This window comes from Fistularia commersonii, chromosome 17 (assembly GCF_037954325.1).
Source record: "Fistularia commersonii isolate RoL2024-O1a breed Wild chromosome 17, RoL_Fcom_v1.0, whole genome shotgun sequence".
In the NCBI taxonomy this organism is placed as follows: Eukaryota; Metazoa; Chordata; class Actinopteri; order Syngnathiformes; family Fistulariidae; genus Fistularia; species Fistularia commersonii.
In genome coordinates, this window is record NC_141300.1 from 2,962,555 (window position 1) to 3,034,643 (window position 72,089).

The window sequence follows — 72,089 nt, forward strand, 5'->3', positions numbered from 1 at the left end:
AATCCAGAGGAAATGTAAAACTTAAAAAGAGCCTCTTTCGCTCCAAGGTGTAGCTTACTCATCTTTATTTTGCAGTCAGTGGAATTCGTATAAATAAGAAAATTGGGGACAACTGATAGCAGATGATTTACTGGATTGCAAATATCTGTGGGTTGCAACTCAAGAAACAATGAACGTCAATAGCAAATTATCAGGATTCAATCCACTTGCTACTTTGCGCTTTACCTTCACATTGACTGATCAGTAAGTTATACAAATGTTAAAAACACTCAGTTATTTTAAAGGTTGACTATATGACAAGCACTTCATAGGTATTGATTTCTTGAAAACATGTCCATATTTTAAATGTGGTACATTTCTTTATTTTCCTGTGAGACAAATGTAATCAATTTTTACATAACCATGGTGTGTGCTAGGATACAAATATATTTTTTTCTTTATGTACATGAGGACAGTGCATATTTAAACAGCTGCATCTAGACTCAAGTGATGTGGGCTGCGGCTCTGCTTGATTAGCCTGCCACAAATCTTGACCTGATGGGAAGGTTCTTTTCCTGAAGATTTCTGACAGGAACTTCCATAACGAAATACAAGCACTTGTACATACACGTACTCGTGTAATGCATACATATTCACATTTGTTCTCAAGCACATAGGAAAGCTGATACACAAATATATTGTTTACATACATATTATACAATAATCCAAAAATATATTTCTAATTCATTCTGATTTTTGAAAAATTAGGAAATCCCCTTGCCTGTACTTGTTCACTTGGCTGAAGAGGCAGCTGCCGTCCAACTCAGATCAGGGTCAGCCAAAAGTGTCTTAGACTCAATATTTACTCTTTACAAATCTTCTCACCTTCAGTGTCAGCATAGGGGAACATTATTTTTAAGAGAATTAAGGTAGATTAGTTTGAGACCGTTTCCCAGTCTGACATTAGACTTAAGGGGTCAGAGATTGAGAATAGGGACATCAAAGAGGTCACACAAGCCTTCCGTCTCATCGAGGTTGTAGATGTAGTCATGGTCACTAGGTGGAGGGGACAAACGTAGGAGGGGCGAAAACACTGCAAGTAATACAACCAAGAAATGAATATGAAGACAATGACAGCACGTAATATCAATTTTGATTATGAAAATTTGTTTCTGCATTTGTTACAAAACTCACCTTCTGACGACATCAGGTCCTCCAATAAATCTCCACTCATGATCTCTGCCAATGAGGAAACATTTGAGTTACAGAATCATCTGCAGGATGTTTAAAAAGCTGTGTGAATATAATTACAATAAAAAGTTTGCAAATGAACATTTTGCTTACCTTTTGTTGGATCAAACATCTCAGAGAGCTCTTTTGGAAAGTCCATCACTAGGGGGAAACCAAAACAAATTTTAGTTATATCCCCACACAAGCAATGTCTATTTATCTGTATTAACAGCAGAGCACTTGTACAAACATATTGTCTGAATTCATTTTTTTTTTTTAAATGTAAAACAAAAGTTTGTGTGAAGTATTATCACCGTCATTTTTCTGAGACAGATATTCCATTTTTAATTCCAAAGATAAATAAATCTTAGGATATTCCTCACTCTCAGAGGGATCCGACTTGATCGGCTCAAACACTGAAGGAGAGGACACGGATCCATCCAACGAGGCAGAGGACTGAAGTTGTTGAGTTACAGCATTGGGTGGATCTGTGGTTGGTGTGAGGAGCGAGGTACTTGTCACATCTGAAATATTGTGAGACAGCAACAGTAAATAGAGTAGTATGTAATTAAGTATGTAGAAATAGTTGAATTTTGCATTATACTCAAGTGCATCTCACATCATTGTAATCATGTATGCCTGACGATGACAGAGTTTACAGTAGGACTGGAGTAGACCTATGAAATTTTCACCTTAAGTTGTGTGAGTAGGTACAACTACATATTAAATAATGAAACCTTGTATGAATGATTAGTCATTCTAGGCATAAACAAGGCATGTCCATTAACAGGAGGCACTCTGGGAAGAGTGCAAATGCCTAGGTGTTGTCAGGCCACATCTCTTTAGACATGAGTTTTGTAAAACTTGATCTGTGTGCAGTGCTTCTGTAAATGCTGCACACAGGTCGGTTGCACAATGAATAAAATTCTAAATTAAGCCATTATAGGTCAATTACTCCCATCAAACAAAAGCACTTTTACTCATTACTAAGAGAAGGGAAAAACCTTAAAAATTAATCTGCAAAGTAATCTAATTTATGCCCTCATTTCAACAACTAGCAGCACACGGCATTATGGGTAACTGCAAATATTGCCCTTGTAAATGTCATCTGGCCGAGGGTGATGATACTATATCAGTCAGGATTTGAAAATAGTAGTTTTATAACTGATATGGGAAAGCCTAAGCAAACCCAGCCAAACTAGATCAATTAAAAATTCACTACTCATACCAAACTTTAAAGGATTCAGATAAAATACACCTCGTGAACTGAATAGGATCAGGAATGAGTCTCAGAGGAACAGCATGTTAGATGTTTTGGAGAGAAGGTCAGAGAGGCCAGACTGAGATGGTTCGGTCATGTACAGAGGAGGGATAGTGAATATATTGGTAGACGGATGCTGGAATTGGAGCTGCCAGGCAGGAGGTCTCGAGGAAGACCAAAGAGAAGACTTATGATATGAAGGCAGTTGGTGTGAGAAAGGAGGATACAGAGAATAGGGTTAGATGGAGAAGGTGGATTCGCTGTGGTGAACCCTGAGGGGAGCATCCACAAAAGGTAAAGAGGAAAGAAATTATGGCAAATCATCAAAAGGAGGCTGTGGGGGTCACAACAATTTATTATCAGTTATAATGAATCATCTAATGATTTTGAAAACCAAAATTCCAACATTCCTGGTCAGGGTAGAAATGTCAGAATTCCAAGCTAAACTATAATTTTTTGGGATTATTAATCTTTGATCAGGAATAATCACTATTAGGATTAGGAAGAATTATTTAACTTTTCTCCCCAGGAAAAAAAGGCAAATCCCACTAAAATTTAAAGAGAAATTACAAAAGTTTCATAGGATTTTGGATAACCGTTTTGAATTACAATGTGAACAAGAACACGGAACTCCAACATTTAGGGCACAAAAGCACAATAACCACATATAAACTGAGAAACCAAGATTGCCAAGCTCAATTTTTACTTCAGTCCGCTTAAAATACACATATGGCCCTCATATTGTAAAGCTTTACATCTCATGTTATAACTCCACACAAAAAAAGTTATATGGTCAGGATTGTGGAGGTCTAAGTCAAAAGCTACTGTTTAATGGGAAAGCCATGCAGACAGTATTTGTAAAACCAATATAACTGCCACTGCAAATTAGGATTATTTAACTGGATGATCATTTTATTTAGGGGAAAAAATGTGTTAGTACATTCAAGACAAACCAAATTGCCAATTTCACTAAAGATTGTAGATAGGCCTAATCATTTTATTTGTATGGATTGTTTTAAGCAGTATTGCAATGAGCATAAATTTACCATGTTTTCCAGCCTATAGGCGGCTACATTTTTCCCCACGCTTTGAACCCTGCAGCTTATCTATGGATTTTTCTTTGACCACAGCCATCGGGGGGTGCTCTACCAGGAAGTGCAAAAACGAGAGACGCAAGAGGTCAATGCAAAGAAGACGACGACGCTAGTTTTTGGTGCACGCAACGCAAAATTCAGCACGACACACAAAATACGTTTTTGCAGCCACTCGACATCAGTGTGAATCGCACATTTAAAGCGACACGCCAAGGGGAGTGGGAGGCTTGGATGACCAGCGGCGACAAAGCATTCACAGAAACTGGCCGCATGCAAAGAGCATCCTTTTTTGAGGTCTGCCAGTGGATCCTAACAGTGTGGAGCAGAGTCAAAGGATCCACAATCCCCAGCGGGTTTTGAAAAGGTGGACTGCTGCGTGAAGAGAACAGCATATTTTCAGAGGTAACTTTGCCTCGAGATGAAAGGGACATTGCTGCGACAGCGAAAGAGACTCAAAAGGTATGTGACGGAGATTTTCTGAGGCTCTTCAACTCCAACACTGAAGAAGACTTCAGTGGTCGCAGTATGCAGGGGGATGAATAAAGCCATCAATGAGTTTTGTCTTTTGTTTGCTCAGCTGTTTTACTGCTTGTTCCAGGCACCATTTGGAAACAATCAATTAAGGTATGTAAATAAACCTTTACAAAATCTGTGTAAATATCTCATTCCAGTGCACTCTATAATCCGGAAAATACAGTAATTGTCCATCCTGTTCTGTTAGACATCCATCTTTTTCTTTCCCATTTCACTATTCCCAGTCAAAGCAGCCACTTCCATCTAACCCTATGCTCCCTATCCTCTGCTAACGTCAACTAACTTCATATCCCCTTCCATTAGATTCCTAAATCTTCCCTTTGGTCAAGACTTCCTATTTGGCAGTTGTAAACTTGGCATCCTTCTGTCAATATATTCACCCCCCCCTCTGTGCATGACTGACCAATCGCAGTCTGACTTCTAACTGTATCGCCAAAGCATCAAACGTGTGCTGTCCCTCTGATAGACTGATTCTTGATCCTATCCATTCTCATCACTCCCGAAGAGAACCTGCCCCTCCATCACCACTGCAAACAAGAGATGGCTCAGAGTGGATCCGATGACTCCTCAAACTTCTGTCAAACCTACAGCACATCTTGTTAGACTTATGGGAGCTGAAAGTCTTTTTGTTTAGTTTTAATAAAAACGTTTCACTCAAAACAAACAGGTTTTAAGGATCATACCGTACAATTTATGCGCCAAGGGCATGAGTTTTACATTAAAATGCATTTCTTCAGAAATTGTGAGGCTAAAAGTGAGGCCTACATAAGTTTCCATTTCCTTCCTTGATTCAAAATATTTTGTGTTTCTATACAACATCAGAATCCACATTACATAGTTAACACTTTCAACCTGTAGTCCCTCCCCTTACCTACCTGACACTGAGGCAGTCTGGTTTGCTGCTTTGGCTAATGTTGTCGCAGGACCTAACTTGGTGGATGTGGCTGGACCTGTTTTTAGAACCTATTGGGGGAGGGGACAAAGTATAAATTAGCAAAGTTATGACAACACACTACATTTGCATGATAACATGAGGTCAGAGACACGCAAAACATTTAGCTTTTATTAAAAAAAAAAAAAAGAAAGAAAAGCTCAGCTGCAGTTGATGGGAACAGAGTTTTTATTATACTCAAACGGTTTACTCTAACTGAATACTCTTGGTCTTTCTTTAAAAAAACAGTAGCATTCGCAACATACAACAAGCAGTGAAAAATGTGAGGACCTGACAGGCAGCAGAAAGGGGTTGTGATGAAGGTGTTGGGCAGTTCATGAGCACATCATCTGGAGGTGGTACTGGCAGAACGACAGGAGAGGCACTGGACGGGTCCTTATTTACCAGCAAAACCTCAATGGGACCAGATGAACTCTTCAGACAGATCTGGTATTTTCGTTGACCATTGAGGACCTGCATACAAAAATACCTGGTTAAAGGTAAGAGACAAACGTGAAAAACAGGAGCTGGACTTGGAAATATGCACTTAACTTACAGCCTCTGGTATGGGAACCTCTAATTGTGTACCAATTGGAGCACGGATTGCTAAGAGAGTATCACCTATGGATAGAGAGCAAACACTTGATGACTTATTGAATTGCATTAGACACAGTCAAGTTAGCAGAATGAGAGAACCCAGGCCAAGACTGAGTGGGGGAGGGGGTAAATAAAAAAAAAAAAGAATTACCTTTGAAAGCTGTGCAGAGGTCTTCATGTTTCACATAGGCCATAGTTTCGAAGTGTTAAGGTGGAACTTGCCCTGTGCATATTTGCCACTTAAAATTGGAAAACCAGGGATCTTAATATAGTCAAATTCATCATACAGCCCCAAGATACGACTGAGCGAGAAGAAAGACCAAGCTATTGTGTGTGCGCACACACACGCACATGCACACACACACAGCTAGATACAGGAGGCCTTAATAAATTGTGTTTGATATTATAATGACTTTGTTGGATGGGATTTTCAGTCTTACACTCTAAGGTATCATTCACACAAACATTGTCTGGTCTGCTTGTAACAAACCCTGCAGCAATTGGGCTGGTGTGAAACTCTGTGGCTTATCAAAGAAACCAATCCTAGTCCATTAGAAAAGATGGGTGTCAGTGCATTTATCAAACACTAGTGTGGTTTGCTTCAGGTCAGAAAGCAACCTGACCTATACCAAAGAGTTGAAGTGGAGCAAAAAGCAGCTTTGGAGAAGGCATAGTGTAGGAAGTACAGCAATAGTCTTTGGACCCGAATATTCCTGGTTCGATTCCCGGCTCCTCCTTGTGTGTCAAAGTGTCGAGCAAGACACTGAACCCCTTACTGCTCCCCTTGTGCTGATGGACGGCAGCCTAATGCTCATGGTTCCTCCATGATGGGACTACTGAGAACAAATTTCCTCATGAAGGATAAATAAAAGACAACTTATTAAAAAACTGTCCGGCCCATTAAATAAACTACTGGAAGGGGATTTCTGTTCCTTGATCTGCAGTTGTCTTCCTTGTAGTTGTCATCTTCTTTGGTGTTTAATAATCCAGTTTGAAGATGCATTACTGCAACCGGCAAGCAAGCAACAACAATCTGTTCAAGTGATTTGGTCCTTTTGACAAGTGGGAAAGCACACCAAAGCAAAACCCCACAATGTTGCAACCCGCCCAAGGTATATAAATTACTCCATATGTATCAATAGAATAGTCAAGCATTACTCTGAAAAGATTTTATAAATTATGTAAAATAACCACTCATTCTTAAAGAGTTCTTTTTCTGCCCTTATTGAAGGATATGGACTGTTATTTGTGTCGTCTGTAACATTCTTGATGCTCTGTTGGACCCATACTCTTTGCTGGTCCAGTTCGTGTTCTCTGAGAGCCAGATCATCTAGTTCAGCCTTTAGATCAATCAGCTTGTCCGCTATCTCCCTTGTGTTACATCCTGGACCCACACCCCTTAAACAGACAGATGAAGAAACAATAGCTTAGACAATTTCACTCCATAATGATTGAAAACATTTGTATCTCTACAAATTGCTTCCACAGACATGCACAGAATTCTTCTTTATATTCTTATGGTAGGGAAAAAAAAAAAAAAAAAAAAATCTATCAAAATGTGTCTCCTTTGGACCATGGAGGAAAAACAAAAAGACATTTTAAAAGTAGACATCTATAATTGTTGTTGTCAATGAAAACATCTGACAATGCTGAATATTTATTAAAAGAAAATCTTATTTTGCATTAAATCTCTCAAAGCATAAAGAGAACATGCAAACTGTACAGATAAAGGCCCAAGTCAGTTGTTCGGTTGGAACTTACTGATGAGGCAAAAGTGCGAAACATTTCACAACTGTATTGCCATGCTTACTGTTTACTGACTTTAACACAACTCCACAGCTCCGACTGCCAAATTAACCACTAACCCAATCAACTTGTACGAAAAAAAAAAAATTAAAAACAAGGTGAAGAGACATCAGAAAAAACATATGACTATTTTGGTCGAATCGATCACCTATTGGGTTAGTGCTGTACATGTCATCATGCGAGTGCACCATAGTGCAATAATTTGATTTCTTATAGTTCATGTATTCAGTACTCCTTAACTTAGAGGTATTGCCATAATAAATTTTGAGTTTTTGACTCTCAAAACATCTTGATGGATTTGTTACTTTTGACAACTTTTTCTATCTGAAAAATGTTTAGTTGAGGTCAATAAGCTTCCTCAATTAGATGTCCGCAGTCAGTTTCAACACATTTGTCAGATAAAATATGCAGCTCATCATGATTTGACCAAATAGAACTGTCTGTACAGTTTCCTGGAAATTTTAAGAAGTTTGTAGCACATAACATTTTAGCTCCTTCTACATAAAACCTTTCAAATTACTACGATAATCATACTAGGTATTGACCATCTATAACCAATATTAATCATAATTATCCCACATTTTTTTTGGTAACTTCTGAAGCATGTTAAATAAACTGATTACTCACTTCCATTGAATACTGTTCTTGGACTTCTTCTCTATCAGTCCAATTCCCTCAAGCACATTAGTGATATCATAGATCCGCCTTTTTTGCCGCACAGCTAAAGTGTCTGCCGCCTGTATGACATGACCGTGATGAGAGAAAAGACCAGTTAATATTTGACTTTTCCTGTCAAAAAATGATTGCAGTGACAAGTGACAGTACTGAACATCAATCCATACATACATACAGAGCCTTTGTATTTATTTCGACACAGTAAAATTCAATTCTCAGAAACTAATGGATTGCGCTCATTATTCATTTAAGAATAACATAGAACCGGTAATCACAAAATTGACAAATAATGGGTACAATGGGTGTTTGACTCTTAGCTGATCTAAACATTTGTAAAATTTCTTTAAAATGAACTGCTGACAAATACAATTTTTAAATTTGCACAGGTTCATATAGGTTGGTTATTATCTGACATACATGTCACATTTTGGATTTTTAAAGTTTTCTTTTTTTTTTTGTTAAATCAGCATTGAGCTGATATTTCAATTAGTCCTCTGAATAAATTTGCCATAAGTGGTCCTGTTTATCTGAAAAAGGTACCAGGAAAGTATAATGCTAGGAGTAAACACACACACACACACGTCAGTAATTGCATATCAGATTGAAAAGCTTGTGAAAGGGTTCCAAGAAGCAGGATTAACGTTTGGAACACACAACTTAACCGTGTAATGTATTTGTCACTGCACGACCACTATAGTAACATAGAGCAAAATACCTTCCAAACACGGTTTGCATTTTCAGAAGATTGTATTAAATAAAACCTCTTCGCAGCTTGTGAAAGGCTTCCAAGAAGTACCACTCGTGTTCGGAACTCACAACTACATTGTCAGAATATCATATAAACTGAACAGCATCCAACCCTATACTGAATGACACCAAATTGCATTAAAGACGAGTTCAAAAAATGTAAACTTCCAGAGGCATTTCAAATACCAGTATACAATGCATTACCTTCAACATGCTCCCTTTTATTTACTTCTATTTAGCATACTACTATGTATAACACTTATTTTATACCTAGTTCATACTATCCAACATTCACTGCGGACAGAAAAAGAAAACGAAAGTTTAAAGGGAAGCACGTTACCTTATTGTGCATAACATTTTACTCCTGAACATTAAAAAGCATTAACATAAGACAGGATACCAACTAGTGTCCATTAAAAAAATGAAAATGTAAGAAAAGAACAAGTGTGATAAATCAAAAAGAATAAAAGAATTCAAAGAACGCCCCTAATACAGCATTTATATATTGTGGGGGGGCCTCAATATAGTTGTCATTTTTCTCTTCATATGCATTTGCGAGCTTTGATGGTTGGACTTTGGGGGGGAAAGGAGAAACACCCATTGATAAATCTTTTAAGTGAAGAAAAAGTTAATAAAAGCAGGGAATAATGCACATCAAATCTATACATACGTGTTTTTGCAGTTATGGTACTGTGAAAGCCAAAAGATATTTTAGTGAGTGAATGATGGCCGAGTCACGAATAAACAAAACAACATTGGGGGGAAAAAACAAACACCGTAAGCTTCAATCCTACTAAAACACAAGTATTGCTTTGTTTTTACATAAGTATTTTTTTGCAATTACCCACGTGAACCATCGTTAAGTTAAGAAGTCGTTGGTTAATAGGAAATGTTCATGTTTGAAGCTACAGAGCCGGTAGCTAAGAGGAAATCCAACAAGGAAACTTTGAATCTAGAGGGAATGTTAAAGTGGACCAGGGATTATTTTCAAACTCAGGTGAACGAACTTATTGTGATTGTGCTGCCCCACACTGAGAAACCTAAAAATAACACCATAGCTGCAGTGAGACTTAACTAAAATGTTAAAACTCTAATTCAAAACAGTGTTGCTAGGCTAAGCTAACAAGCAGGCTAACGACAGAACACGTAACCCAACAACAGCGGGCAGGCTCAAATTGACATGTGCCGGCTAACAACAAAGACTGAATTGTATGCTCACTGCTTTCAGGTCCAATACGCCATCCTTCGCCTCCTGTAGTAAAGTTACAAACTTGGTCGTGAGAAGTCCCAGGCTCTTTTCGTGCCTGCTTGGGGTTTGTGGCTGCAGCGAGTCCCCAACAGCTCCCAATTCGCGTCGGTTACTTGCCGACTCTAGCTCCATCATCACTCAAAACCCGCTCGTACTTCCCTCTGCCTCCCCGACCAAACTGAGCCAGTGAGACCAGGAAGGCACACTTCGGCACCGTAGCCAAACAGAAAGACGCCAAATGGAATATGTGACAAGTAGATGTTTCTTTTAATGACCTATTCCGACCAAGTTTACTCCAAATTATTTCGCTGTTGATCAGGATAGACTAGGTACGAGATCTCATTGAGCACGCTTTCGATTGAGAAGAGCCGTTGGCCACGCGAGGTATGACGGGACGTTTCAACCGTCGGAGGGAGTGTTTAACAGTGATTATATCATTTCGTAAGCGTACACCAACATTTATTCAAAACCGTTTCAACCAACACATTTTAGTTCACAGTCGATCCCCTATAATATGTAGTGTGTTAGAATTTACTAATTTTTTTTTTTGAATAAAGGGTGTATGAATTATAAAAATAATTAGGGACTGGTGCATGATGGTTACTTGTACATATACCCTTACAACTTACCCTATCACTAATCCTATTTTTTGAGCAAAGCAACTCGAATGTACCGAACCATCATCATCGATTATACATACGTTTATGTGCTGTGTTGCATCAAGAGGAAGCTCCACTTGGCATTTGCCACTTTATAGGTTGAGATAGCTGAACCAGCTGGAACAAACAAAGTAATCAAGAACATCATCAATTTGGCAGTGGGTAAGAATCTTTCCTTGTAATAGCGATAAGGTGATGATAATAATAATAAAAAAAAACAACAGCCACAGTAGCAACAACAAAATGTTTTTTTTTTGTTTTTTTTTTAACTTTATATTACCTCGGCAATTTAAATCAATATACTGCATGCTTTTGACCTGTTGGAGGACCCAGAGAACTACTAGGAACCCCATGCAGACACCTGAAGAACATGCAAATGCAACACAGAAAGGCCCCCTTTAAAAATTAGGAACCCTCTTGTTGTGAAATGGAAGCACTAAAGCCAGGAATAGCAACACGTTGGACTTGAGATCCAACACTAACAGTGTGTGCAAGAACAGGATGAGCAGAGTACTGCCTTAGGAAACTCTGATCTTTCAACGTCTGCTGCAAGATTTGGGAGATCTTCTACCAGTTTATTGTGGCTAGTACCCTTTTCTTTGCTGCTGTCTGCTTAGCAGGCTGCATTGGAGTCAGCAACATAAACATAAAACTAATAAAACATAATGAAATAATCAAGACGGCCAACACTGCGATTGGTCTCAGTTATCCATCATGAATAGCCCCGAGTAGCCCCTTCTACACACACTTGACAGATAGCAAGTACTTTCTCCAACAGCCTGCTGCAGTTTCAGTGTCTGACAGACATACAGGAAATCTCTTCTGATCCATGCAATTAAACATTATAAACCCAATCATAAGTTCAAACATTTTGTTTTGCTATATTAGTACTTTTTCTTACATATTTATTTTCAATAAATTAATCTGTTGTTTTTTTTTCACCCTGTCACCTTGCTGCGCTTACACAAGGATCTCCTAGCCTGGAACTATTAAGGTATATCTATTCTATTGCACTATTGCACCACCAAGCTGCTCATAATATTAAATTTGGTATGGTCATAAATTGGCCATAAAAAATAAGAAAAAAAGAAAATCAGGTTACAGTAACACAAAACTCACTAACACAACTCAAAACACATAAGCAGCAGGAAAAAGGTCTTCAACTATGTTTTAAAACAAAAATGACAATTTTGACAACCCTATTACTGCTATGTGTAATTAATGTTTCTTGACATTAGGTTGTTCCATCCAGAGCTGTCTTTGAGCTCATATCAAACTCATGTACTTCAGAGACATCACGGTGTCTTTTTTTCTTGACCTTTACTTAAATCAAAACTAGACGCTGTTAACAGCAGGGGATGATAGTGCAAATGGGAGGTATTAGAAGAATTACAGTATATTTGGGAAGCTGTGAATATGGTTCTTGGATCTGAATTTCTGTTTTGTTTGTAGAAGAGAGTAATTAAACAAATCGATTATAAGTAAATGAACAATAAAAAAGCATTTGTGAAGCTGCCAGACAAACAGAAGAACAGGTCTTTTGAAAATTATACCCATACACGGGAATGTTCCTAAATTGCATATCCGAGTACAGACTTCCATGATAGTCTGGGAAATGTGAAACAGATTTTAACCTTTTCCTGCTGCATTTTAGAAGAGTCAAGCCAATGAAGACAGAGTAGGTTGTGACTGGAAGGACATAGTGGACTACACCCTGCAAAGCCATCTTACAGGAGTGTCGGTGACATAGCTCATTTCTCATATCAGTCATAACAAACTTGAAAATTTACAGCTCAATTAACAGGTATAAATCTGCTAGAAAAAAAACACAACTTTTTCTTGTATGGGAAAAATATAAGTGTACATCTATCATCACTATCATGTCATTCAAATGAGGCTGTTAAGGGCAACAGGTGAAAGGCAGGAAATACCCTGGTATTTGCAAAACAAAACAAGACTAAAATGACAAAAAAGGAACATAGATATAGGACTGTCTCAGAAAATTAGAATATTATGATAAAGTTCTTTATCTTCTGTAATGCAATTAAAAAAACAAATTCCTTTTTCATGATATTCTAATATTTTGAGATAGGATTTTTTACTTTTTCTTAAGATGTAAGCCATAATCAGCAATATTAAAATAATAAAAGGCTTGCAATATTTCAATTATTTGTAATGAATCCAGAATGTATGACATTTTTGTTATTGTAATTGCATTACAGAAGATACAGAACTTTAACGCAATATTCTAATTTTCTGAGACAGTCCTGTATATACACACAAACAAAGCTATAATACATAAAAAATATGTGTTTTATATATATATATATATATATATATGTATATGTATATATATCACTTTCACTTGTTACTTAAGACACTTTACAGTTTATTTGTATTTCTTATTCTTACCCTTTTTTTACTGTTTATACAGTTTTTTTTTACTAATATGTATTATTGTTATGTTTTTCTTGTAACTCTGGCACAACAATTTCCTTCGGGATGAATAAAGTTGTTCTTCATAATCTTATTCTTATTCTTATATATATATATATTTTTTTTTAACACGACTCCAGTCCAGTAGATGGCGGTAATGTATTGATTAGTAGAATAGTGACTGCCAATAAACCCAAGAAGAAGAAAATGAGGCGAAAAACAAGAAGAGGGGTTGAATAAAGAGGAAGGAAGGAAGGAGAAGGAAAAATGATGTCAGCTGATTAAAACCACGCGAATCAACTCCTTTCACAACAGGATAATATTTTTGGTATATTTATCAGACAACCTACCAATTTTCGGCAAAAACGGCCTCACAGATTTATTATAAAAAAAATCAAAACAAAAAACAAGGAGCAGCTGTTATCCAAACGGTGAGCCTGTTTTTTACTCTTTTGCATCTTGCTTACTAACACATTTTGAAGAAGGAGGCCATGACTTGGATCTCTGAGAACCTGCACAGGCACATATTTACTTTGGTTACACCCACGATGACTGTTTTTTTTTTTTTTTTTTACGCACACATGTCGTCTGTCAAATGTGCACTTTACGTAAATATAAGCTGCTCCATTTAGCTGCAAAAACCTCTATGTTCATGGAAGTAGTTTCTCAGTAAAAACTGCTCAGTTAGCATTTGGCTACCATTTATTGTTTCAAACTCTTCAGCGATGAAAAGTCAACGTTTTCTGTCCCTTAACCAACTAATGTTTGATGTCTCGCCAATGACAAATGTTTTGTTTTTCATTCTTGTTTTTCTGTTTACAGAGGTTAATTAGGAAATACTTTTCACCGCAATTGACTTTATGTTTTTTATACTTTTGAGCCCCACGCTGTATTCATAGTCGCTAATCATGTTATTACTCTTAAGGCCTACAGGCTGATTTTAAGAGTCATTCCTCACATATATGCCTTTTTTCAAATACTCAAAAACTGGCTGTATATGGGCAGCATCCCATCCTGTCTGGCAGTTCAACCTGTGAAATACAAAAACAAATTGTACTTTTATTTTCACCTTCACTCTTTATACGATCCATGAGTATTTTCCTTGTCTTGAGAAATTGGTTTGGAGAATTTTTTATGGAAGGCTAGTGGAAATTGCATTGGGATTTGTAAAAAAACAAAAACAAAACATAGAACTTCACTAGGTTTCATCTTATCATGTGTACTTTGCATATCATGAATATAATATTTATACTTGGAGAATAAAGTAAATTTAACCATTGATTTAGCTCAGGAATCATTTTCCTTTTGCAAGGTGTTTCTGACCAAATAAAAAACACATGTTTTATTATTCCTTGGTCTTGCTTTATGTCGAAGCCACACTATACCATTGTAAACCAAAAACACATATTGATGCTAACATAAATAACAGGTTTTACAGGCACTTAAAGTATTGTGCTACCATGCATATATTATTGTCCTCTTTTTTTCAGCTTCCATAATGAAGAAAGTCAAAGGAAGAGCGAACAGAACAGCTGAGAAGGAATTTGTGTTTGAGTTCAGAGCAGGGAAACACAACTGTGTTCTTAAAGTGGCTCTACAGTTTCCTATTCAGGAAAACATCAGTGACCTCCATGGACGACTCATTCAGCTACATAAAATACCTTGCTACATAGAAAATGGTAAGAGATCAAATGAATATGTCACTTGCCCAGCCCCTAGAAGTGTCAGCAATCTTTGTCTTTTTTTTTCCTTTTCCAGCAGTTTCTTCCTTATTTGGTCAATTTGTGTTTCAAACATTGCTTTTGGTTTTCAAAAGACAAATATAGTATGAAATTAAATTAACATGTGCAGAAGAAAAGAAAAACAAACCCTTTGCAATCTGACCCACTTGTTGTAATTTCGTCTAGGTTATTTTGTTGAATATAAGAAAGACTTGTGGAAACTGGGTTGAGAAGTGAAGTCAGAATTTGTAAGCAACAGTGTTTTCATGCCTAGAAAGAGCACTAGAGAGTCCTTTATTTCCTTTACAAATGCAGGTCGAGAAGTTTAACACTTTCACCAGGTCAGCCGGTGCTGCATTGAGCCTTTGTAGATCTAGTAAAAAAAAAAGGTTGCCGAGAGAGAAATGATGGGATTGTATGAGGAAGTTTATGGAGTGACAGAATTATGCTACACTGGTGCAGGACACTGATGTGAGTTGTGAGACAGTGGTGAGGTGTGGTTAATGTGGAGCTGGGACTACATATATAACCGGGTGTGGGACACAAAACACCTGGCGCATCACGCACAGGATTCCCTGCGTAACACAGTCAAATGTCACCAACCACCTTATGGCCACTACTCTGGTCTGCTGTCTAGACAATGGAGGCACTGTCCCCTGCCTCCCTGGAACATGGTTGAAGCTCTGTTGGAGGTTGGAGTTAAAACTCTTTCTGACAGCACCCTGCCAGATATTCCCAACAGATCCTCACATTGTTTGGGTCTGCCAGGCCTGACCAGCATCGTCCCTCACCATTGGAGCCAGCTCACCACCAGGTGGTGATCAGTTAACAGCTCATCCTTTCTCTTTGCCTGAGTGTCCAGAACATGTGTCCTCAAGTCTGATGACCTGACCACAAAGTCCATCATTGAACTGCAGCCTAAGGTGTGCTGGTGCCAGGTGCATATGTGCACACCTTTATGTCCGGACATGGCCTTTGTTATGGACAGTCCATCACGAGTACAGAAGTCCATTAACATTCCTCCTAATCACGCCTTTCTGGGTCTCACTGTGGCTGCCCAAGTGAGCATTGAAGTCCCTTTGCGGGATGAGGGAATCCTTGACGTGAGTGCTCTCTAGCAGTCCCTCTAAGGACCCCAAAAAGGGTGGCTAGTCGGAACTGCTGTCGAGTGCACACACAAGGCACACACAACAGTCAGAACCTGTCATCCATCCAAAGGTGGAGGAAGTCTATCCCAACCCCCTTGGCCGCTCCTATGTGTGGTGAGCCCAAAGGAAGGGGTACCCACATTGCCTTTTTCGGCTCAGCCCGACCAAGCTCCTTAGGTGCAGGTCCAGCCATCGAGCTTGCCGTCTAGCCCTGTCTTGGGCCTGGTTTCAGGGAGGGGCCCAGGTCCATTTGTCTTTGTCGTCATTGGGGACTCCTGAGCCACCCTGTCTGGTCACTCACCCGGGCCCTTTTTTGCCTTGGGTGACCCTACCAGGGGCATAAAGCCCCATACACCATAGCTCCTAGGATCACTGAGAGGCGCTGATCCCTCCACCATAATAAGGTGGTGGTTCGAGGAGGGGAAGTCTCGAAACAAGATTCTCAATTCAAGAAATATGTTAGCTGTCTTTGCTCACCGTGGAATGTTGTTCAGTCGTGCACTAATTTGGGATTTGGGTAAATTGATAAATCTTGTCACAATGAGTTACAAATAATTTACACCTGTCAGCCAAGTTGCTCATTACACAGTACAGCTTAATATCTTTGAGTACATGTTAAGTGTACTGCTACTGGCACATACTTTAATGGTACAGCTGGAAAAACCCACTTTTATTTCGACTTAATGGAGATGACTACTTATCTTCACACCGTTGTTTGAAATACTTCTTCCTTTGGCAAAGACATTTAAACTTTAACTGTCTGTTTTCTTTTTCCAAATTTTTCAAGAACTAAAAGTATCGCTGATGGACTTCATCGAGAAGGAAACTATCCTGGATTTTGACAGAGATGCAATGCAGGCTCTGCATGGTCTCATAGCAGGAGATATTGATGTAAATCAACTTACCAACGCATGGAGCAGATCTTATGTGGAGGTAAGAATATATCTTTCCATGCTGTTGTACTGACAGGTGGAAAAAAGGCTCAGGACTCTGACATATGATGTTACATTTCACTTCAATTCAGGGGAAAAAGCCTATCACAAGGTGGTGTTTGTCACAATACATTGTCATTCTGTCAACTGGTTGCAACTGACACCGGTGAAAACCTTTTACCCCTCACAAAAATATATTTAAAAAATGTAAGCCCAATCCCCATTTAATCTAATTAATGGTATGCTGGCTCCTCCTAGTGGCAATTCGTATAATATTAATCAATAAAGGATTAGTAAACCAGAAAAACTGCTTTATGACTACAACATATATAAATGACAATAGTTCTGTTCATTGCAATGTTTTGGCTGTAAGTCACATCAGCATGTGATCTGCAGTCTTGCAAAAGTGACTATAAAGGGTTTGAGTTCTGAGAAATGTAAGGCTTTCACAATTAGAGATTATCTGTAGTCAATTAATACAATATGGTTAATAGAATACGAAATGAAACTCAACCTTTTTGAGGAAAAACAAAATAACATTCTTCCACATCTTTAATGATCCTATGATATGGCTTGTTTTGTGACAACACATCACTTCTCAACAAGGAATCATTGACATAATCCACTGTACAGTCCCATCGAAACCACAGCTTGAAGTAGAAGGGTTTTCTTGTTTATTTTCGGAGGCATTTGAAGAAGATGCTATTGTATCACTCTCAGGTATTGGTTATAATGCAATGTTGGTTGAGAATGGGTTGAAACTTGGTCAGTAGTCCTCCCTGTGGCAAAAACATCCGAACAATTGATCAGGTGTTATTGAAGCCAGGAACAAATTGCAATCTCTTTCTGTGTTTTAGCAAATTTCATGTGACCTTGTTGTCTCTTCCTCCATTGTGCCCTGAACCTTTTTTTTTTCTTGCTATCTGATAATTCACTGATAGCGCCCAGCTCTCCTACTCCTTTTTTCATTTTGGATTTCTTTCTCTTTCTTGTTTAAAATACCCTTGATATCTTACTATGTAATTTCCCAGTCATTCCCTGTACTTCTTCGATCACACGTTTTCTTTTTTTTGTTGGCGTTTTTAGGTTTTATCTGTCACCATGAAAATAAATTATGAAATAGAAATAAGAATTCTCTATCTGTTTGAAAAATAAAATGTATTCTTATGTATGGAAAGAGCAAACATTGTTGCTGTAGCTGTAACCATAGTACCATAGATTATGGTTTCTATTCTAGTTAACTCTTTACAAAACTCAACTTTCACAGGCTAAGAAATGGCTTGCCATCTCAGATATAAAAGATGTTCATTAATAAAACTGAAGGGTCCTCTGCACAGGGAGTATGGAAACTGCTCACAGCCATAGAAGTGACAGGAAGGAATAGAGAGATAGCAGCTGATAAGATGAGGGGTATCTGATGATGACATCTACTCCTCCTGACTAAGGCTCCATTCACAAACAGTGAATGAAGAAGAGGCATCTTTTGATGTAGTTATATAAAAATCTACTTTGTATATATACAAATCTATAAAAACAAACATTAGGTTGCAGAAATTATGTTTCGTAGCGACAGCCCTAAAAAATATTCTGATTTTCAGAAAACACAATTACCGAAAAACAGTACTACTTCTATATTCACCATTATATTTCTTGAATTCAAAGCAAAACCACAAAGTTAAAAAGGAAATGTAATGTTCATGAAACATTGTAGATGAGGCTCATAAAATCTTTGTAGAATATAGCTAATTGAAACAAATTCTACAAATTCTACTTTAACTGTACTGCTCTGAAATAAACAAGACAATGCATTTTGAGCAAAAATCTAGTGATTTAGGTAAAACTAAATATTTTATTTATCCCTCTCTGTTTACTTGTAAATACCCACACACACGCACACTATATCATGCATTTCAAACACTGTCTTAAAAATTGGTCAAATGTATTGTGAATGCAATATTGTTTGTTGCCTGTGACCCTTTCAGACAACACTTGAGCATACCGAGCCTGAGGAACCAAGTTGGGATGAGGACTTTGCTGATGTCTACCATGAGCTGATTCACTCCCCTGCCTCAGACACCCTTCTCAACCTTGAGCACAACTACTTTGTGAGCATCTCCGAGCTCATCAGCGAGAGAGACATGGAAATAAAGAAACTCCAAGAGAGGTGGGAGTAGTCCGGGTCCTCTTTATCCATAGCTTAACAAGGCGTGTGTGCACATTTAATAGCTCAAAAGCTAAATGTAAGAAGGGAGTAAAGGGATCTAGGGCTGACTTTCTATGTTGTTTTTGCTGACAATTTTTAATTCCATATGCAAATCAGATTGTTGCCACCCAAATGACAAGCGTTTTGGCTATCATTCTGCTATGGATAGTGCTTTAAAATTAGAGTAGCAGTCGACAAACCATATTTTCACTTGACCCCTGATTCTTCATGTGTTCTAGAGTTTTATAGAAGGTTGTATTGATTATAATATCTGAGTTATTCAAAATACATCACCTCTGAAGCAAGTCATCGCTATTCTCAAGACGTTTATGCACCCGTATGATTAGTGATGTACTAAAGGTGATATTAAACACCCCTGCTAGTCATCTGCAGTCTCTTGAGTGCACACCCTGAATGCTTTTTGGACCTGTAGCCTTTCTGGGGTTGATTCAATAGAGCACCTGACAGAAACTGTCCTAACAGATGGTGCTTGGCTGTTTGTGGATTGTAGCAGTAAAGACACAGCCTCGGACAAATTTACTTTCAAGTGAACAAGGAAGTGGTGTGGTTCCTCAACGCTAAGGAACAATGCTTCACAGTGCAATCAGTTCCACTTGGCGCGCTCAAAAAAAAAAAACCCTGAAGTATAATGGAGGCCTCCTCAGTATACAGCCATAACAATAACAAACATCTGGCAGGAGGCAGAAGTTAAGGGAGGAGGCAGGGAGTGCCAGAATTTTGCATCGCTTGTGATGATGCTTGCCTTTTGCTTTTTTTGCATTCGTATTTGACAGCCTCACCTCTGCCTGTCTGACTGTCTTCTCCACCTTCATCTTTTGAAAATTGACAGTGCTTGGTTTTTAGTAACTTGCATTTCTTCAGTGATTATATAAATTCAGTTGATATTATCCTTTCTGGCAGGCAAGCGTCAGAGATGGACAAAGTGATGCACGAGTTTGGGAATACTTTAAATGACCACGATGTGAATGCAGTTGCCTCTCAACATTTCGATACACAACAGGTAATTGAATGTACCTTCATGTGAAAATATCACTATACATCAAAGAGGATAAAAGCAGAATGGCTCACCTGAGCACCCCCCCCCCCCCCGCCATTCATACACACACACACACACACACACACACACACACACACAAACTGCAAACTGATACAAAGTGTGTCAGACTGGTAATTGTAATGTAAACAAAACAAGATGTGAAATGGATTCGAATACACCTGTATTATAACTTTATGATAGTCATGCATTGATCAAGTATGATATTTTATTTAACGGTTACAAATTTAATCTTCAGAGTCTATCAAGCAATGTGCCTCATGTGGTTTTTGTAGAATCCCATGTAAAAACAAAAACAAAGAAAAAAAAATAGTTGTGGAAGATAATTAGGATAATAAGCTTTTTCTAGGATGTGTCCCCATGGTATATAAAAATATCCTTCATAAGTTTGAAAAGAGATATCCTCTGTCCTTGGCACATGCAAGTATAAAAAAAGTTCGTGCGTAATCTTTTCATGTCACATAATTCAGTTAGGACTTTCCGTTCATTGTTCATGCCATCATTTTTGAGTAGGTGTTGGAGAACAAGTGGGCCACTGAGCTGATGCAAGTGACAAGTATTCAAAAGCAGGAGTATCAAGAGTGGGTCATCAAACTACACCAGGACCTGCAGAAATCCCACAACAGCAGCAAAATTAAGTGAGTTTATAGGAGTATATTTCTATATACCAAAGAAGTACCTTGTAGTCTTTGTCAGTGTTTTTCAACCTTTTTCGAACCAAGGCACATTTCTTTCATTGAAAAAAAATTAAAGATATACGGCACACCGCCAGCTGAAAATTTGAAAAATTTTTTACATCTATTATAACGTCTTGAATAGGAATCAAATAAACACCAAGTCAACATTTTTTCTCTTCAAAAACTTGTCCATAACTTTCACCTGCACAATGCCACCGTCAACACTACCATGCGTCACTAATTTACGTGTCTTGAAGCAGCTACCTGCTGCTGCCACCTATTGGTATGAAAAAGTACTACATGATTACTCTGCCAGGAGCTAGACCCCAAATCTTGCAGCACCCTGGTTGAAAAACACTTGTCTATGTATATGTCAGACCATACTCCAAACTAGGAAGACTGGTTTTTTATGACTAGAGGGTCTAATATATACACATTCACATATAATCAGGTCAATAAGTATTTGATCCCCCTGTGATTTTGCAAGTTTTCCCATTTAGAAATCATGGAGCGGGCTAAATGTTCATCGGTGAGAGACTGTGAGAGACAAAATCCCCCCAAAAAATCACATAGTATGATTTTATTTTTTTTAACAATTTATTTGTAAATTACAGGTTCAAATAAGTATTTGATCCCTTGCTTATCAGCCAGATTTCTAAGCCTCAAAAGACCTGTTCCTCTGCTTTTAAAGAGTCCAACTACACTCTGCTCATCATTCTAATTGAGTAGGACCTATTTGAGGTTGTTAGTTTTCTTAAAGAAACCTGTGCACCTCACAATCTGTCAAAAGTCATTTTTACAAGCACAACTCTGCAAAACAGTGTTTCCTTATTTACATTAAAGAAAAGATAAAAGGAAATATAGATCAACTCGCAAAAAAGAATAACTAACATTTACTGAAGTAGTTTTCACAAAGCAGGGTGATTGTTTGGCAATGTTGGATACGTTTTCGCTGAAAAAACTGAAGCGGCTTATCAGCGTAATAGGGGTGTCTTAAGGTGACTGCCTTTATTTATTTGGCTTCATGCAGTCTACTGCCAACATTTTTAGACACTGTAAATACACTTGTCTTTCTCATCTCCCACTGTTGTCACAGTGAAGTCAAGTGCTACATACACTTTGTCATATTTCCTTGTCTTAGCTTTCGGGTGACTTTTGTTTGTTTCATTATCTCAATCTCTCACCGCCTTTATCATCCCCGTTGAATATTGTCACTGCACTTCATCTTTCCTGCTCTGTGCTGTGTGTGTGTGTGCATGCTCGGTGCAAAAAAAACAACTTACACCATAGAGCTGATACTACTCCATAAGCATGTTCAAAAAATCCAACATTCATCAATTTTTTTCCTGCCTAACCGGGGATGGGTCAGCTGCTTAGGCAGGAAGACGCAGACTTGAAAACCTCTATTTGGGGCAGAATCAGCTCCTCAACTGACTGAGGACTGAAGTCTTTTTTGAGGTGCTTATTCTCATGCCGTGCCTCCAGACTGCAAAATGCTTTTGCTCAGAGTTGGATATCAGAGTCTGATGAAGCTAACAGAACCACATCATCTGCAAAAAGCAGAGACTGAATCTTGAGGCTACCAAACTGGATCCAGTAACTTCTGGCTGTGCCCAGAACTTCTGGCCATATAGGTTATGAACAGAATCATGTGAAAAAGAGCAACCCCGGTGGAGTCCCAACAGTTGCTGGAAACTAATCTTGTGGCAATGCAGACCAAGCTCTGACACTGGTCATACGGGGACAGAAGAGCAAGAGGTCCCAATACTCCTGTAGTACCATGAACAGGTCTCCCTGAGGGATAAATTCAAATGTTTTCTCTTAAGTCCACTGTTCTACTACCAGATCCAAAAAATAGAACCCTAGGGTCCCCCTGAATCTGAGGTTCAAATATCAGACATACCCTAGTCTCCAGGAACCCTTAATAATTCTTTCCAGGGAGGGTGAGAAGTGTGATTTCTCCCTGTAGTTTGAACACACCCTCCTATTACCTTCCTTAAAGATCGGGCCAACCACCCTGGTCTGCCAATCCAGAGGTACTGCCCTGACATTGACGTGCTGTTGGATCTTATTGGCCTTTGCCACTGAGAAGCTTTTGAACTGCCCTGGCAACTTCAGGCCCATAGAGAAAAGAGCCCACTCCTGAGTCCTCAGGTTCTGCTTCCTCTCTTGAAGGGATGTCAATGGGATTTAAGAAGTCATCAAATTATTCCCTTTGCTTACTCACAACATTCCATTTGGGAGTCAGCAGTGCCGCCAAGTGTCTGCATGAGAGGGGGACCAAAAATTCAGCTACCTATTTACTGTTTATTGTGACGTATTTTTGCTCATACTGGATTGTCTATTGGCCTCTTAAATAATGGCTTAAATGAAGTTTATGGAACTACAAATCAATCTAACATTAGATGCATTGTTTCTCTACTCAATTCCAGTGAGGAGATAAAGGTGCAGCCCAGCCAGTTGTCAGAGCCAGTGGATTCTGGAAGCCTGGTTTTTGAGGAAAAGCCCCAGTTGGAAGAAAGTTTCACCATACACTTAGGTGCTTGACCACACTGAAACATTATCGCTGTTTATAGTTCATAGTTATGCGTCACCAAACTTTTCAGTGGTATTCTATTGGTATGACTCTTTTTATTTCAAGTAAACAATGTACATGTTGACTGATCATGAATTTTGTTTGTTTGTATTGTGCATTTGTTTTTCCCAGGGGCCCAACTGAAGACAATGCACAACCTACGGCTAGTGCGGGCTGATGTGCTCGATTTCTGTAAGCACCGGCGTCATGGAAACAGTGGAGCAAAACTTCGGCGCCTACAGACAGCGCTTTCGCTCTACTCTTCTTCACTTTGTGGTCTTGTATTATTGGTGGACAACAGGGTCAACTCCTACAGTGGCATCAAACGAGGTAGTTTTTATTATTGCATCAGGAAAAAAAAAAAAATCTTTGTTTTCCTCTGGCACAAGTGACGGTGATAGATTTATATATCATTTAATAAGTGGCTTCCTCCTGTTTTCATCCAGAATTTGCAACGGTGGCAAAGGAGTGTACAGATTTCCATTTTTACTCGCTGGAGAAGCAGCTGGATGAAGTGCAGCAGGTGTTGCTCTCTGCAAGAGTTCAGCGAAGCAGCAAACAGAAAGACCAACCTGGTTAGACTTTTGACTTATTAAATACAAAACACACATGCACAGTAGATCATAGCTCAAGTGCCTAGAAAAAAAAAGTGTGTGTGTGTGTATGCGCGTGCGCCAGCTGGAGTTTGGCCCGTGATTTTAGGTGATTGATGTAAATGGCGATTAATTTTTTGTATCACTGCCTAATAAAAAAAGTTTATGCCAGGGGTGTCCAAACTATGGCTCGTGGGCCAACTGTGGCCTGTGGTCCATTTTTAATTGACGCGCAGCAAATTCTAAAAATAATTGAATGTGTTCTACACATGAAACTTGCACTTGCCTGCATTGCACTTCTTCGTTTCATCACTGTGTGGCGATACTGTCCTCAACAGGGCAGTTCCCCGCCAAGAGAATTCAATTTTATAATGCCAACGACGAGCAAAAATGGACAAACCAAAGAAACGGATATCGCAAGCGAGTGCAGGAAATTTCAGATATGGTGTGGAAATGAATATTTCTTTAAAAAAAGTCAATGGGAAGTGTGTCTTTTTAATTTGTTTATGTTTAGTTTGCAAAGAAACTGTGGCAGTGATGAATGAGTATAATGTCTGACGACACTACGAAACAAAACATCCAACCTACTCTTCTTACACTGGTGTTGAAAGAGAAGATAAAGTTAAGAAAATGACAGCAAGCCTGCAAAATCAACAACAGTGTTTTTTTTTCGTGCTCAGAAAATACAAGAAAATGCCACACAAGCCAGCTATGAAGTAGCTCAACTCATCCCTCAACACAGAAAACCTTTCTCAGATGGTGAATTTATAAAACAGTGCCTTACTAAGGTCATGAGAATAATGTGTCCGGAAAAACTGCAGGCTCAGTCGCGGTCCTGTATTGCACCGGTTTTATTCCGTGAGGTCTCAAATCGTCGAGTTTTTAAAAGAGAAGAACCAGCCTCTCAATGAGCTGAGTGACCCTCTATGGTTGGTAGATCTGGCATTTTTAGTTGATCTCACTGATCATCTCAACACATTGAACAAGAATCTACAAGGGAAAGAGCAACTTGTTATACAGCTGCATGCGTGCGTCAAAGCATTTTGTGTGAAGCTCCGTCTCTTTGAGACACAACTACACAACTTCAATCTTGCACACTTCCCCATGCTGTCTGAAATCAAATCTGCTTTTCCAACGGCCAACCTTTCTGCTAAAAAGGAGAAATATGTGTCGCTTTGAGATTTTTCATGTCTCAGTCTGCTTGTTTTCAGAGTAACTTCTATTTACCCTTTTGTTAACAAAATAAAATAAAACCCATTAATAGAAAGCTGTGATGAATACTGTTATTTCTACTTTAACCATATTCAGTTAAAAAGCATCATTAACTAACATTTTATTGATTTGCTAATTTTAATACAATAGAATGAAATTATATCTTTATATTTTTCTGTACATGGCCCTCAGTGAAAACAGTTTGGACACCCCTGGTTTATGCTCACTTCAACCTTTTTGAAATGTTGTTGTTACTGATGTGGAATACTGACACCAGGTTACAATTCAACAATTTAATCTCTTCAGAACATAAATTCCAAACTAAGTGAAAAGAAATCCTTTATGTGTTCACAACAAACTTCTGGGTTCTAAACAAATATATTTGACTTTTTATACACAAACAGTAAATTTGTTCTGAAATATGTACCATGCAGAGCGGTTTTATAAAAAGGGGTTTTGTTTGGAACCTGAAAAGACACTTGTATAAGGACGTGTTATCTGTCAATGGAAAAGCCGTTCTAGCTGGCATGTACCCATAACATGCCATGACATTAACACAGGAATGACACGTGTGGCATAATTGATAATTTGTTGACACAAAGTCCAGATCTTTATCATATCTATTACTGAATAGTTCATTGAAAACCTGTATTGAAACCATGCCAATTTCCCCCTAGGATCAATAAAGTATTTCTGACTGTAAAGTTCAAAGCCCACTGAAAAGTACAATTTATTTAATATTTTGAAGAGGTCTTATTCATGATGAATGATAATTTCACATTATGTCCCCACAGAGATCCCAAAGAATGGAGGTGATATGAAAAGCAAACCTGTTGAAAAAAGCCGCAGTAACATCTTACCGGGTAAACTATGCACCATATATATATACTGCTCAAAAAATAAAGGGAACACTTGAACAACACAATGTAACTCCAAGTCAATCACACTTGTGTGAAATCATAGTGTCCACTCAGGAAGCAACACAGATTCATTTTGACTTGTTTTAAGGACATTACATCAAAGTTGGATAGGCCTGGAGTTTGTTTTTACACTTTAATTTTGAGTGTGATTCCTAATCACACCTCCACGGGTTGATACAATTGATTTCCATTGATCATTTTTGTGTGATTTTGTTGTCAGCACATTCAACTGTGTAAAGAGCAAAGTATTTCATAGGAATATTTCATTCATTTAGATCTAGGATGTGTTTTTTAAGTGTTCCCTTTATTTTTTGAGCAGTGTATATTTATGTATATATACATGTGACATGTTTTATATGTGTGTTTGTGTATTCTGTAAATCCATTAACCTCTTTTCTGTTCATCACAATGTCATTCCCAGGTGAGTTCTACATATCGCGGCACTCCAACCTGTCAGAAGTGCACGTTGTCTTCCACCTCTGTGTTGATGACAACGTACGTTCAGGGAGCATCACAGCACGGGATCCATCTATTATGGGCCTGAGAAATATTCTCAAGGTTTGCTGCACACATGACATCACCACTCTAACGGTCCCGCTGCTGCTCGTCCACACCATGTCAGAGGTAAGACTTCCTCAAACTGTTCAGATGAGAACATAATTATGGAAACATAAAACTTGCATTTAATTCTCCCACAGGTCTTTCGTTAATAGTCCATTCAACTCCTACTCTAAATGTATCTCAATTTTAACAGATGTAGAATAGTGAACTTGAGGCAGCAAATGTTTGAGTTGGGAGATTAAGTAACCATAACTATGAGCTCAGCAAATTTTATATGGTTGTCCTGTGATTGCAATTTGTTTGAACTTTTCCTTTTGGGAAGTAGAAGTGTCAGTGTGTCTGAAAATTATACAAGTAATTTTCCGCAAAACCTGAAGGTCTAGTAAAGAGTACTGTATAGGTTCTTTCAGGTTTAGCACCTGGAATCTGAAGACAGATGAAATAATTAAAACTCAATTAGCAATGATTTTTATTATTTGGTCGTTGAAAGAACAACAACAAAATCAAGGGGACATTTATTTGTATTTTTTTTGGGGGGGAGGGGGGGTTGTTTTTTTTTGTATGCTTGAGGATCTGTAAACTAGGCCTCTAGTTTTTATGTACTTGACAGTGTTTGAAAAACAAAGGGGATATATTCTATAAGAAAAGTGGCTAAAGAAATCCAGATTTATGTCATAGGGGAATTGTCAAAGATCTCAGGAATAACCTAGTTTTCTTTTAATAAAATTTAACCTAGAGTATGAGGATGAGAACATTTTTCAGAACCCCTAATTCATATCTAGAATAGAGTGCTGGGTAAATAAAGGGAAGCACACATTAAGACAAGTGACTAAAGAAAACCAGATGTATATAGCAAGGCATTTGTTAAAGATGTTAGCAGTGATTTCTGCTTTTCTTTTAAAGAAATGTAACCTCCAGGTGAATGACAAAGATTGATGACCCCTTCATACCTTTGAGAATAGTATGTTCCCCCACAGTAATGGAGAAGAAACACCTTTGCAATCAAAGTAAGACAGAGTGCAGATTTGGTGCAGCAAAATCTGCTCAAAAGGAGGAATATTCCCGTAAATATGAATAATAAAACAATAGTACAGTGAGAAGGAAAGTAAACGCTCAACAAGGCACTGGCAAGAATTGTAATGGTTAGTGTGAAATCAGTGTATTGCTGAGCTGGACACAGGGTCTTTTTGGAGCCAGAATAAAAATTAACAATTTGTAAGTAATTTAAAACCAACATGGTTTAAAATTTAAAGTCATGAATTTATACAAAGGATTAATAGGAATATAAATGCATGAGATAACAAATATATATGAAGTAACTAGCGTAAAAGAACCCATCCAGCCATCCACCCATATACACTCATTTACACAAAACATCATCTCTGTATGCACCTGCAATGTTTATGTCTGGAAAATTAAGGCTTGGACAAATCCTACTATTGACAGGCAACCTGTTTTGAATTAAAAATTCGCCCCTCTTAATCCTGTGGTTTATTTTTATTTGATTTATTCAATTAGCTCTACTGATGAATGGTCTTAATATTAGACCTATAAGTATAATGTATGGCAAATTTTAGAATTGTTAGGGATGGTTTAACTCTTGCAAAAACATCTTTAAAGGCTTATTTTTAGTGGACAAGCAAAAAGGGGTATTCAGTTTCTGAATTCCTCGTTAAATCTACATTTGTCATTTTCCGATGATTTTAGATATAAAATAGGAAAATTATGGTGCAAAAAAAACCAAGAAAAACTAATTGGTAGGTCATCACAAGTATTCTCGTTAAAATCTTTTTGTTGTGGCAACTAGACTTGAGTTTCTTCACTTGAGGATGTTTCAGTTCTAATGGCCTGTAGTGAGTTTCCGTATATAACTGCCAGGGCAATCTTACTGAGTTGACGTGTTTCTTATTATTTAATTTTTCTATCATGTCTTAAGTACTTTCTTGTCTATATGTGCATCCAGTTTATGAAGTTAAGAATTGTCATTTTAAGAAATCGTAAATCACATACAATGTGATTTATGATTTGTAAGAATTTGTAAGTTACAGGGTCAAATAAGTATTTGGTCCCTTGCTTATCAGTCAGATATCTGACCCTCAAAGATCTGTTCCTCTGCTTTTAAAGAGTCCAACTACACTCTGCTCATCATTCTTAATGAGTAGCACCTATTTGAGGTTGTTAGTTGTGTTTAAGACAACTATGTACCTCACAATCTGTCAAAAAGGTAGCAGCCAACATGAGTAAAGCCAAAGAGTTGTCAAAAGACACAAGACAAAATTTTTGACCTTCACAAAGCTGGAAAAGGCTACAACGCAATTGCTAAGCAGCTTGGTGAAAAAAGAACAACTGTTGAAGCCATTGTCAGAAAATGGAAGAAGCCAATGATGATGATCAGTGTCCCTTGGACTGGGGCCCCACGGAAGATCTCTCCCCGTGGGGTATCAGTGATGCTAAGAAAGGTGAAGAATCAGCCCAGAACTACACGGGAGGAGCTGGTCAATGACCTGAAGACAGCTGGGACCAACATTTCTGAGGTTACTATCTGTAATATACTGAGACGTATTGGTTTAAAATCAGGCATCACAAGGAAGGTTCCCCTGTCAGCCCATGTCAAGGCCTGTCTGAAATTTGCCAGGGATCATCTGGATGATCCAGAGAGTAATGGGAGAAGGTTTTGTGGTCAGATGAGACCAGAATAGAACTTTTCGGCCTTACCTCCATTCGCCATGTTTGGAGGAAGAAGAAGGATGAGTATCTGCCAAATAATACCATACCTACAGTGAAGCATGGGGGTGGAAGCATCTTGCTCTTGGCGTGTTTTTCAGCACAGGGTCCGGGTCAACTGCACTGTATGGAGTAGAGGATGAACGGGGCCATGTGTTGGGAAATTTTGGGTTAAAACCTCCTCCTCTCAGTTAGAGCATTGAAGATGGGTCGTGTTTGGGTCTTCCAACATGACAATGACCTCAAGCACAGGGTCAGGAAAACTAAGGAGTAGCTCCGTAAGAAGCATCTCAAGGTTCTATAGTGGCCCAGCTAGTCTCCAGACCTAAATCCAAGAGAAAATATTTGGAGGGAGCTGTAACTCTGTGTTGCTCGGCGACAACCCCGAAACCTGAGAGATCGAGAGAAGAGATCTGTATGAAGGAGCGGGCTAAAAATCCCTGCTGTTGTGTGTGCAAACCTGGTGAAGACTTACAGGGACTGTTTGACCTCTGAAATTGTTAACAAAGGCTTCTGTACTTAAAATTGTTTGACTCAAGGGATCTAATACTTATTTGACTGTGTAGTTTCCAGATAAATTGTTAATACATCATACAATGTAATTTCTGAGGCCTTCTGTACCAATTATTAAAATTGTTTGACTCAAGGGATCTAATACTTATTTGACTGTGTAATTTCCAGATAAATTGTTAATAAATCATACAATGTAATTTCAGATTTTTTTTTTAAGATTCTGTCTCACAATTTTAGAGGCCTCCATGATTTCGAAGTGGGAGAACTTGCAAAATCAAAGGATGATCAAATAATTATTGACTTGACTGTTTATTAAAAACCACAAGAAATGACAAAATTAGCTGTATAAAAACATTCTTCAATGTTATGTCCAAAATAGGTTTGTTATTTGCCTTTTCCAATGTCTGTAAATGATTCTTGCCCTTCCCTTCTGAACCTTGCAGTCATGTTGCATGGAAGATCTGCTTATTCACCTTGTCGTCTTCTACAGGAGATGACCATACCTTGGTGCCTGAAACGAGCGGAGCTGGTGTTCAAATGTGTGAAAGGTAATGTGAAACATATGTATATCCATTGAAAGAATGGTTAGCTATTAAATATACTTTGTATGAAAATTTATTAAGTGTAATTTTAGTGATTATAAACTCGTCTTTCTTCGAATGCATGTGCATTCTGACCACTTGTGATACTTATTGTGGAAAATGTACGGTAAGCTGTTTTTTCCAAATGAAGTTAAGTTACGTTTATCTCAGCTCAAACATTCCATAGGGTGGGGTTTTGCTTGCTTTTCAAATGGAAATGCAAGACTACCATGAGTTGATAGAATATCCTGGTTTAATTATTGAACTATGGGCAGCTTGTTTTGGTTTTTACGCTTCTCAAATTATATGCTGATATTTTTCTATGTTCTTTGATGAATTGCAAAATGTGAAATTTGCAGCAATAAGAAATTGAACAGTTAAGTTTTGAATACACATTATTTTGTCTGCTCCGCCTGCAAAATTGTCTGGTACTGTTGGAGAAATTCCAATTTTACAGTAATTTCTGGACACTAATATTGTAATTTTACAATGATCAACAACAAATTGAAAGAGCAAAACAGCATGTGGTAATGTTGTGGGGCTTTAGGCTCTGCTACTTCATTCCAGATTTCATTGGAAGCTCATGGCATTCGACCAAAAGATTTCTTATGTGATGAAAATTATCAGAAGTAGAGAGCACAATGTCAGAATGCATTGTGACATTTTTGAGTGAAAGCTAATATTCTAGATCTGTTAAAAAAGGATCTGGATGATACGGTCAAATTACTGTTCACTCTTATTGTGACACTTATGCAATGATCCACATTTTGAGAAATGTATTTTTCTTTATAAAAAAATCTAATGGCATCAAGACTGTCTTTAATTTATAATGAAATACATTAAATCTAATTAAACATTTCAGCACTGCAAAGTTGTGAAAGTTAAAAAAAGTGTCTTGTTATATACATTGGCAAGAACTATGAAAATGTTTAATTCCAATTTAATTTAAAACCAGAAATGTTCTAGGTTTTTTTGTTAGCGTCTAATTTTCTTTGTATTCAAATTTATATTTTCTTTTCAGAGAGTTGGTATGTTTTATTTGTTTAAAAAAAAATGCCCCTGCCTGCTCATCTTGCTGTCAAAGTTGTTCCACTGTTTGTTTATGCAAGTGCAGCGATTGGCATTCCCGTATTAACCCTGACGCCAATTTAATTCCTTAAATTTGGACATAGTCTAGATGTCAAGTTTTAGAGAATTTGTAATCTATATTTTCTCATCACATATTGTCTGTTTATTTGTACATACAGGTGGATATACATGTTTCACACCACACCGCCTGTGAACATTCATAATCTCATCAGATGTTTGGCACGTTTTATAATAAGCCAACAATACAAAAGTAAACTAGCAGATAGTGTACAAAGTGCTCTACCAAATATTAGTCTGACTAATTCACACTTTTTACACACAGCATGTGGGAGTCCACCTCACAGCACATGTTGGTAATGCACTTTTTTTTTTCTTTCATCACTGTATTTTATCGGCAGGCTTCATGATGGAGATGGCCTCATGGGATGGAGGTATATCTCGCACAGTCCAGTTTCTTGTTCCAGAGGTGAGATTAATGTAAAACGCCTATGTATTTGGTTACATATATGTATTTATACCACAAAAAAGCTCCTCAAAATGTTAATTAAGTATACTTAGTAAAGTAACATTAATGTGAAATATAAATGCATGCCATAGAAATTTGTCAAAATATGCCCTGGCTATGCTGTTGGTTTCTACATTATCATTTTAATGCTCTTGAACTATTACCCTGCCAAATACTATATTTTTGTAAAAGGCCTGGCTATACTCATCCGTAAGGTGGATGAAGTATCTCTTTTCATTAAAGTATATAAAGCTATTAGCCAGAACATTAGCAGCACTTACAAGCAAGGCAAATATATGATCATATGGTCATAATGCCACCTATAGCGGGATACATATTGCGTGAAGTGAACATTATGTCCTTGAATTACTCCATAGTGTTTCCAAAAATATAAAAAAAAACTCTGAAAGGACTTGGTTATAGCAATGTTCGGATTAAAACTGTAAAACTGAGCCATGGTAGCAGACTGACAGTGGTCTGGTCTGATGACTCATGTTTTCTCCAACATGTTGTGAGATGGCTGGCTGTGTTTAAGTCAGTTGCCTTTTGGGGGGATATGGCACTGGGTTACATTTTCAAATGGGAGAAGTTACACTTTCAAATATTGTTTGATAATGAATAAACCTGGATAGATATAGTGCATCTACTGCATCAGGGCTCAAATAAATGAAGCCGTAATGTCCTTCCCTGAGAAAAGAAATCTCATGTTGTGAGAACAGTTGTTGTAGGGAACTAGTCATTCTGGTCTTGGTTTGTGTGTGTGTGCGTGTGCGTGTGCGCATGCTTAATTTAGCAATTTTTGTTTATTCTTCCACTAATTCTTGAAATGCCTGTCTCTTTGTGTTGACAGAGTATCTCAGCGGAGATGTTCTACCAGTTAAGCAACATGCTTCCACAGATCTTCCGTGTTTCCTCCACCCTAACACTGACCTCAAAGCAGTGACGTACACTGATACACCGACTAAATCTTCAAGACTAAACAGCAGTGATAAACTCGGTTTATTTTAGTTGAGTATTTATTCTGAGAATAAGATATAACATGATGACGAGGCCAATTTTAAATCGTACTGCCATGTGAGAACAGTGGAGTAGATGTTATTTTGAGAATATTTGATTTATGAAGACATTTTCAGATGCACATGTAGTAATTCCTGTTTCCTTCCCGAAAGACAGGTTTTATTATCAGTTCAAAGCTTCAGGGTGCAGTCTTTTGACAGTTTAATAACATGCTGGCAATACTGTTCAAGTATTTCTTGTTTTTCTTCAATCCTTGAAAATTTAGTGGTTCAATCATATAATAGAGCACCTGTTATAACAATAAATGTCATTAAACATCATTAAAAGTCAACGGATATTTTTTTGGTGGGTCTTGTTGGGTGGTTTTGTTAGAGAATTGTCTTTGTTACAGAATTGTCTTTAAAATGATTATGATTAGCGCACTTGGTAACAATCGGTATATAATATTTTTCTTTTTAAAGAAAAAGAAAAGGTATAAATCAAAATATAATTTCAAAAGGTTTTCTTGTCGAAATCCTTCACCCTGATCTAGGCGACTGAGAACCTCCACACGCATTTCAAAAGGTTTTGTCTTTCAAATTATACCTATAAACTGATTAAAACAAAAATAATCAAACTAGATAGGGGCCCAGGCATAATCTGAGGGAACCTCATAACCTTAGAAAAGAATGTGTTTTTATGCTAAGTACTTCTTAAGTGTGTATTGATAAAAGCTATGTAGAAGGTTGTATCCATCACAACAGGTGATTTTATTCGTCTCTTGATAAGTAATAATAATACCAGCAGGGATGACAAAATATTCAAGCTTCGTGCAATTACAAATAAAATTGATGCGACACATGTTTACTTGTAAATGCTCATGAATAAATGGCCACACAGTAAAAAACTGAACATTCTTATTCCATGACACTAGATGATTTTTGAAGACTAGCTGATCCAAAGAGACAAAAAATGAATTTGGCTCCTCTAATGATGGGTTTAGAAGTGTAAACATGGGCAGTCTGTAGAATCATGATGCCCAAATAGCCTTATCCACTGAATAATTGATTCAAACGTTCTATATATTGTATATTTATATACTGTATATCCAAAGATTGAAACAACTTTGAAGTTATGAACTCATTTGTGTGTCATATCTTTAATGGTTACTTTCCCCCATCACTGCTCTACCAATAGACGAGACCAGTGGCCTTGTTTGATTTGTTTGATTTGTTTGATTTACTGTCAATGGTTTATCCTAGGGCACACCGTCTGCTGAGGTTCAGAATCAATATTCTGTAATGGGATTACATCCCCTGCACAACTTGTGCAGCTCATTTAGTTGGACTGAAATCAATATATTGCAATATATTACTTGTCAGCTTGCCAAGATATTATCAAAGATCAATCTTTGATTTCGTGAGTGTTTCTATCACATTTCCATTTTAAGATGCCATAAAATTGCAAGAATATTTATTGCTGAGGGTTTAACATATTTGAAATTGGTTGCAGTGGCCTTGATTATTGGGTGTCTTTCAGCACAAAGTCCTGAATGCTAGTCTGGGACTATCTGCAGTATATGTGCTTGAAAGACAAGGGATACCTATTAAATACATACGTTTAATGTGATGTAAAAGATATGGCAATGTTCTTTTGAGAATGCAACATTAAGTCCTATGTACCATGAGGACAGTGTTTATGTCGAGAGTTCTTTTAATTATATTATCTGTAGTTTTATGTTATGGTTGGGGTAAGTGAAGGCTCTGTCCATACGAACTCGACATGGGGACTGGAGAGTTGCCAGTTCAAGACCTGCTTGGACAATCTGGGTCACTGCCTGAGCATTGAAGAGGTTCCCTTAAAGAAGGACCTTACAGTTATCCTTGGTGCCTGGCAGCTATCCCAATCTGGCACCTCTCCATTGATGCATGTTTACAAGTTCTGTTGGTACATGAGCATGTGTGTGGATTTCAGACCTGTGTGATTTAATATCTGGTAGGTCTGGTTGATTTGGATGGGGGCTCCTTTGCACTGCAGAGTGCAGCTAAAACTTTCAATGTGAGTTATGATTTAAAATTGATGAAAGTTTTTTGAACTTCTGTTTCTTTGGCTTTAAGATAAACTTTATTGATCCCCATCAGGGAAATTATTTGTGGCTTAGAGAATTCTGTCTGTTTCAAGGGCCTTTGGAAAGGACACATCTTATGTTTTTGGAGCATCTATCACACATATCGTTCATTTAGGGGTTGATGATGCGTTTTTTTCCTTTATTGCAGAACTGAAGAAGCCTCCAAGATGGCAAATGACTCCAAGACTCCAAGACTGGCAAATTGTTTTCATAATACACAACAAGTCCAGTTGCTAAGTTATTTTTGTAACTAATGCAATAAGGAAACTACAACCTTTTTGAAACCATCCATCGTCTTATTATTATTGAAATTATTCTTTGTATGTTTTTTGTACAATTATTTATCCAATGTCCAAGCGACTTATCTTGGTCTGGGTTCCGGTGGCAACAAACTGAGGAGGTTTACTGGGCCATCCTTGTCCCTAGCACTGCACTCCAGCTCCTTCTGTGGAATCCCTCCAAGGTGTTCTGTTTCAATCACAGGGTCTCTTTCCAGGTGGACATGCTTGGAACATCTCTTAATGGGAGGCGCCCAGGAGGCATCCTGAACAGATGTCTGAATCACTGCAGATAAATCCTTTAAACACGGAGCAGTGGCTCTACTTTGAGCTTCACCCATATGCCTGTGGTTCTCTCTTTATCCCTAAGGAAAGCCATTTCATTTGCTTGTATCTGAGATCTGGTTCTTTCAGTCATGACTCACAGTTTTTGACTATTGGTAACAGTAGCAACATAGATCAGATGGGAAAGTAAGAGGCTCTTCCTGGCTCAGCTCCCTTTTCCCCCATGACTAACCGATCCAATCTGGTTAGACCTGAACAGATGCTATCTGCACTTTGGCTTGGCGTGGTATGGTGTGTTTAAGGGGTGGGACTGCAATCAAACTTGTCAAAAAAATGATTCATTTAACCACACCTGCGCTCCAGAATCAGGACTCCTGGCATAATCTTTGCCCTGTCAAGGCATCCCCTAAATTATTTTGCTGGATGTCTTTGATTACACTCTTCTTGCAGCTCCAGTTCAGTATTTTCCACCTTTATTTTACAACCTCTACATCTTCTCCTTGAGCCCATGATCAAAAAAAGAAACATGGAAAAAAAAAATTATATATTTTCCAAGAAATTATATTAGGCCCTAAACATTGTTCTTGGAGAAACACTATATTTTCCATAGAGACAGTAGTGCCATGCTAAAGGTAATGTAATCTGTGAAACTGGCTGTTATGCTCTCCCTTTATGAAACTAGTGGGATTTCAAAGCTGGCTCTCAGCTTCTTCTTGGACTATTCCCTTTTCCTCACCCAATTAATGTTGGGGATTATTTATTGTTTAAACTTTGGTGATTTTCATTCCACTGCCTCATCAGCTCAGTAAGGTGTCCTAATAGGGATATGTTGAAAAATGATCCATGGTGGATGTTGCTGAACCATCTTGACCTCCAAGGACAAGTACATGTTGTGGCTGTTTTATATACAGGTAGGTGAGTGGAGAGTGGATCAGGGATCCATACATGAAGTCATTTATATTAACTTTTGGATGTGCTTTTCACCAGCATAACTTTTCAATGCATGATTCAACAGTGCGGACATTTCCTCCCACGTCACAGGTACTTGTTGAACTTTCTTTGATTACCTATAAAATAAAAGCCCATCTGTTTTTGTTTGCCTCACCCTTGTTAGAAGTAAATCTCAAAACCCATCTATACATCGTGAACGTTTATATTTTGATCACGTTTACGAGGAGTGTTATTGTTTTGTGGTCGCACTGCTAAAATCTTCACAACGTTTTGTTTTGGATATTGTTATAAATTCGTTTTTTTAAACATTGTAATGCATATTTCGAAAGCGAAGACCGGAAGTGGTTTGCTGTGTCTTCGGCTAACTTGACATCATAGTTGTCAGTCACAGCTGAAGTTGGCTCTTTGTCCACAAGTTAAGCAATAACGAAACGTTGGGAACGACTAAGTTGCTGGAGGGATTTTCCGGGTCTACACATTACTTGAGGTGAAGTTTCCGTCATTAAAATGAATATATTGAAATTGAAGTCTTTGCTCCATACATACAGCGCTTGCGTTGCTAACAAGGGTTAAAAGCACTGCTTCGCTATTTAACGGTCCTGGTTTAGAAGTTATTCATTGCATGTGGCTATCGAGCAATGGTTGACCGCGTCGAAGCTTCGGGCTTTACAGTAAGACTCGATCTTTATCGAAAACATTGAATGAAACCACGACAGAAACGTTGACTGTTTTGAAAGACATCGCGTTGATGTGTCTACTTATGCTTGTTTCGAGCCTGGAGATTACAAGGTGATCATTAGCCGGGTTCCCCCCCTGTCAAGCAGCGTGGTGTTTTATAGTTGTTTTTCCCCCTGCCTTCGTTTTTTTTTTGTGTCGAGTCGTTCCACGGGTGTCTGCCAAGTGACATGGTGGCAGTGCCGGCCCGCTTAGCTATATATTCCATCTTTGCAATTTACTCAAGCTACTTGTTCACGTCACGCTAGACGTTTTGCGGTGTTGTGACACATGAATACATATGGGTTGCTTGTGGGCGGATGCGTTTCAGTACGTAGTGTTGAGAAAGTTCTCCTTAACTTTTCCCACTCAGAAGTGTATTGGCTGCAGCGCCGCTTTAAATGTCTTTTTTTGGCGCTTTCATGCGGTTTTTTAACGTTTTCCAGACTTCAACTCCGAGTGCAAGGAGAGGTAAGGGTTACGTATGCTTCCGGGATCAACTTCCTTGGAAATTTAACAGCATCTTTTGTTTTTCCTTTATTAAATGTTTTTGGAAGAGGTCGTTATCGAGTAGTTGTTAATTGAAGACTTAATGTTAGGAGTACACTGATGAAATACATTTGTTATTAATCCCATGGTGGAGAAATTGTGATGATTGTAATATTATAATGCAATGCAGTTGTGCTACTTGATACTACTTTTAGAATCTGAAAACTTTAGAGTATCCTTATTGAACTTAAATGACAAGTTATTTTTTCGTTGTTATTTCATTCAGAAAATTGTGAAATACAGTGAGGACTGTTTGCCAAAGCCAAACACATCTATAATAATATCTTCGTATAATTTTCAGAAAATAAATGGTGTAATTGCAAAGAATACAGTGATTTAGATGGCTGAAGTTCAGTTAAGATGGCCTTTATTTACTATTAATGCTTGATGATTCATAAAATTTTAAAAACTTTTTGAGGGTTAATATAGAGCCACTAACTACTTGTGGTGGTATGATGTGAAAAGCAAATACTCGGATTTCTTTGTTGGTAACATTGCCATTGAGGAGTAAGGTACAATCTTGAGACAACTGCAAAAAAAAAATTTTTTCTTGAAGTAAAACGTAAATAAAAACTCTTATTTTATTAACTGCCAAATGAAACAAAAGTTTGATCAAATTTAATTTGGTTGAACCAGGTTACTATTTAAGGTTCTGGGAATGTTTGCTTGCCTGAATGTAGTCGAATAAATCACTGCAATAATCTGAATACACCCTTGAGGTTTGTGTCACTGAACAGGCAACGTTTACAGAATTTTCAGCATTATCATTGTCAGTAAATGGTGAAAATAAAATTCTAATTTTCCTTTTCCTCACATAAGTGAATTTGCTGAAATTGGTAACACCAGGACATGATACAAAATCTTTAAAGGAAACCTCAACAAACACACCAAATGTTTGATGACAAATCTGGTGTTGCAATATTCATGATAAGATGCACTCTCAAAGGATGGATTTAAATACCTTTTCGTGAATGAAGGAAATTGCGGTGTCCAATGACGCTTTGTTACGCAGTTGGAATGCTGAATGATGAGAATTTTAACTGCTTTTTTTCCACTCAGTACATTCCTTTTTTTGTATACTGTCTTGACGAGCTAAGTTGTCATACTTGTTTTTTTGTTCTGCCTTGATGACTGCAGCACTTTTGAAAAATATTGATACACAGGTTAGACAGCATTACCAGTACATTTAAAAAGGCACTTTCAGTAACTTGAAGAACAAAGACATCCTTAGTTCTCATTCTGATGTGAGGGTTGCTGTCGGAAAACTCTATAATGTTACTCTTTTGCTCGCTATCTCGATCTGCAGGTAATTGTTGCTGAGACACGATTCTTTTTTTGCACAAATTTTACTGATAAGTAGCAGCAAACTGGTACCAGGTTTTGCCTCTGACATAATTGATATCACTAATTGCTATTATAAGTTCATTAAATAAATGAATGCTGGCTGCATTGAATGCATAGGTGCACGACATCAAAACATAATACCTTGTATCCAACTTGGGCTTGTATACAGTATATCCGCATATATAGGTGTCAAAATGGTTTGCAACTGAAAAGAAATAAGATGGGAGGACTTTTAAGATGGTCTTAAAACATATTGAATTTCAAGCCAAGGAAAAGGTTTCTGATTCTTCCCATTTGTTAGATTGTTGTCGAGCCTGCTAAGAAGTATGGTATCCAAGCAGTTACTCCAACACTTGATACTAGAGCAGCAACAATCACTTTGAGAAACCTACTGGTCAAACTGCCCACTGGTTTGTTGACTTAATATTAATTCTGTTTGAAATTTTTTACACAGGCTAATCAGTTAAATGGCATGCCTTGCAATTGTTGAGATTATTTTAATCATAATATGTATTATTATGATATCATACTTTTTAAATAAGATGGCCAGTCATTTGGGCCATCAAATGCAAAAAGTGTGGGAACCAATACAATACAAGTCTTTTAAGTTTTTAACAGGTGGAATGCATAGGAAGCCTGAGTCTAACTTGTGTGTTTGATTATGTCTATGTATGTATGTATGTTCATAGAATAAAAAAAACAACCTCTGTACCCCCCAGCTTTCCCTTGATCTTTATATTTTTATTTTTTTATTATTATTTTTTTTCTCTCCTCTCGGTGGCTTAAGATAGGGTATCTATTATCAGATCTCTCGCTGTGTTTCGTTTATATTGAAATTTCTTGAGAGTCATAACTGAGAAAGGTAAAACAGTAAGCTTCTTTTAAAGTATTTGCTCACATCCTGAAAGGCACAGTGGTCAGCTCGGTACCTAATACTTTCAGCCACACTTAGCATAGATTCACTTCTGTGTCTTGCCTGTGATTCCATATAAGTTAACAGCAAGTGGCTGGGTGACCTCATCTTATTTTTGAATGTAAACATGCATTTTTCTCATTCTAATCATGTGTTTGCGTTGTAGCTGTGGTTTTGGCATTTAGTAAGAAATTGTTTATTGTTGAAGGCAGCACACATTCTTCTGTCCAAGTGGGAGTGATCTGGAAGTATAGCATGTGGCTCAGTGTGTCAGCATCTTCATAAGGTCACTTTTATGGCCGTTAAATTGGTATGAGAGGGTAACAGTATCCATATTTAACAAAAAACAAAACCCAGACAACAAAAAGATAAGATTATACTTTATTGAATCCATATGGGTGTTGCAGCTATATGCCTCTATGATGAATTTTATTGAAAAAGTCTACGTTATGTACAATATGAACTAGAAATTTTCTGCAAATAAATTAAGCAGTGTATGCTGCAGTCAAGCTAATATAGTAGGTAATGTTGTTTGCACCCCTGCAATACATAGGCATGTTTGGGTGACTGCAGGTAAAAAAAAAAAAAACAAATAAAACAGTGAACACATACATTCATTGGGTCACTGCAGTTATCGAAAGCAAGGTATTACACTTATTCAGTTTGCCATTTTTGCTTGTACATTTTTGTTCTGTATGATTCTTTTTCCATTATTGCTAATGATTGATTTTAATCCTGGATATGTTCTCCTCTCTGTTTGCATTTTTTTATCTTTTTGGGTTTAAATGCATCAATTTAAGGACAAAGTGTTCAGACAGGTGATGTTGTAAAGATATGATCAATGTGTTTCACGTCTGTGAAGAATTCCAGTCATCCATGCCATGGTACTTCTCCTAATCTTCTCATAGCAACTGGACATTTTTTGTCTTGTAGACATTTCACTTATTCTCTGCGAGGCTTCTTCAGTTCTCAACTCAGAACTGAGAAATTGAAAAGCCCTTTGAAAAATGGCGCAAATGTCCAAACCAAAAAGAAAGGCAACCTATAACCCAATACCCCCCTCCTCCTCATCCTACCAACAGTAACTGGCCACCCTTTTAAACCAGTTTTAGATGTCCATCTGCTCCACTTTATTTGCCCTATATTCTGTCAAATTAAAAGCATCCCTATAGAGGGCATGTCTTGGCCTGCAGGCATGGATACAGGCACAGCAGCCAGGGTTTGAAGGGAAATCTTTTGTTTGTGTGCGCGTGTGTGTGTGTGCCCGCGCCCGTCCGTCTGTCCATCCATACAACACACACATCTTATTCTTTGTCGTTTGGCTGCTCCCTTTTTGGGTTGCCACCCCAAATCAGCTTCATTCATCTATTCTCTGTATACTTTTCTCTCACACATACTAACTTCGTCTTCTTTCTCTGCAAGCATAAATCATCTCTTCAGTTGTCCTCAAGGCCTCCTGCCTTGCAGTTCCAACCTCAGGATCTTTCTACCAGTATGTTCGCAATCCCTCCTCTGTGCCTGTCTAAAATACGTCAGTTTGGTCTCTGACACCATTTCCAAAACATCTAACATGGGTTGCCCCTCTGATGGATCAGTCCTGATCCTATCCATCTGGTCACTCGCAAAGATAAGCTTAACATCTTCATCTCTGCTACCTCCAGCTCTGCTTCCTGTTTTTCTTCAATGGTACGGTCTCAAAGCATCACTTGTCCTGCCACTTGTAGCTTATGGCCTACACCTTTCCTTTCATTCTGTCTGATTCTGTTTTATCACACATTATCCCAGACACTTCTGCAGTCATCCCAACCTACTTGAACATGTTTCTTCGCTTCTTTTCCATAACCTCCATTGCTCTGAACTGTTGACCCTTCTTTTTCTCCGCTCCTTGTAGCTTAACAGTTCTGCTTGGGTCCCTCTCAAACACACATGTATTCTGTCTTGCTGCAGGTAACTTTCATTCTTCTCCTTTCCAGGGCATACGTCCACCTCTCAAGATTTTCCTCCACCTATTCTCGGCTCTAGCCACAGATCACATGGTCATATGCAAATGTCATAGTCCTTGAAGAGTCCTCCTTTCTAACCTCGTCTGTTGGGCTGTAAAACATGACAGAGAATAAGAAGGGGCCACTGATGTAGTTCAACCTCCACCTTGAATTCCTTTGTCACATCTACGGCACATCTCACCACTGTCTCACAGCTCTCATAGATGTTGTGCACCAGGTTAACATTCTTCTCTGCCATTCCAGACTTCTACATTCATCACCATAGCTACTCGCACTGCAACTTGTCATATATCAACAAAAGCACAAAATTGGCGCGAGCATGCTTCTTCCCCATCCTCCCACATTCTTTGGTCCTTTTGAATAATCTAGTTAAAAACTCTACTGCTGCCTCTCCAAGACACTTCCATTGCGCATATGGTATATCATCAGGACCAACTGCCTTTACATTTTTCATCCTTTTCAATTCCCTCCTCATTTTATCTTTATTAATCTCTGCTACTTTGTGATCCACTTTAGTCACCTCTTTTCCCCATCACGCCCAGGCAAGACTGGTGACATAGTCCTGCCCCATGGCCTCCTCCTGGTTTGACATATCCGGAACACCCTACCAGAGAGGCGTCCAGAACGCATCCCGATCAGATGCCTGAGCCACCTCATCTGGCTCTTTTCCGGGTGTAGGAACAGTGACTCTACTCTGAGCCCTGCCTAGATTGCTGAACTCCTCAACCTATCTTTAAGGAAGAGGCTGGACACCCTGCAGAGAAAACTAATTTTTGCCATTTGGATCTGTGACCTTCTTTCAGTCATGGGCATGGGTTAGGGTAGGATAGTAGCTTCCAGTATATTGAGAGCTTGGCTCAGTTTCTTCTTCACCAACACTGACCTGCGCAGAGTACGCATCACTGTTGATGTCATACAGATCCTCCTGTTGATCTCCTGCCTCATTCTTCCCTCACTTTTGAAAAAGACCCCAGGATACAGTACTTGAACTCCTCCAGTTGAGGCAGGACCCCTTCCCCGACCGGGAGTTGGCACTTTACCTTTTTCCGGCTGAGAACCACAGTGTCTGATTTGGAGGTGCTGATCCTCATCATGACCGCTTCCCATTCAGCTTTGAACTGGTCCAGCAAGCACTAGAGATTGGATCTGATCAAGACAACAGAACCACATCATCTGCAAAAAGTAGCAGCCCAATCCTGAGGCCAACAAACTTGACCCCCTCAATTACCTGGCTACACCTAGAAATTGTGTCCAAAAGTTATGAACAGAATCATGACAAATGGCAGTTTGGTAGAGTCCAACCCTCACTGGAAACAAATCCAATTTACAACCGGCACTGGAGACAAGGGTCTGACAAAGATAATACAAAGACCTGACACTGATCATATCATTTTGGGCCGAATTGCCCGTATAGTTGGAGCACCCCCCACAGGATTTCCTGCAGGACAAAGTCGAATGATTTCTACAGGTTCACAAAACACATGTTAACTGTTTGGACAAACTCCCCTACACCCTAAAGGACCCAGCTGAGGGAAATGAGCTGATCCACTGTTCCATGGCCAGAATGAAAATCACACTTCTGATCCTGGTTTTGAGGTTCAATGACTCCAGCGCCCCAAAGAAAACTTCCAGGTAGGCTGAGGAGCGTGACCCCCCTATATTTTGAGGCCACCCTCCGATCCCCCTTTTCAGAGGGGGATCACTACCCCATTTTGCCAATCCAGAGGCACTGTCCTCGCCTTCCATGCAATGGTGCAGAGATGTGTCCGCCAAGACCGCCCTACAACATCCAGAGTCTAATGGAACTCAGGGTAGATCTCATTCATCCCCAGAGCCCTGATAAGAAGAAGCCTCGGCAACATCAGCCCCAGAAACAGTCCACCCCAAAGTCCCCCTACTCTGCTTCCTCTTTAGAAGGCTTGTTGTTTGGATGTGTACTGCTTCCATCTCTTGAGTCGCTGGAGAGTAACCAGAATCTCCTTGGAGTCCTCCAGATGTCGTGCTACATGGCCTCCGGAACTCGTCCCATGTCTGAATTTTAGCCTCGGTAACCAACACAGTTGCGTGCCACTTGGCCTGCTGGTACCTGTCAGCTGCCTCTCGAGCCCCACAGGCCAGGTCTCATTCTTTAGCTTGTTGACATCTCTTACCGCGGGGGTCTAGCCTCGGGTTCAGGGGTTACTGCCTCAAAAGGTACCGGCCACCTTATGACAAAAGCTTTGGTCTGCCACCTCAATTATGGAAGCACAGAACATGGTCCACTCGGATTTAATCTCCCCCGTGTCCCTCAGGATGTAGTTGAAGCTCTTCTGGAGGTGGGAGGTTAAACTCTTTCTGATAGGGGACTCTGCCAGAGATTCCCAGATTACCCACATAGTATGCTTGGGTCTGCTAGCTCTGACCAGCATCCTCCTCCACCATCAGAGCCTGCTCAACACCTGGTGATGCAAAAAGGACAATCAGCCTATTCCATGTATCCTTTTTGCAAAGTCTACCACCATCGTCCCACTGGTTTCCTATCCTGGATAACAAACCTACCCATTTGTTCCTCATCACCTACTGCCTGCAATAACAGGTCTATTGAAGCCTGCACCAGTTACCACTCTCACCTCTGGGGATATTCTGCATGTCTTCATCTAACTAACCCCACAGTTTCTCCTTCACTTCGAACTCACATCCTACCCTTGGGACATAGCCACGAACAACATTGAGCATCACACCTACAATTTGTATCTTCAGAGTCACTCTCTTCACCTCCAGAACATTTCTGACAGCTTCAACTTTAGGATAACTTCTACACCATTTTTCGTCCTTTCAGCGTCATGATAGAAAGACTTAAATCCTGTTCCTAAATTTTCAAGCCTTGCTACCTTATCCACATGTCAAGTTACCAACACCAGCCTAATTCCCACTGGATCCCTGTAATTTTATCAGCACCTATTGTGGCCAATTTTACCCCAGGCCTCAACCAATATGAAATTCTTATTCTGGTCCATTTGTGTATTTAGTTTTGGCACAAGGCTTATGGGAGATGCTCTTTCCTAGATAACCCTCTGCATTTACTGACTTGGGACTGGCTCAAGAAGACAGTGGCTTGTGCCACCCTGAGGCTACATTGCTTACACCACACACTAAAGTTGGCCTTTAGTTTAGTTGTTCAACCAGGAGAGGGAAATAGGAGTTTATTATATTTGCTATAATGGAGTATAAGCTTATTTATGATTGAGCTTGATGAATGGAGGTAAGGAGAGGGTTCCATAGGTATGGATTTGTTTGAGCACAACAGCCTTTTTTTTTATATCTCAACCACCTTTCAGGCTCCTATTGTACACCACAAGTGAATGTTGTTTAGTCTGAAAAATTGGTTTCTGAAAATGCTTTTTGACAGATATTATTAAAGGCTGTCAACAACAGGATTCCTCGAGTGCTTTGGGATCATCCCAATTCTCCTTTCAAAGGTTCAGGCAAACAAGAAAGAGATTCAGTGTATATAGTCTAGGGCAGGGGTCAGCAACCTTCAATGCTCAAAGAGCTATTTGGATGCACACAGAAAAAACACTGGGAGCCACAAAACCCTCTTGATAGCTAAAATGAAGATAACACTGCATGTATCTTTTTTTTTATCTCTATGTTGTGTTTTAAAAAAATGTTGTCTGTGGCAGTCAATAAAGCAATGGACTGCTACATAGAAAATGAAATTCTATTTCTGCATAAAACAAAGACATTTTGAACTCTTTTTTTTTTTTTAAGTTTTTTTTTTTTTTTTTTTTGAAGGTTATGTTCAAATAAAATACTCTGTCTGAAAGGCAGAACTTAAATTATCCAGCTCGAGCAAACCAAAAATGTCGTCTGCGTCTATGTGCCATTATCCTTTTATCGCATGTTGTAGGGCGTGTAGTCAGCTGTCACCGCCAATAGAAAAAAGACTATTTTACTGTATGCTGCGAAATATATTTTTGCGCATTAATAAGTCAATTAAGATATTTATTATACTTCGTTAATGTTTTGTTTCCTCCTGAAACTCAGTACAGAGTCTGCACGTCAGGGCTGTAAAAGTTCAATAAATCTTGTTGCCAGCAGGTGTCACACATTGGCGGTTTTATGGCACATATTTTGAGCAACAAGGGAGCAAACATGTTTTTCAATGTCACATATCAACATTATCTTTTATATTTAGAATAGGATGGGATAGGCTCCAGCATCCCTACAACCCTAAGCGAAGGATAAGTGGTAGATAATGGATGGATGGAATATAAAAAAGGACAAATTAAAATAAAGGTAATTTCAATTAAATACTCTATTTATTGTCCAAAGCCACAGCAAGCTGCGGCAGAGATGAAAGAGCCATATATGGCCCCAGAGCCGTAGGTTTTAGGTGGCACACAAACAACACATCTTATTTAGGCTGATATATTTGTTACACAGGTAACCACTGAAATTATAATGTTTATGACAGTATACCTTGTGTAGGAGCTTCTTCACTCAGTATGAGCTCTGAAACTGGAAAGCTATAAAACATATTTTACAAGTAATAGAGTTTCTTTAACATCACTGATAAGAATATGTAACTGTTAAACACAATGATTGACCTAATCCATTTCCTACTGCCTAAACATACCGAGAGCCACCTTGTATCTAACATAAACTGTCACAACTAGCCAATCGCGTTTACTTGAAGAGGGCAGCTGTATCTATTTCCAGCTATAATTATAAAGGGAGAGTTCACAAGTGACCTCTTTTGAAATTTTGTAAGTTTTTTTGGCAAATGAATTCCTTGAGTACTTGAATGAGGTAGATGAGGTAGTCTTCTGATTTCTCCCTTTGAAACGTTGAAACACAGGTATCATAACCAAACCTGTATTCCTTTATTTACATTGTAAGTGCATAAACATTGTTTTGTATGTGTGCTTGTGCCTACATGTATATGCATTTGTGTCTGTGTGCAGCCTCCAATCTATTACAGAAACCTCTATACTTTTCCATTATTGAGATATTAGGCAGGTGTCAATTGAAAGCAGCCTATTTTCGTAACTTTAATGACCTGGAGACCTCATCCATTATAAACAACATTTTAAGGGGTCTTTCCACAGCTAAAGAGTTCTTGAAGATGCTATTGCTGCTGCACTGTCTAAGAGAGCCATGGACTTTTGCTTGTCATCTATTGTCTTAACCTCAAAAATACACTATAACAATTGATGAGGAGCATCAAATTCTGGGTCAGTTATAATTTATAACCACCTGAACAACTGATAGTCCTAATATTATCATCATTATGGAGAATGAATTATTTTTGAAACAGATAGCTAGGACCAAAGATTTCATAAAGTAAAGATTTGGTATCGTGTTAGTCTCTAAACATTAAGCTCTCAAGGTGCTCTTATCGTAGATTGTCTCTTGATCAAATTAATGGGCTGATGTTTTATTGGTCTGAAAGGACTGTTTTAATGGACATTGTAGTTTAAGTTTGAACAGTACACCAATTAAATTGTGTATAAAGTGATATTTGTTAAAGTATACTGGACATTTTAACAGTAATAGAGGTTTGGTATGTAATCTAATCTTTGAGTATTAGATGTTTTTTCTAAATTCACAGTTTTGTGAATTTGTCAAGTCAGTTTATTTGTATATTATTTATCCTGTACATTCCTCATACACTCACACACAGTGCAGAATTATTAGGCAAGTTGTATTTTTGAGGATTTATTTTGTTATTGTATAGTGCTCTTGGTCAATCCAAAATGTTAATAAACCCTTAAACCTGAACATTTATGTAGTCAAAGTAAAGTTTTAGCATTCTTAAGCGAATATCTATATGTACACAATTATTAGGCAACTATTAGTGTGCAGAATTATTATGCAACTAAATGAAAAACAAAGATTTTAACTAAATGAAAAACAAAGATTTTCCCATCTCATTTGTTTATTTTCACCTGTTAAAGGAAGAATAATGAAACAAACTCAATTACAAATAAATATTTCTGAAATTTCACAAAAAAAAACAAAAAAACATAACAAAACCTCAGTGACCAATAGAGACACCCTTCATTTCAATAACAGTCACAAGCCTTCCATTCACGGAGTCAGTCAGTTTCTTGATCTGGTCAAAATCACCTTTTTTTGCAGCTGCAACCACAGCCTCCCAGACACTGTTCAGACAGGTGTACGTTTTACCTTCACTGTAAATTTCCTGCTGAAGAGGGCCCAAAACTTCTCAATAGGGTTTTAGTCCGGTGAAGAAGGGGGGCCATGTCATTAGTTTTTCAATCTTTAAGGCCTTTACTGGCTAGCCACGCAGTGGAGTACCTTTATGCATGTGATGGAGCGCTGTCTTGCATAAAAATTAGCTCTTTTATGATACTATATAAGAGTGTGGGAAGCGTAATACAGTCAATGGTGGGTTGATAACAGTTTGCGGGAGGTTTGTAGAGGGTTGAGTGAGGTTTGTTGAGGGTTAATGTATCTGTAAATACCATCAAAATTATCCCATCTCTACTTCGTGGAAATTCACTTTTCGTGAGGGGTCTTGGAATGTAACTCCTGCAAAAAGTGAGGGTACACTGTAAACATATTTCAAATTTCAAGGTGCAACTTGAACAGAGGAGGTTGGGGGTGGGGTAGATTGTGTGTTTGTCGGGGGGGTCAAAGCTTATGAATGGAGTTGGGGAGCTGGACAACCCTGGGTACAAAGGTAGCCCTTCTCTGGGTCCCGCAGGCAGGGCAGTGAAATCAGCAAGCTGATGGCAGACACTCAAAAACTGGAAACAGAGCATGTGAGGGGTCTTGGAGGACATGGTCAGCGAAAGCTGACAGAGTTCTGAGAGGAGTGCCGATGTTTTTTGAGCATACAGTGACTGTGCTTTGCAGTTTCTGTTCAGGAGGCTGGTTGAGTGCAACCTGCAGGTTATGGAGATGATGATGTTCTCGATGAAGGAGAAGGAAAAGGTCTTGAGTATGCCTTTCCTTAGTCTAAAGGAATTGAGCTTCCTTAGGAGATACTTCCCTTGCTGACATTTTTTAGGATGTCCTTAGTGTTGGTGGAAGATTTTAGCTAGTTGTCAAAGATGGTGCCCAGGTACTCCTTAACAAGTTCAATTGGAACTCCATGGATCATGGTGGTGACTGCCGTATCCAGATCCTTCTGCCTGTTGGTAAAAGCCAACCATGATCTTGGTTCTATTTACATCCAGCCCCAGACAAGAGTTGTCACACACATCCGCAAACTCTCCATGGGCTGATCCTTGGGACTGTGATGGTCCTGATAGCAGAAACAGGAGGACTGTGTCATCCGCATATTTAACCAGGCCCGAGTTGGACTGAGTGGATCTGCAGTCATTGGTGTAAAAGGGCTTCAAATAAATTCCACCTTACCTGACAAAACATTCCTGCGTGAATGGATTTTTAGATTTAAGTTCTCCCTGCTCTTGAGCAGAGCCCAAAAATGGAGCAAAAGGTGAAGAGTGGAATAAAAAGAAAACCCATTATTTTAATGTATGCTATTGTGTTGATAGACATAAAATACTGACTGTATCTCTAGACCCTTTACTGCATTCTTGCCCCATTTCTGGCTTCTCTTTCCTCCTCCCTCACCATCCTCCTCCTTTGAATTGCCACGACTGCTCTGGTTAAGCAACCATTCAATTATACTTGGAATCTGACTTCTATCTGGCAAATGTTATGACAACCCAGAACCGTTTTAGCAGAAAAAATATATTTTTCTGTTATGGCCACTGGAGGGCCCCAGTGTTTTCACATTGAAAATCAGCTTGGGCCACAGTAGATTCAGAATCAAGACATGATTTTAAAAGTACCTAAAAAAGTGTCTAAACAGTTTTTACATTGTATGTTTAAGATAAAGCTTACCTCTGGGATTGAGTTAGGATGAGTAAAATGCGAATTGGCCTGTGGAAAAACAAGCATTCACTCAAGAAAGGACTCTGGTGCTGATGTGTCCACTGACAGGAATCTGTTAATGTCACACTAGATTAGAAATAGTCAGTCAGTCTTCCAATAAATTAGCTGTAATTAAAAATCTGCCAAAATAGGCCTATTCCTTATTTTAGACCTTTTGCGCTTGTCTCAATCTATGATTATGACATAAAATTATAAGCTGTAGTTTGAGCTGTTTGTACTTCGCAAGACATCCTTCTGTATGGAGCTACTGGACAGGAGGTTTCTCCATTCTGGGGAAATGTGTGGCTGCCAAAGGAAAATGACCCAACATTAAAATCCTGATAATGTTGTGTTTAGTGTATGAGCAGTGCAGTGCAATTTCCCAGTTATGTCTTTGATTATTGTTTCAAACACAAAGGCTTGAATGAGTGTAATGAGTGTCTCCTCTGTCTTAAATGTACATCTTTTTGTCTTTCCTTGAACTGTCACAAAGTGGCATTCTATATTTTATCTTGCTGTGTGTGTTTTGTACCTGTAAAAGATGAACGAAGCTTCAAAAGAGGAAATACTTTTAATTTTGATTTGTACTTGCTAAATTTTTAGGCTGCTAATAGCGTTAGCTAACTTATCTCTTCTTGTCTTGTTATTCCTGCCATCCTTAAGATCTTGAAGATTGCGATTTTGTATCGTATCATCTTTTTCTTTACTGGAGTTTCTGGTGAAAATCTTGCCATGTGCATATGTTTATTTCTATTGAGAAAGGGCTGCTGACATCTGCCTCACAAGAAGCTACTAAAAGGTGAAAAGGCGTGGAAGTGACTGAACACTAAGCAACTAAGTGTGAAAGCAATGTAACATATGTTGCATGTACTTCATTTATTCTCTCAATTTTTTTTAGATCCAGAATGCAAAGAGGAGAATGAATCTTCGAAGCCACCCAAGACATCCACTTGTTGCTGTGGTTGCTCACCGACAGATATCTTCTCCCACGGCACCTCCCTTTGCTTCTCCACGCCTCTTTGCTTACGCTTGCCCCCTCCTCTCCTGACCCCATCATTGGCCACCCCAGAGTGGAAGAAAGACGAGCCGGCCCCTGTAAATATGCCTGGATGGAGGTCTCAGTGGCGTCTTCTACTGCTGAACTTCCTTACCTGTGGCCTGGAGATCTGTGTAGCAGCTGGGATAACATACGTCCCCCCCTTGCTGCTGGAGGCTGGAGTAGACGAGCGTTACATGACCATGGTTTTAGGTAAGACAACCCTCTGGTTAATCAGGGCTTCATACTACCTCCAAAGAGTTACTGATAAAAAGATGCCTAATTTTGCCCTTGTGTTTTTCTATTCTGTTGTCTTCCAATGATACACTATTTACTGGCATAGGAACGCCAAACTCTCTTTGACAATATAATACATAATATTTCAATCAGTTTTGATGATAATAAAAAGTATTGTGGAACACTGTGGGCAAAGATTTGAGATGTCATTAGAAATTGGGTTTCAGCTGTTGCCGACATGTTGCCACCCAAGAATAATCTGATAATCTGTAAATTATGGATACTGATTTGCATGTTATATTGTAAAATTCACAGCATTATTGTTAACATCTTCCCACTATTAGCAGTTGTTCTCTACTCTATTTCTCTCCATCCGTGTGTGTTTCATTCTGTGGATGATGCATCTATATATAGAATTCACATAGAATTATAAATACATAGAATGTTTTAATTGTATGACTCATCAATTTAATTCCTCTGTAGTGATCGCCTCTCTGCACATCTCCCTCATTCTTAAAAATTTGCTCCAGCACACATATACATTCCTCGGGCATTGTCTCATGCTCATAAGATCTTATTGAATGATCTCGTCAATAACTCTTCCACCAGCTTTCCAAGACGCTTCTATTCCTCCATGGATATATCATCAGAACCCACTACGATTCCACTCTTTATTCCTTTTAGTGCTCTCCCCAGTGCTCAAATGATAATAAATACTTTGAATCCTTGAATTTGCCTAACTTCGCTTTAACTAAACAACTTTTGTTTTCTAATTAACTGAGCTGCATCTCCCTGTGCTTCTGTCTACTCTCTCCAGCCCTTGGTGCCACTTCTTAACTAACCTCTTTCACTGTGCACAACCCTGCACTTCATTCCACCACCTAGTGTCCTCACCTACTTTGCTTCCAGTTGACACACCAAGCACTCTCTATCCTGTCCCCTTGGTAACATTAGCCGCAGTTGTCCCATCATCTGGAATCTCCTCCTCACCACCCAATGCTTGTCTCAATTCCTCCCTAGAAATCACACACCTACGTCTACTCTTATGTTACCCAGTGTTCCTGACAGTTCAGGAAGATAGTATTCACCAGCCATTTCCATTCTTTCTGCAAAGTCTACCACTACCCATCTCACTGTGTTCCTCTCCTCAACCCCAAACTTTCCTGTCACTCTCACCTCTTGGAATATTTTGCATTACTTCATTTAATTTACTCAAGAATATCTCCATCTCCTTCCTCTGGGGCATAACCTCTAAAAACATTGAAAATCACCACTTCAATTTCTAACTTCAGACTTGTCACTACCTGAAGCTCTTTTCACCCCCAGAATATTCCTAAAAAAAACCTCTTCCAAGATAACTCCTACTCCATTTATCTTGCTATCAGTATCATGATAGAACAACTTAAATCTTACTCCCAACCTTCTCCTGCTCTTAAGCTTCTAGCCTTTTTACCTTGCCACCTGGTCTCCTGGATATTCAGTAAACTTATCTTCCTCCTCTACATCATGCCAACTTTTTTCAGCTTTTTTTTCCTGTCTTAACATGTAAATCCCTACTTTCACTCCTAGACCTGTGTCTGTCCTCATCCATCCCTGTCTAAAGATACACCTTCCGCCTTTCCTCTTTCAACCAACCGGTGTCCTGTAGGTTATCAGCACCACTGGTGATGGTTGTTAACCCTGACGTCCACTGATGCAGCATGAAAGTTATTGGTTTGATATGCATATTCTTTTAGTATGAATGCTTATTTGTGACAAGACAAGAAGACAAAATACAATCAGTAAATTATATTCATATCTTTTTTTGTACCTCAAACTATCAGCACACCCTCTGACATGTATGTACATCCTCTATTATATTGTTTTGATTGTATTTCATTTTGACTTGGTAACTTTTGTCCTGTTTCTAGGTATCGGACCGGTGCTTGGCCTACTTTTCATTCCTCTTATTGGCTCAGCCAGTGACCACTGCAACAGCAGTTATGGTAGAAGAAAACCTTTCATTTGGCTGCTGTCTTTTGGAATTATTCTGGCACTTTTCATCATTCCACATGCTGACTTCCTCTCTGCACAGTTTTCGTGGGGGGGGGAGACTTTCCAGGTACTAAATTTGATTTTTTTTTTTTTTTCTGTCATAGTTAATACACAGAGAGCAGGCAACTGACAAGCTGGTAGCTAATTCATTCCACAAAAGTAGTTGTACATGTTGTTGGTTCTTTAGAATAGAATGTGCATGTACATGTATAGCCCACCCAAAAATTGTGAATGTATTGGTAAATCTTAAGAAAATTTTCACTTGTGTCACCATTGCCCTTTGTTTGTTTGGTTGCCAGTAACACTTCCTGATATGTCATCATTTCTGTGCTTCAGGTTGGCTTCCTAATCCTCGGAGTGGGTCTCCTCGACTTTTGTGGACAAATGTGCTTCACACCACTGGAAGCACTTTTGTCAGATCTGTATCAAAGTGAGGAAGAATGCAGCCAAGCATTTGCAATGTTCTCCTTCATGGTCAGCTTGGGAGGCTGTGTGGGTTATTTGCTTCCCGCACTGGACTGGAGTCAAAGCCAGCTCTCTGTTTACCTGGGAGGCCAGGAGGAGTGCCTGTTCTTTGTCCTCATCATCATCTTTATATCCAGTGTGTTTGTCACCATGAAGGTGTCTGCAGAGCCTAGTGCCAGTATTGGTTCTGCTGATTCTGGATCTTCACTGGAATCAGGGACTGGGACAAAACAGGCTGACCGGTGTGGCATGCCTAACTCATGCTGCTACCTGCTGAAGTTCAACCTGAGGCTCCTGACGCCTGTGCTATGCTTAATAAGAACCTGCCAGAACATGACCCCAGTCGTCTACAAAAGTTACTGCAACATCCCAAGGGTGATGAGGCCGCTCTGTGTGGCTCAGCTCTGCAGCTGGATAGCAGTAATGTCCTTCATGCTTTTTTTCACAAACTTTGTGGGAGAAGGCTTATATGAAGGTGTGCCCAGTGCCTCACCGGGAAGCACATTAAGGCAAAGATATGAGGAAGGTCAGATATTCACTTAATTCACATTTAATTCAAGTTTTTGTATTAGTGCTTTCTAAATGTTTAATAGACATGCTTTCTAATTAAAACAACTTAGAAGTATAGCATCAAATATATTTTTGTAATTATAGAAATATCCAGAATAAGATTCTGGAATTTCTACATAACCTTATGTTAAAGTTTATACATATGGCATATTTGGACTGTCGTGCATCACACCTCACCAGGATACACTAATGATTCTCAGACAGAGCTTGTTTCTTTGCATGTCTTAATGGCCTCTGCTACCTTTCCTATTTTCTTTGTCAGTGTAAAACATCTATACATAGAACTTTAATTGAGGTTTACATTTTATCAATTGTTTTAGTTTTTAATTTCAACCTCTGAAATTCTTGTATTGTACTGGAATAGAAACTCAGGTTGTCTTTCCTCTTGCTGGCTTGATCTGTAGATCCTCTAAAACAGAGTTGTCACTAATCTTGAATGTTTTCAAATGATAAGAATTTCCTCTCCTGGCTTCCAAAATAGTGCTTAGGGTCACACTATGAGAATAAATAAAACTAAATAACTTCACATTCTGTTAGTAAAGCCGAGCTATTTGTATTTGTATTATGATACATACAGTATGAGAGGTGAGCGGAAAATATAACCCTAACTAGAGTATCAATTTGACAAAATGAAAGGAAGAGGATAATCTCCATTTATTTGCTTATACAAAGGGTTTTTTTTTCCTTTTCTTTTAGGGAACATTCACTTTCCTGCACTTTGAATACCCCACTTTGATAACCGCTTAATAGCTGGGCATAGCTATCCTAAGGTTATGCACAGCAATACATATCTTCTAGAAACAGATCTGTAAATGAATGAAAAATAGGTAGACAAGGTACAATGTTTTGAAAAAGGAAGTTACTGCCTACTGGGAGGAGTTTGAATAGTGTTGCCCAATCTCTTTTAAAGGGGCTGTTTGAAAAAGGAAAATAAAAGCATCAAAATACAACCCCATAAACTTTTCTCTGGGTGCTAACAAAGTGGCTATGGATGCAAGGAAAACCTTTTTGATAACTCAAGCTATGACTTAAGAATGAATACGCTCTAAAAGTGTAGCAGAATGTGCAGATTCTAAATAGACTGGTTGGAAGGTTTCTGATTTGAACCATAATGGTATTTGTCCAACAAGATAGTCTTTGTTTGTTTTCTTTAGTTCTTTTGAGTTTGCCTATCTTTCTGCCTTAACACTGTTCAGCTCTTTCACTGTCCACAATCTTTAGTCTTTTCATATATATTTCCTTTCTTTACCCTGAACCTCATCTGTTACTTTTTCATTTATCCAGTAAATGAAAACTTACTTCTGACGTCAAGTTAAATGTATCCTACTTTAAACATTTAAAAAAATTAAAAATACACATAAGTGTACCCTATGGCCCTATGGCCAAAGTGCTTTTGGAAAACAAACTTTAAAAAAAAAATGACATTTTAATGTCATAACATGCTGAATAGCTTCTATTCTCAGGAAATATCTCCAGCTGACAACTAGTGTTATTTCAGATGTTCATGCTGAAAAAGTGGTAGAACAGATTGGCTTTAACTACATAATAATGCTAAAATCCTTGATTTGTTTTTGCTTCATTAATTGCCTTTACCATTCGGTGTGCTGGTTTTGTCCTGTAATGTTAGTACATTCATAGCTTTTGGTGCAAAACTAAAAAGGTACCATCACAATAATGTTGCTATACACTAGACTCTGAACTACATTTTTATGAATCTGAAAAATGCTACAAATGTAAGTGGAACTTGAATTTTTTGATATAGGATAGCTGTTTTACTGGTTGTGAGTAAGGCTGCCCACACTGAACTTGGATCTGTCCAAGGTTTCTGTCTGGTAAAAGGTGATTTTGTGGTTTACACCTACTGTACACAATTTCATGAAACAACTGTTGTGAATTCCTGCTATATGTATAGAATTTGACTTGACTCATCCTAAACTTGTAGTGGCATTAACTGAGCAGGTCAACACAGGCATTCCTGTTCCCAGTGATGTACTAAGCTCTCCTTTAGGGGGCTAGAGGTGTTGCCATGTTATATTGGTTAAATAATTCCCCCAATGCTTCCCGATTAGTGGACATACCCAGAACACATCTAGACACCCAAGAGGTATCCTGAGTAAGTGTCTGAACCACCTTCACTAACTCTTTTGGATTTGAAGGAGCGGTAGCCATACTCAGATATTGATCGGTGGACAGCGGTGCTCCTTTCTCCACTGGAATGTCTGAAGCATAGAGCAGCAGATATGATGATATGACTATAACGGTGATTGTTGAGCTAAGGTGTTCTACTGTGTACACAATTGAAAAATCTTGGGCTTGAACATGATGTTTGTCATGGCCAATTTGTGCCTTGCACTGAAGTCCAATACCAAAATTGGGTAGGCTGTTCCTCCCAATCATGATCCTCTGGATTTCTTTGTCAATGTAAGTGTTAAAGTCTCTCAGCTCTGTGTTGTCAGTTTGTGCCCTATTCCAGACGGGGGACTTGTGAATATCTCCACACTGCCTTGTTTCTTTTCTTCTTGAGCTACCTCAGAAAAGAAGATATTTCCACCTTTGTGTAGGAGCTTGGTTCTAGAGCAAACAACGCCATTCAACTCTTTTTAGCTGGTACTTCTTTGCCTCTCACATCAGCACAGTCTTCTTCTTTGCCAGAGGGGTAACTTGTCCAGAATAACATTCAGCATGCATATGGCTCCAAACTGTCTGCCACCCAAAATACTGATGTCTCTCTGCCATGGTTGGGAACCCACAGGCTGATGTTTCAATTTTTTAGTTAATTAAACTTTATAGTCCCAATGCTTCCCCCTATTTTGTGGTTCAGGCCTGATAAATTTTGCCAATATTTTTTTCCATGATTTACCAAGAATGTAACCTACATGCTAGGACTAAGTAACAAAATTGTGCCTCAGTTAAATCAAAACCCTTCACTCAGAAATATTTTGAAGAGAAGCTTCGTTCTCCACTGAGAAACCACTTCCAATTCAAATTCCACTCACAGACAATACCTCTACTATCTAGGTCCAGTCCATTTTTCAAGATAAAATGTACAAAATTTAAACAATGATCCAACAATGATCTAATATCATTACTAAATGCTTTTTGTATGAATGAATAACATCACCAACAGTGTAATATGTAAACAATATATTGTGTAAATATAGCAAGATTTTCCTTCTTTCCACAAGCATGTGACAAAGGTTCATATTTGTATATCCCTGCGCAGAAACATACATAAAGGTTGTTAATGCTAGTGTTACTTGTAAGTATATTTAGTTTACTTGGCAAACAGTTTTTGTTACCTTCTGATTGAAATTGCCCGTAAATTACACAACCTAGCAACACCAGTAAAGCCTCTTTTTGAAATATCTCCCTTCGAAGAATCTTACACATCGATCATAAGAATTACCCAACAGAACTACTCTTGTTTATACATCTGCATCTCTGTCAAGTACACAGGACTTGATTACCATTCAAAGCTTCAACTCATGTATGGTCATGATCTCTGGGTCATATCTGAAACAACGAGTTATCAGATACATATGGCTGAAATGACTATCATCTGCAGGGTGGCTGGACTTAGCCTTAGAGATAGTGAGGAGTACAGGCAGTTTGGGGGGGGGGGGGGGGATTTTGAAATAGAGCTTCTTATCTTTTGTGTCCAAAAAAAATCTGTTGAAGTGGTTCAGGCATCTGACAAGGATGCCTCAGGCGCCTCCCATTAGAGGTGATTCTAGGCATGTCCACCTAGTAAGAGTCATGTGATCAACCCAGAACTGGCTGAAGGAATTATATATCCAGTTAGTCCAGAAAATGCCTTGGGGTCCAACAGGAAGAGCCAAAATGTGCCGCTTGGGACAGGGATTAATGAATAAATTTAAAATAGCTGTTACACCACTGAAGATCTTGGTAGTTTTGAGACATAAAGACCATGGTGTTGGAGTGTTTCATGTGCTATAAGTTGACTGTAGCAGCTGAAATTTAGCAGATGGATAGTTCTAGTGAATCAGTGCTGAATAATTAAATGTTCAAAGAAGAGTGTTATTCTTAGGAGTGTACAGTCCTGCATATAGGGAAATGAAAATTGTGGAAATAATTTTTGTTGAAATCTTTTTGTGGCAAATGGACTTCAATTTTCAAATTCAACAAAAGATTTCTACAAGAATTAACCATTGCCAGGTTGACTGAGAACCTCCATACATATTGTGGGATTTCTTAAAAATACATTTTTTAACAGGTGGACTCAGAACCATAAGGTAACTCTATATTTGAGATCACAATATTATTTATATTACCAAATGTTGGCATTGCAATGCTTCGTTCAAACATTCAAGTTTCAGTATTGACTATGAGAACATCTGTTTAAAGCCTGTATGTGTTGGGTTTTGGCTTGAGTGTGTGTCCACAGCAAGTTTCCTTTCAATGCTCCGAATCTTGTTTAAAATTCGTTGTCATTCCATTGGCCATTGCTGCCCAAATGGCTGCTTACCGTGTTTGTGAAGCCCCTTCTGAGAGTAGATGACTGGCTCTTTGGATGTACCAGATGTCTGATGGGATATGTCACCTAGCAAAGTTTATCAAAATGCTCAGGTCATGGATAGTTCTTGTTGAAAATCTTTTCATAGCCACTGGAATACAATTTGCTTCTTATTTGAGAATCTTCTTCAGTTATAATGGACTTTGGGAAATGTTCCCAATATAACTGCCAGGGTTGGGTGCTGGTCTAAGTTGTGATGGCTTGTTGTATTAATGGGAAGAGTTGTTTTCATTGTTGGGGGGGGGAATGTACAACTTATGGGGACTTACCTGAGTTTAAATTTGAAAAGCATGCTAAAATTCAGATTGTGTGTATTAAAAGAGAGGAACCTTTTAAATTACTTGGACTGAGGTTCAGGCGGCTGGCATTGGGGCCTGGTTTCGTTAGTGGTTCGAAAACAAACCAGGGGTAATCAGAACTCTTCACCACCAATTTGGTCTTTGCTATAACAGAAACCTCCAGACAAAAGGCGGAGGAGGACAGGAACTTCAATGCAAAGACATTTTGACTCCATAAGTTGCCGGTATTTCAGAAAAAACTCAGAACTACACAATACCTTGAAGCAAAGATTGGTTCACTCAAAGGACAGAACACCCAGGCATAAGATTGCGAATGTGATGTATACTGTCACCTGCAATTAGGATTGTGTTGACGTCGACATTGGTGAGAGAAAACAACCCTTGCAAAACGAATGGCACAGTATGGGAGTGCTACCACTCCAGGACAGGACTCTACAGTCCACCTGGAAGACAAGGGGCACTCTTTTAAAGACAGCAATGTCTGCATTCTGACCAGAAAAGACAAGTGGTTCGAGATCTGAGTCAAAGAAGCCATTTTTTCAGAATGGAAAAATATCTCTGAGTAGAGGATGGGCAGGTGTAGGCCAACCTATTGCCTAAATAGAACACAGTACTTGGATGCATACTCACCAGGTCTATCTGCACCCTGTAAACAATCTGAGAATGGGCAAACCAAGACCAGGCCTCAGTGACTCATGATCCTCAGTCCAAGTGATCTAACAGGTCCCTCTCCTTTGCTACACACAATCTGAACTTTAACTCACCTTTTCAAATTTTAGCTCAGGTAGGATCCCAGAAATTGCACCTTTTGTTCTCTTCTTATGACACCCCTAATAACACAACAGCCACATTCAACCTAGTTTCTGCAAAACAACTCTCTTGTTCACATAACAAGCCATCACAACTTCGACCAGCCCCCGGCCCTGGCAGTCATTCAGAAAACTCCCCACAGTCCATTCAAACTGAAGAAGACTCTTGGATGAGCGGTGAAATCAAGGGAGGAAACTCAAATCCAATTACCACAAAATAATGGCACCAAATAAAGACCACCTCAGTGGTGTATGCAGTTCTTTTTTTGTAGGAAATGTGTGTGAAGCTATGGTTTTAGATTTGTTTCAGGAACGTGCTTAGTAAGCACAATGTGGACGCGTATGAGATTTAAAGTTTGATAGACTGAAACTGGTGTTCTGCTTATTCATTTTGAATATTTTCCATCATTCTTGTTTTATTCAAATAAAATAGAAATGACTACTTTTGTTATTAAATATTATTCCAGTTTTAATTTAATATGGCTTGCAAGAATTTTGCTAAGTTGTTTATATTGCATTGTAAATCTAAAAATAAATTTCCTGTTTAAGCTATGGCATCAAAAATAAAATGCCCAAAATGTCCTATCCTATTTCCTTCAAATATAGACTCTAGCTTCCGTTGTTACATTTTTTTAAATTTATCTTCTCTTCTTTTTGGCCACACCACTGTATCCCATTGTATTTCGTTTATGTGTTAGATTTCACTTGTCTGGCCTCCAGTCATAAGGCAATGCCCTTTTCACACACAAAGAATCTACCTTAAGTATTCAGTTCAAAACAAGTATTTAGTTTGCATTATTAGCTCTTATAGTGTTTGCTGAAGGAACACACCAGTTTGGCTTTTCAAAAAGTTGTATCGTTAACATACTCCTTTAATATTACTGATTTCTTTCTCAGCTGCTGATATTCTGACTCACACTGCTACTGCACAAAGCTGAGATATTGTACTTTGCTTTAAACTAAATGGCATCCTTAGAGCCATTCAGAGATGTTTAAGAGTTTTCTTAATGGATGAAATAGTTGCCCCAAGAGTGAAGACGAGTCTAATATTAAACAATATTCAAGAAACCAACTGTTGACCAGGGTTATTTTACCATTTTTCAGTCCACTTTATTTAACATCTCTTCTATACAATAATTCAGGGGTTCATTTGGTGTTTCATGACCCCCCAAATATGTATAGAACCAGAAAGTTCTTAAAGTTCTCTGTGTGATATCTCCGCATGTTTGCTTACAGGATATTGCAAAACTGGAGTTTCAAACTGCGGTTAACAAAGTTATCAAAGTAGTTCTGTTCAAGGAAAGTGCATATGTTGTTGAATTGGCCATAGAAGGAATAAAATAAGTTCTGCGTGGCTTTGTTTTACAAAACCAAAATAGGACATCAATATTTGTCTTACTTTATTTACTTTGACCGATCTGATTAGTTCCTCTTTTTTTTTTTTTTTCCAGGTGTCCGAATGGGAAGTCTGGGCCTTTTCCTTCAGTGTGCCACATCAACTTTCTTCTCCCTTGTCATGAGCCGCATTGTTCGTCAGTTTGGCTCACGATTGGTCTACGTTAGCAGCATGGTCAGCTTTACAGTGTCTGCGTTGGTCATCTGTCTCTCCAAGAATGTGGTCCTTGTCACAGTCATGGCAGCACTGACTGGTTATGCATATGCAACGCTGCAGACTTTGCCCTACACACTCACCTGCCATTACCATAAGGAAAAAGAGGTTAGTACACAGATTGTTACGGGATCCCATCCCAGTAAACTGCACTGCTGTTTTCATCTCACGGCACCATTCCATAAATTACCAGGGTTTTCTTCAGAAACACGGTGATTTGACAAGTATTGTCAGCTAGCGGTCTTCTTTTGGTAAATAAAAGCTTCAAATCTGCTTGGGATTTTATCATCACTACATATTAATCAAAACAATACTATCTGATTTGTTGAGAAATTATGCCACGCTGCACCACAGACAGGAACTAGTTCTCAAGAAAATGCTCAAAATTTGTAGGGGTTTTAAAGATGTACCTATAAATGCTGCTAACAGCATCCTCCTGCCTGGATTGTGCAGGTAGGGTGAAAAAAATGCTTTTATGTATGATTTTCTTTTCCCTTCCACTGGTTGTTGTCGCTTTGAAGCATGCAAACATGATGTTCTATATAAGAATAAATCAAGATTTTTAATTGGCATTGTGCAGGCACAGTGACATTTTGCAATCAGAACTCCCGGCTCAGAGTATATACAGTTTTTTTTATAAAAATAAATAGACAGACAAGTTATTTACATAGTGTGCAGTTATATACATGTTGAAGCTGGCATGAAGGTTGATATGACTTTTTGAGTTTAAAATGCAGCTTAGTGCAAGGTATTGTCTCTATGGGGGTCTGAGGATGGAGTGGTTGTGAGCAGGGGGCATCGTATTAGTGTGTGTATGAACAGGTAGGGGTGAGTGTGAGTGTGAGTGCACTGCCGGGGTATTGGGTGTGGTAGCTTGCAAGGAGGGGAGGGTTATCGTCACACACACACGGAGTGTTTTCATCCATGTATGAAATGTATCTATTTAAGTAGCCACAAAGTCAACATTCAGTTTTCTTCCCTAATTTAAAAATGAAAGATTTGTGCATTTCTATAGACTCCTGATACACATATCCTTTGTTTTTTTTAAGAATTTAGATAACATCAGTCTGGCTTCAGTCTGATTGGCTAAGCTTGTAACCTTCACACAGTCCAAGCTGATGTGAAAGTGTAATATTAGCCACGTTACGTAAGCATGATCTTCTTGTTCACATAAATTTATTTGCTCCCTGCAAAACCAACATTTCAGTCCATTTCTTTAACCAGTATGACCTCCCAGTTAGATTTATTGATTTTCCTGGTAAAACAATAGGCCAGTCTTCTATGCCCTTGGGTTGCATTTTGTATGTGTGCTTTTTTTTTCTATTTTGGTGGAAGTGTAAGATAAAGAGCTGGAATAAATTACAGAAATTGCTCAGAATGTGTGAATTATAGTTAAATGGTTGTTTGTCTCTGTATGTGGCCCTGCTATCTAACTGGCAACTGGTCTAGGATGAATTACATTACATTGCATTACATTACATTTCATTTGGCAGACGCTTTTATCCAAAGCGACTTACAATAGAGGACATAGGGACTGCAAATAACACTTGCAAATACAAGGATGTACCCCACCTCTTGCCCAGTGAAAGCTGGGATTGGCTCCAGCGTCCCTGGAACCCTAAGCACAGGATAGATAATTGTTAGATAATGGAGGGACGGATGGGTGGATGGGTTACTGTACCATTCAGTCAGTGCAAAAAAACCTTTACGAGACAGAAATTTAGAGGACATACTCATAGCACTAATTGTGACTAGTGCAATAAACACAATATTAAAAGCACAGACATGAATGTTTTTGTATTGTGTGAAGAAATATTTGACTCCTAAATGGAAGGCAGTTTCTTGAGAATTGAAATTTGAAAGAGAGCTACAAGTATACTCCAAAAGTACTGAGCCTTTTCTAAGAGGTCACTCAGAGGAAAGAGATGATTGCTAATGCCCGTAAATATTGAGTCTTGTGGTGAGTCTTGTGAACATATATGTATATTCTGATAGCCAGTGAAATATACCATAGGATTTCTCGTAACATTCTTACTGGTAAAAGCAGTCTGCTGTAATCATATATTTTTTTTCTTTTCTTTATTCAGGTCTATATGCCAAAAAAAAGAACCAAAAGCAAGAATAATGGAATCCAAAAGCGGGACTCTTTGTACTTGCCTGTGGAAGACGAGGGGTCAACAAACCACAAAACAGGAGACTTCTACATGCAAAACTTCCACAGCGAAGACAGTTACGAGTATTACAACAGCCCTCTGCTCAATACACAGCACAGTTTTTCTCATAGCTCTTGTGGCACAAAGCTTGAGGATACTGTGCTAGAGTATGACAAACGCGGCGTGGGCCTCGACTTTGCCATCTTAGACAGCACTTTTCTCCTCTCTCAGGTTTTTCCCACACTTTTCATGGGAATGATCGTTCATTTTACACAGTCTGTTACTGCCTACATTGCATGCTCCGTTTTCTTTGGGGTCGTAGCCATATACTTGGCCGGTCAAATTGTTTTTGACCACAAAGACCTCAAAGCTGAGACGCACATGGAGAAGATAAGGGAGTGGTGATGGAATTATTTTGGTTCTATTGATGGAACTCGAGAATGCACTACTGTATCCAGAATGCCTTACTGTGCTTTGGCAAAGCACTAAGTAGAGAAAAGTGTCTATCCATCAATGTGTTGTCATGGAATGAAAAAAAGCATTTAATGAAGGAATCTGTTTCACCCGTGACAAGTTCACCGGTAACATGCAGTTTAAGAAAAAAAACTTGTTTGAAGAGTCAACAACAATTAAATCAACTGGGGTTCTCAAATCCTTAAAGTCAGGCAATCTAGAAAGGTTTTTCAAGACTTCTAGTTTGCCCATTCTCCTTTTCCTCAGGTACCAACACATTTACTGTCAATGTCATCGGTTTGTTTAAAACTGAGACACACTTTAATGTTTTAGATATCCACAGTATATAAAGATGCAGTTTACATCACTTCTGTCTCTGATGTGAAACAGAGTAGAACTATACAGACTCAAAGCTAAAGCATTACTAAGTTAGTACTAAGCTAGAAAATAATTTCAATGGACGACTGGGATGAAAGGTTCACTCCAGTGTACAGTATTGGAATTTCATAAAGAACAGGGTACTTGTTAGTCGTGTATTATCGATAAAAATCGATAATAATGTTAAAATATCTTGACTGCTACTCTTCTCAATTGATCAAATTTCAGCAACAAATGGATTTTGCTTTTCTGTAATGCATCTTAATGGCACCTCTCATTTTGCCATTCATTGCATGTTGAAACCCATTGTATTTCAAAAATTGTAACTCAGGTATTCCGTCAAATATTTGAAGTTTTCGACGGTGAATAACGATATAAGTGTAAACTTGGAGCAATGTCCCTTTAGAAATTCAGCTCTAGTGGCTTGTTTTCTTTTTGATAAGATTTAGTACAGCGGGTACTAATACACAGATATTCTTTCGGCCCCTGTGGGAAGCTTACTGTGCAACCTGTGTAGCTGTGGTTATGGCTGTTGTGGGTTTTAAAAAGGAAACTTTTGAATGGAACTGGAAAAATTGAAAGGCATATTTTGTAGATAAGCTGCATTACATTCACCGCTCAGTGCCGAGCCATCTCAAACTAAATCCTTCTTTTAGTCTCGGACCCTGTCTATGCCACTAACTAAACTCCTTCAGCTAAGAGGTGAGTATATTTGCCATTTGGCTCTGGTTTGCTACATCTTAAAGAATACATTATTTTGAGCCCACTTGTATTGCAAATAAAATTTATAGTGACTTTCAGTTGAGCTATTTCAATTGGATGGCCAGTGAAACGCCAAGCTAGCATAATGACTCAGAATAAAATTCTTTTGAGCATTTAGAGTCCTGTTCCTCAGCTATTACCGGTGGTTCATCTATTTGAAGTAGCATGAGAAAACCAAAAACAATGTTTTTGTCATATTGATACTGTTTCGCCAATCAGAAACTCCTTTTCATCCATTAATGGACAAGAAAAGGCTTTTCCAGCCAATGACAATCTTCAGATTGTTTTCCAGTGCTGTACTTTTTAAAACCTTTTTTTTTGTACTTAAGAATTTATTTATCATGTTTTTATTAAGCAAAATGCATTGTTTTATACTAAGTAATCTAGCATCTGGCATAGGTACTGTGGTGAAGGCTATTTCAGTTATAAATTATTTTTATGTGGTACACCAGCATCCTCAGATTTGTAATTTATAATAAGATTTTATCAATACAATGTTACTCAGCCAAACAAAACAACAAGGGTGTTTGTGATTTTCTTTCATTTTTGTGGTAAATTATTATTATTTTTTTTCAATATTGCTTTATCTGCTTTATATAATAAGATTTATTTTATAACAAATTTGTCATAATGTTTACATTAATGGATAAATCCTACAGATATCTCAACTGGATGGGTGTCTGTCTAAGCCACTTTCTTTGCTTACAACCAAATGTTCTGTCTTAAATCAGAGTATTTATTACTATTTTTGTTTCATTTATTTTAAAAAGCATAAAGATTTTTGTGTTATTGTGATTAAGGCATTCAGTTAAAAAAAGATAGCTGTTTATTTGTGTACATACATTAAATTGTGTGTAAATATACAGTTACCAAATACATATTTTATTACATAAAACAGAATTGTGAATGGGATTTTCTCTACTCATTTTATGGGAAGCTTACAAATAAATAGTGTATAAATTTTTGGTCTTTTGTTTATGCACTTTTAAATTAAAAATAATATGAAAAGTGCTCTGTTTCTGAATTTATTTTGCGTTTTCTCAGCCGTAGGCTCAGGGCTAATGCAGCGAAGAAATTACTCAGAAATGGGGACACTTACAGGACATTATGAGGAATTCTGGAGGAATTGGACTTCCTTCCTTCCTTCCAAGATTCAGTATAACGCATCGGCCTATTATTAATGCTATCCACTGTATAATACGGTAAGAGAAGGTAGTTTTCATTACAGGCCTTTAGGTTTCAACCTCAGCTGTTACACACAGTAATGAGTATGTTGTTACCTCCTAGATGCACACACACATCAGTAATCACAACCTTTACAATCATTCCTGGTCCGCCCAGCTCACAGTACAGAAACATTTCTGTCTAAAGTTACCAAGGGCCCTCTTGATGTCAGCTAACAGGTTTTCTCACCATTCTCAGTCCCAACCCCCTCACCTTGTTCGCTCTATAAACTTCTGGTAGCAATCAGTTCATCCAGCACTCACAATGTGACCAAGGAAGGGCGCCTCACGGCAGAACGGTGACACCTCTTTGGGTGGAGGCGAAGATTAATCCCAGCGAATAACAAGAAAGATATCTCTGCGGTCCAGCACATGCATGGATGAGGAGATCATCCAGGTAGATCAAACAGCAGCTAGGCGGGATGTCAACCAGGACCCTCTATACGGTATTCCAAGGTGGAAGGGGCACCCAAAACTCAAAAGGCATCATCTTGAACTGCCAAAGCCTCCGGCCTATGGAGAAATCAGTCTTTGAGTGTGCCTCCAATGCTTGTTTCACTTGCCAGTATCCATTCCTGGGGTTGAGGGAGTTGAATCAGGGGTCCCAGCGATGTACTCAAGAACATCAACCTGGGGCAGAAGTTAAGTGACTGTTCAGGAGGTGATAGCACAGAACTGCCAGATTTAACCATTTAAGATTTAAACGGTAGATGACTGTTGCCAAGAAAGACCAGGGGGGCCATACCCATGTCAGTCTCATTCCATAGCAGGCTGGTGTGTGTAACAGTGACGTCTCTTCTTCATATATGAACGGTAAATATTATTTTTTTTTCAGCAATTTTGAAAAAAATAACAAAAAATGGTGAAGCTGCACATCACTGGATAAATATAACCATTTAATCTATTTTTTCATTTTGCATTTTTTTTCTTTCCCTGATGACAGGTGAGGCCCGGCCTCCCCTGCCTCTACTGACTTCATGTCAATGGTGTGTAAAGTCCTCATCTTTGGGGGCAACTTGCAGAAAAGAACATTAAACAACAAGAATTGCTCAAAAAGTAGCCCTCCCCTTTGAAAAATAATGACACACAAATGAAACCACTCCAAAAGTAGCCCTCCCCTCTCACAAAAAAAAAAAAACAATTTGCAAAACAGCATAGAGCGACTCTTCACAAGAGCGACTCACAAAAAGATGGATTTGCAAAAAGGATGACTCAGAGATTGTCCCTCCCCCTTACAACTTTTGTCAGGACATCTTCAGACTCCCTGCCATTGTGTTCTTTCTTTCTGATGGAGGCTTGTTTTTAGACACTGACCACAATTAGAGCAATAAATATATAATTTGGTATCGGTCCGCAAAGAATTCTTTCTGGTTACAACATATAGTTTTTTCATTAGACCTGACTGATCTTATTTTGAAAAATGACTGTTTCCACCTCTGCCTTGCTGCCACACTTAATATTGTAATCACCTAATATGATGTGTAATTATTGTATTCAGATTTAGTATAAATTTTAGTATAGATTTAGTACTGCAAACTGACAAAAGTTTTATTATTTAGACCCTAGCGCCTCAACCGGTCCGTGGAAACATTTTCATGCATAAAACTGGTACCTGGTACAAAATAGGTTGGGGAACCAGTGTGATAGAGGGTTTAGCAGAAGGGAGTCTGACCATCTTTGTAGTATTAGGTAAACATTATTAATGTTGCAAAAAGTTGTAGAAAATCTAATTCATGCACCTGTGTCTTCCTGATCTGATAATTCTAACTCTCTCCTTGGGCTGTCCTGCCAAGTTGTTAAAGACTCTCCAGCTTATTCACAATGCTGGCGCATGTGTATGAACAAGAACTCGTATGCAGGTTTATATCTCCCCATTAAGATAAGATAAGATAAGATAAGAACAACTTTATTAATCTCGAAGGAAATTGTTGTGCCAGAGTTACAGAAAATATAACAGTAATAAATAATAAAAAGAAAAGGCAGAATTAGAAATAAAATAAACTATAAACTATAAAGTGTCTCAGTGAAACTATAAAGTGTCTTAGTAAACAAGTGATAAAACTATAAGTGTCTTAGTAACAAGTGAGGTAAAGAGTGCACAATAGTATGATAAAGGAAAAATTGTCGTGTACTGTTATGAAATGAAATGGCTCCCCATGGGGAGCACTGGCTCCCCATACCTTCCAGAATAGAATTAAAAATGTCTCTATTTTCCAACAAAGCCCTTGACAACCAGGCAACATCATATCTCGAAGAACTTCGAGAACACTTCTAGCCTGTTAGATTTACTACTTTTGGCCTTTGGAGTCTCTAAAAGAGGCCGTAGCATTCAGCTTCTCTTCTGTGGAACCATCTTTCTATCCCAGGGCGTGAGGGGTAAGCATTCAGGATTGGGCACTCTGCTGAGGGATATCCCATAATGCGTTGCTCTAATTCTTCTCACCCTATACTGTCTGCACTTACTGTATGTCCCTTCATCAATGCTTGATAGTAACTTATCTTCTCTCTGGTCCCTGGGATCTCTCATTTTGCAAGTTACCAGGGGATGTGGCTTGATCTACTGCATCAGTCTTGGCAGGCGACCATCTATGTTGTTTCTACAATGAATATAAAGGCAATTATGTATCATGTCCGCTTATGCTATCTGTTAGCCACTGTTATGATTAGTATATTATCTATGCCTGTCCCTTCCAACCTTCATACCATCTGTCTCTATGACATATTTGTTTTTTATCTCTCTGTCAATCTCTCTCTCTCTTGTCATCGAGTGCTTGCTCAGGGGGAAATGTTGAGTTTCTGTAAATCATTTTAAAGAGTGTCGTCTAGACCTGCTCTACATGCAAAGTGCGATGAGACAACTGTGTTGTGATTTAGTGCGACGTGATTAAAATCCGACTTCTCTTGACTTTGCAACCTTCATGACCTTCTTGTGTTATCGCACTCTGTACCTCTGTCTTTGGATAAATACTATAATGTCCTGTTACATAAAATCAAACCAAGTAATCATGAATACGCAGATGTAGTTCCTGTTCAAGGGACTACATTAAGTCTGGTATATTTTTAATTTAGTTATATAATATCTGCCTGTAACAAAGTACTATTCGTGGCAGCATTCAGAAATAACATGCAAAGGAAACTTGGTAATGGACCAAGTGAACACATCTTGGAGTCACAACAACAATCGCTAACGGCAACATTGAGAACAAAGAACAACTAACACACATCCATTAGGATTCATTACAACATCAGTTTAATATCAAATTTAAAAATGAATATCATTTTGAAATCATTAGCTTAACAGCAGAACTGCCCAAGTCATATTTTAAGTTGGTCATTACATCATTAATGCAGCCTCAGGGGGGCACAGGTCTATGTCTCGCTGAGCCGGCCCCGAGCCTGGATAGATGCAGAGGGTTGTGTCATGAATGGCATCCACCGTAAAACTCATGCCAAAACCAAATATGCAAATCAAACCTAACAAACCTCTTACTTTTTCTCTCAGAAAAGACAAGAACAGGACAGGAACATAGGGTAACTTATAAGAGCGGCGGTACGGGCACGCAGGTAGACTACATCTTGTATAGACAAGATAACCTGAAAGAGATCAGTGAGTGCAAAGTAGTGATAGGTGAGAGTGTAGCCAGACAGCATAGGATGGTGGTTTGTAGGATGACTCTGGTGACAAGGAAGATCAAGAGGACAACGGCAGAGCAGAGGACAAAGTGGTGGAAGCTGAAAAGGGAGGAGTTGAGAAAGGGTCTGGGTGGTCAGGGAGAGCTTCCAGATTATTGGACAACAACAGCTAATATGATCAAGGAGACAGGTAGGAGAGTACTCGGTGTGTTCTTTGGAAGGAAAGTAGATAAGGGGACTTATTGGTGGAATGAGTCAGTACAGGAGTATAAACAGAGAAAGCGGTTAGTGAAGAAAAAATGGGATACTGAGAGGACTGAAGAGAACAGACAGGAGTACAGGGAGATACAGTGTAAAGTAAAGATAGAGGTAGCAAAGGCAAAACAAAGGGTGTATGATCACCTGTATGCTGGGCTGGATAGTAAGGAGAGATATAACGATTTCTACAGGTTGGCAAAACAGAGAGATAGAAATGGAAAGGATGGACAACAAGTCCGGGGGATTTTGATAGAGATGGGAAATGTATTGACAGATGATAGAAGAGTGATGGGAAGATGGAAAGAATACTTTGAGGAGCTGATGAATGTGGAAAATGAAAGAGGTGCAAGGGTAGAAGAGGTGACTGTTGTAGACCACAAAGTAGCAGAGATTAATAAAAGTGAAGTGAAGAAGCAATTGAAGAGAATAGAGTGGAAAGGCAGTTGGTCCTGATGGAGGTGTGGAAGTGTTTGGAAGAGGCAGTGATAAAGTTTCCGGCTAGATTATTCAACAGGATCTTAGAGAGTGAGAATATGCCGGAGGAAAGGATAAGCAGTTTGATGGTGCCAATTTTTAAGAATAAGGTGGATGTGCAGAATTGTGGTAACTATAGAGGGATATAGTTGATGAGCCATTGACTGAACTTGACCGAAAGCAGAAGTCCTCATTTGGGAGCAGCACTAGTGTGAGAGTGCAAAGACTAGACATCCCCCTCCCTTTTTTTTTTTTGATATTTAATTTATTTTATTTCCTGAGTTAGCAACTTGCTCCTTTCCTACCACTCACTGTTCGTAAGTATGTAGTACCACATTCCACCACAGGGTGGCGTGAAACCAACTGTGATTAGTTTTGCCGAGACGCGGTCACAGCATTAGCTCAGTGCTGTGTCGGCGGCAAAGAGGTTGGACGCCAGTAATGTGGCTAATGTCTGTGTTACAGGTAAAGATTTATAACGACACGTAAATAAGTATAAACGAGCGAAAGAGTCCCGGTGAAGTGAGTGAATGGCCGTTTAACTTGTATGGTTGAGGTCGACAGTAGCTTGGGTAGTGCTAATAGCATGCGATCGCTAGCCGCTAGCTAACTGTAGCCTCGTGGCGGGACTACTGTGTATTGGAGCCCAGTGTCGGTTTGGAATGAGTGTAAATATACGTGTACAGAGGGGAAATGGGAGCAATTGCTATAATGGTTTTATAAATAAGAATAACTGTTTAGTTTGCCGAGATCCGGTCACAGCATTAGTTCAGTGCCGTGCCCAAAGAGGTTGGATGCCAGTAATGTGGCTAAGACGTGTTACAGCCGACAGTAAAACCCGCAAAATCTTCACACTGAATCATCATCATTCACTTGTGCAACAA

The 72,089-nt window shown here is 38.6% G+C and overlaps 3 protein-coding genes across 4 annotated transcripts; 2 read left to right on the forward strand and 1 right to left on the reverse strand.

The window, feature by feature from the left end:
* Positions 1–339: 339 nt before the first annotated feature.
* On the reverse strand, positions 340–10,466 carry e2f4 (E2F transcription factor 4). Its single transcript, XM_086163653.1, has 11 exons — positions 10,074–10,466; positions 8,060–8,169; positions 6,863–7,024; positions 5,778–5,821; positions 5,586–5,650; positions 5,321–5,503; positions 4,974–5,061; positions 1,593–1,733; positions 1,324–1,371; positions 1,174–1,218; positions 340–1,072 (listed from the first exon to the last, which is right to left on the reverse strand). The coding sequence occupies exons 1-11, from the start codon at positions 10,236–10,238 to the stop codon at positions 957–959; spliced, it is 1,167 nt and encodes a 388-aa protein (XP_086019779.1). The 5' UTR covers positions 10,239–10,466; the 3' UTR covers positions 340–956.
* Positions 10,467–13,424: 2,958 nt separating this feature from the next.
* ferry3 (FERRY endosomal RAB5 effector complex subunit 3) lies at positions 13,425–33,564 on the forward strand. Its single transcript, XM_086163647.1, has 14 exons — positions 13,425–13,629; positions 14,689–14,877; positions 16,855–17,000; positions 18,982–19,163; positions 20,124–20,223; positions 20,791–20,915; positions 23,387–23,493; positions 23,662–23,859; positions 23,976–24,104; positions 26,129–26,197; positions 26,676–26,878; positions 30,543–30,600; positions 32,121–32,188; positions 33,078–33,564. Exons 2-14 carry the CDS (start codon positions 14,697–14,699, stop codon positions 33,168–33,170), a joined length of 1,659 nt encoding a protein of 552 aa, XP_086019773.1. The 5' UTR covers positions 13,425–13,629; positions 14,689–14,696; the 3' UTR covers positions 33,171–33,564.
* Positions 33,565–37,251: 3,687 nt separating this feature from the next.
* Positions 37,252–66,622, forward strand: LOC147224779 (solute carrier family 45 member 3). 2 transcript variants are annotated; one of them, XM_086163812.1, is made up of 6 exons: positions 37,252–37,352; positions 51,177–51,527; positions 53,462–53,652; positions 53,922–54,576; positions 61,714–61,979; positions 63,959–66,622. In XM_086163812.1, the coding sequence occupies exons 2-6, from the start codon at positions 51,380–51,382 to the stop codon at positions 64,427–64,429; spliced, it is 1,731 nt and encodes a 576-aa protein (XP_086019938.1). In that variant the 5' UTR covers positions 37,252–37,352; positions 51,177–51,379; the 3' UTR covers positions 64,430–66,622. The 2 variants fall into 2 exon arrangements, with proteins under 2 accessions (XP_086019938.1, XP_086019937.1); XM_086163811.1 differs by lacking the exon at positions 37,252–37,352 and adding an exon at positions 37,924–38,050.
* The last annotated feature ends 5,467 nt before the right edge of the window (positions 66,623–72,089 follow it).

Excerpts from the sequence above, each read along its gene's own strand:
- e2f4 (XM_086163653.1), bottom strand. The coding sequence starts at position 10,238 with ATGATGGAGCTAGAGTCGGCAAGTAACCGACGCGAATTGGGAGCTGTT. Across the intron at positions 8,170-10,073 it reads GCGTATTGGACCTGAAAGCA|GCGGCAGACACTTTAGCTGT; the intron begins GTGAGCATACAA and ends CATGTCATACAG. Across the intron at positions 5,822-6,862 it reads GACGACACAAATAACAGTCC|TATGGCCTATGTGAAACATG; the intron begins ATATCCTTCAAT and ends ACACTTCGAAAC.
- ferry3 (XM_086163647.1), top strand. The coding sequence starts at position 14,697 with ATGAAGAAAGTCAAAGGAAGAGCGAACAGAACAGCTGAGAAGGAATTT. Across the intron at positions 17,001-18,981 it reads GGAGCAGATCTTATGTGGAG|ACAACACTTGAGCATACCGA; the intron begins GTAAGAATATAT and ends TGACCCTTTCAG. Across the intron at positions 23,860-23,975 it reads CTACAGTGGCATCAAACGAG|AATTTGCAACGGTGGCAAAG; the intron begins GTAGTTTTTATT and ends GTTTTCATCCAG.
- LOC147224779 (XM_086163811.1), top strand. The coding sequence starts at position 37,981 with ATGTCTTTTTTTGGCGCTTTCATGCGGTTTTTTAACGTTTTCCAGACT. Across the intron at positions 54,577-61,713 it reads AAGGCAAAGATATGAGGAAG|GTGTCCGAATGGGAAGTCTG; the intron begins GTCAGATATTCA and ends TTTTTTTTCCAG. Across the intron at positions 61,980-63,958 it reads ATTACCATAAGGAAAAAGAG|GTCTATATGCCAAAAAAAAG; the intron begins GTTAGTACACAG and ends TTCTTTATTCAG.